Raw genomic sequence first — 72,089 nt, 5'->3', positions numbered from 1 at the left:
TGAAGTGGCAGGCAAGCTCGGAGGGTCACCTCACAATGACACGACTCGGGGGCCTCCCCTCCCTCCCCAGAACGGGCAGCATCTGCAGACCCTATTCACGAATATGGTAAAATTGGTTTGTTATCTTTAGCAATATTCATTACTATTGTAGGTACTGGAATAAAGTCACTAACTATATAGTTCATTCAGATGCTGTCGATGTGACTGGGTTTCATCTAACTCGAACCAGTAACTTAAAAGAACTAGAAGAGATTCATTAATTTACAGTATATAGATCCAGAGGAAATGTCAATATACGTAACCCCACCATTCAACATGATTATAACTGGACCGACATATTCTGGCAAAACAGAATTTATGTTGGACCTCCTCACCGGTCCGTACTTAAGGAAATTCGAATATGTGATATTCATTTGCCCAACATTCATGAATAATAAAGCGTATAATAGAAGATTCATTTTCACCGATGATAATGTGTTTATATTTCCAGTCGGACTCGATGCAGTGGATGATACATTAACCTACGTGCATAAAGAATGGGCTGGAACGAACACTTTAATAATCCTCGATGACTGCGCCTCGTCCAAAGATATGAAGAAGCGCAGTAACGTTTTAGTCCAACTTGGTTTCAGTGCAAGACATGACGGATTATCTGTCTGGGTTCTGACTCAACAATATACTAGTATTAGTAAACCATTTAGGGAAAACATACAGATGTTAGTACTATTTTACACACCGAACAAGATAGACAACAAAACTATTATAAAAGAATATGGAATGGAGGTGTCAGAACGGGAAGCCGTGGGCCTAATCAAGCAATTGAAAAGTAGGCCATTCAGTAAACTAGTATTTCGATTACGACATCCGTACGGCATAAAATTTTTCGTATAATATAGCAATTATGGAAGCTGAAGGTACTCTTAGAGAATTATATTACAACCCGAAAACTGGTTTTGGAGGTGTACAAAAATTGTATGACGCAGCACGGGCCAGCGGACTCCACGTTACTAAGAAAGAGGTGCAGGAGTGGTTAAAAACTCAGCTAACTTATAATCTACATAAACCGGTACCTCGTTCTCATGCTACGGGCGGCCGGCGCGTTTTTGTAACATCGATAGACTCTCAATGGCAAGCGGATCTCGTGGAATCCCTCCCCATTCGCAAAAGAGAACCGTAACATTCGATACATGCTAACAGTAATAGATGTACTCAGTAAATACGCATGGGCCAGGCCGATACAGTCAAAACGGCTGATGATACGTTACAGGCGCTACAAGATATAATTAAGAAATCTGGGAGAAGGCCCGACAAACTTCAGACAGATGAGGGGCGGGAATTTACGAACGAAAAATGCAGGGGTGGCTCCAGGAGGCGGGAATTCACTGGTTTCACACCTACAGTGACAAAAAGCTAGCGTCGTTGAACGTTTTAATCGGACCCTCAAGACGATGATGTGGAAATACTTTACATACAGACAGACACGTGAATGCTTTCTATTCTACCCCACCTTCTCGAGAATTACAATAACACCGTTCATGGAAGTATCAAAATGAAACCCAGGGACGTAACAGAGGAGAACGATTGGCAGGCATTTTATACACTATTCGGTCCTGAGTTGGCAGCCGGGGGAGCCAACCCTGAATTCAAGCCGGGAGAACGGGTCCGAATTACAAAATACAAGACCACTTTTAAGAAAGGGTATTTACCAAATTGGACAGAGGAGATTTTCGTAGTTTCAAAAGTTGTGTACGCAGCTGGACTAGGAACGCCACCAGTTTACAAAATAAAAGATCTGAATGGAGAGGAAATACTCGACACTTTCTATTCTGATGAACTTCAGAGCGCCCTTTCGGACGAGCTGTACAGAGTAGAACGAATTTTGAAGACGAAAAAAATTAGAGGAAAGAAATATTATCTGATAAAATGGAAAGGTTATCCAGAAAGTTTCAATAGTTGGGAGCCGGAGGAAAATGTTATTAGAACTTCGTAAGTTCCTGTGCTGGTACTACGTAAGTACTTCGTAAGTTCCTGTCCATGGTACTTGTCAAGTACTACGTAAGTACTAACGTAAGTATTTACGAAAGTTATTCAATAAGTACCATGGAAAAAGTCTTAATTTCTTGAAAGCCGAAAGTGTCAGTTTACCACTCCACTTCCACCCCCCACCTGGCCAAGTATTTATCATGTACTGTCGTAAGTAATGTTCACTTACTGCATCTTTTTCGGCCGTATGTGGATGAGGTGGTACCCCTCGGTTCCTGAACATATTAAGTTTGCAAGATCTTCAAAACGACTTCTCATGTTACAATCACAGTTCTTTTCGAGTCCCCCTTTTTCAGCTTTATATATAAGTTCTGGTTGAAGTATAATGTACACAACTGACATGAGCCATAGACAAGTAACTTCAAAGTCCGGTGTTACAGAACCGTAGGGTTTCATAATGTCAAGTGCTCGTAGGTCAAACGAAGCATTATAAGCACACACAGATTCACAAGCGTTAAGAAGTTTGTGTAGGTTCTTTAGTGAGACTCGAGGTTGTTCTAGTTGTTCTTGACCAGGTGGGAAGTACGCTTTTTCAAGTTCCTCCTCCTTGAAACCGTCTATTAAAAATCCTTGGCTGCCGCCGCTCCATGCAATTCCAAAGTCAAAAGCTCGTGGATATTCTACTGGCCCGACTGTCTCAGTATCAATTGTTGGATTAAGTATATTCTTGAGAACGAGGGGGGTAAGAGCGTTCCGAATTACCAAACATGGAAGTCTGTAGTCGTGGCAAATTTCTAAGAAAGTCTGTTTGAACTTGTTGTGAATCTCTTCTAGTTCTTCTAAGGCGCCTATTTCGTACGACCTGGCTCGAGTCAACACATTCCGCCTGCAATAATCCCAAGGCATATCTTTGAATATGATAATGAAACTGGGTAAATGGTCAAATGCTCTAGAAACAATCTTTTTTTCTTCCGACTCCGTGGAAACGCCCCGGATTCGAGAAAAAGTCAGATGTTGAATTATGGAAGAGTCACAAATAATGTATTGTTCTGAAGGGAGGGAAACCCCCTCCTAATCCTCCCAGCCTGACATTGTAAACTAAGCGTATGTTCTATAAACTGGTTCTGAAAATCGGCAATCGAAACGGGGGTGACACGCCCATTATAAAAGTCGGCAATGTTGCTGGAAAAACTAGTGTCAAATTCTGGTACGTGATACGGATCCAAATTTACTGCATCGTAACTCTTACCACTTCCAGTTGGTCCATTTATGAATATGTATGACATTTTGGGGATACTATATCATAGAAAAAATTTTTTTAAATTATTTTTATTAAGATATATACGATAATACAATGACAATCCTTTCTATTTCAGATGCAATAAAAATACTTGAAACCGGAGAAAACATCAAAATTGATGATGGTGGCAAATTAGTATTTGGTGAATATGTAGATCCTTTCATATACGTAGACAGTGAGCTAGAAGTAGTTTTCAACATCGGACCTAAATATGGTTCTAAAGATCCAGCTACATGTGATGGGGTGTGTGTCCGTTGGCAACCGAGTCTTCAAAAGTTTACTGATTTAATAATATTCCGTACCCTAGGTGAAAGTTTCGATGCATCTACTGCTAAAAGTTATGCTGCAAGCCTGGCCGCTCACTCCAAGAATACTACTGGATTTTACAATCCATCTAAAGTGTATCAGAAGCGAGGGAGCGAGGGGCCTCAGCCAGTTGCGTATTTTAAATTTCAGTTTAAAAGAGGGAGAAACACTTCCAATTTCGCTACATGTATTGATATGGTTCAAGAATTGACTGTGCTTTTAAAGCAGTGAGCCCATTGCCAGTCCGAGAAAATCCTGCTATTGTACCTCGTAATATCAGGAAAGGTAGTAAGATAGAATTCTTAGCATTTAAACCGCGATTAAATAAACGTGCTCTTTCTTTCACTGTTGAGAGATTAATATTTTGTGCTGCGCCTAATAAACCAGAAATTCAAGATGCGGAAGAACTAGTCGACTTAGAAAGATTAGGCGAGATATATAAACCAATAAATGCTGACAAAAATATTATAGTGGATTTTGATGACCTATCATAGAATAGATATTTCTTTTAAGAAAAATTTTTTGATATATATAGGACAGTACAATGGATCCAATCGTGAATGAATATAAGATAAACCAATTGGCCGATATACTTGACCTCGATTTAAATAGAGGGCTAGACACTCAGAATTATCTGTATACCATGACTCACACAGATTTAACAGATTCTTCAGGTAAGGTTTTACTCTAGAAAATCCCTTCGGTAAAAAACCATGGATAGATTTCAATGATCTTAGAGAAGAATTGGTGAATAAATGGGAGAAGGTGCCGCCGCAGTTTATTCCAAGGAGACTTACTGTGCATTACAGCATAAAAAAACGTCGCTTACGGAGGGCATTCCAAGGTGTATTTATAGAAAAAGATTTTTCCTCCGAAGTCAAGCGAGTCGAGGATATCGCGCAGATTGATATTGAAGGTATGGCCAAAGAAAGAAAGATGTACCGTGTTTTTACAGAAATGGAAGTCAAATTCAAAAATCCAAAAGATCAAAGTGTGCAAAATCGTACACACTATGTTAACTATAAGGGGGTATATACACAAAAGATAAGGGAGGGGCGGCAGTGAAAGAACAATTAGTAAAAGACTACAAAGAATGGCTTGATAAAACTGAGCTGTTGAGGGCTCTGGTCTAGTTCTCGAGGAGATACTTATTTTAAAGTAAGACTGGTAGAATTACTACTTGGGGCTGGCCCCGGCCCCCAACTGCCGCAGGTTGAAAAATAAGAAATGTGTGAGCGATCTTGTGCTACTCAGAGGCGCCGAGAACTGCTTCCAGTATGCCGTCGTAGCAAGTTTAAAGTTAGCCGACCCGAGTTTCGTAAAAAGAAGGCTGGTAATACCAGAAAAAATTGGAATACGTACTCTCCATTTATAGCCGATTACTGTTGGGAAGGTATTCCCTTTCCTACACCCGCCGATCTGACTGTGTTCAGGCGCTTCGAGCAGCAAAATCCAGGCATCAGACTCAAAGTATTTCAGATCTACGAGTCCGATCCCGATCCGTCCGGTATAACTGTGTTTTATAGTAGCGGAGCTCCTAACAGAACCCGTCCCGGAACCGTCCAGACAGCGAAAATTTTACTAATAGTCGGTGAAGACGGCGGGACCCACTTCGTACCAATTACTGCGGAAAATCGCCTTATTAATTCTAATAAAAAACGTAAGAATGTGCACAGACGGAAGTGTATTTGCCTGGTTTGTGGAAAAGGATTTGCGTCAACAGGAGAGTTGAAGAACATGAGAATTATTGTGGAACAGACACTGCCCAGCCAGTTTTTCCTAAGGAAGTATGTCAATTTGAAGGACATCGGAAGAAGGTGGTGTCCCCCTACGTCGTCTACGCAGATACTGAAGCAATTATTGAGCGGGGCACCGGCCGACATATTCCAATTTGTCTTTCGTATGTTATGGTGGAACGGTGGGGCGAAGGGCGACCACCCACTGTTTATGGTAAAAGAACATTCACGGGGCTCTCCTGTGTTACAGACTTTCTGAAGGATATGAAAGAACGGGCTGAGAATTATTCGAAATCGTATTATTTGAAAATAAAACCGATGGGGGATCCTTCTAATTACGGCAATCCAGTCTGTATTGCATGTGGAGAGCCGGCAGGATACCAAGACGGTGATGATACTTTTTATTGTGAAAAGTGCCGTCCGTCGAGAACCATTCCTATCTACTTTCACAACCTCAAGGGATACGATGGTTCTTTTATTTTGAAAAAGTTACATGAAATAGATGGAGGGGGTTCCGGACAAGAGCCAAATTTAATAGCTAAGACGGGCAATGGTGGAATTATGGGCCTCTCGAAAACATTTATTTTTCACGCCTCAATTGTTGTCGATGGGAAGAGGGAGATAAAGAGACGCCACTTTTCTATAAAGTTATGGATAGTGCTCAGTTGATGTCTGGGTCGCTCGCGAAGTTGGCAAAAACTGTGCCGGACCACGGATGGGCGGCAGTGCCACTTTCGTACCCGGACATTCAAAGAGCGAAAGGTTTCTTTCCGTATGAATATTTAGATTCTCCAGAGCGATTGGAAGAAGAGGAGCTACCACCGAGGGGCAAATTTTATAGCGAATTGACGGAAGAGGGGATTTCAGAATCTGATTATGAGCATGTATTGAAGGTGTGGGATGAAGTGGGATGTAAGACGATTAAAGATTATATGGAATTCTATTGTGAGACGGACGTTCTCCTTCTTGCAAATATATTCGAAAATTTCCGCGACACATGTTTAGAAGCGTACAAGTTAGATCCGGCCCATTACATGTCGGCGCCCGGTCTAACATGGGATGCTATGTTACTTTACACAGGTAATAAATTTGGGCTCATTCAAGATGCTGAGCAGATGAATTTCGTACAGAGGGGGATTCGAGGCGGTATCAGCCAGTGTAATATTCATTATTTACAGACAAATCATCCTGCTTACGGGAATTACGATCCGGAGAAACCAGTGACCGAAATAAAATATCTCGATGCAAACAATCTCTACGGCTGGGCAATGAGTCAACCAATGCCTACGGGCGGACTTCATTGGATGACGATGGAAGAATTGTTAGAATGGTCTGCTCAGAATGACGGAGCAGGATTTGATTGGGGACCCGGCGCCACCTTTCCACCAAGTTTTCTAGAAGTAGATCTAGAATATCCATCCGAATTACATAAAGAACATTCGGATTTACCATTAGCGCCGCATCACTATGAATTTCCGAGGCAGGGCGGTCGACTGATTACAAGTGTGATGGATAGAGAGAGATACGTCTTACACTACAAGTTGCTGGAATTCTATCTTCGGATGGGAATGAGATTGAAAAAGATTTATCGGGTGCTTGCTTTCGATGAGGCTCCATGTCTCGCGAAATATATTGACTTTAACACTAAAATGAGGACAAAGGGGAGGACAGATTTCGAAAAGAATTTCTATAAGCTGATGAATAATGCAATGTTCGGTAAGACAATAGAAGATGTTCGAAAGTACAGAGATTTTAGATTTGTTTCGGGTAGGAATGGTTCCGGCCGTAAAAAGATTCAGAAGTATAATCCAAAGATGAAACATATAACTTTCATAACTTCCGAAGAGGATGGCGATTCCTGCGACAGTGCCCTACTGGAACTGAAAACAGATGAGCATAAATATGTAAAACCAGTTTTCATCGGCGCCGCAGTGCTTGAACTTTCTAAGCTGCTAATGTATGAAACGCATTACAATTACTTTCGGACCCAGTTCCCTGGAATACGATTAGCCTACATGGATACTGACAGTTTTGTTTACAGTGTACCGATACCTTCCCCGGACGTAACTTTCAATGATATAGTCCGAGAAGATGTGGAAAAGAATGGTGAGAAGTCTATATATGATCTAGTGAGATGAGCGGCCCCGCCCCCAACTTTCCGAAGATTAATAAAAAAGTGATAGGTAAATTTAAAGATGAGTTGAATGGTGAACCTATTCTTGATTTTGTCGGCATACGCTCGAAAGTGTATGCTTTTCGAACTCCAACTTCGGAGACGAAAAAAAATAAAGGGGTGAAAGATGTTTGTGTTAGAAAACATTTGAACTTTGAAGATTATAAAGATCTATTTGAAACTGGGAAGAAGCCGGAGCCGGCACAATTTGTACAGTTTGTACGGAAAAAGGCTGGAGAAATCCGTAGTGAAAAGCGCAGTAAAATCATGATGGCGCCAATGATATCAAACGTGTGCAGCTATATAATCCAGACACAGGCGAATGGCTGGCAGAAACATGGCCGATAGGACGGACGACGGGTCATGGTTACGGTTTAAAATTGTAAAGACATTAATCTACTATTTTCAATAGAGACTAGGGCATCACTGATAACATAAATGTGGGCAAATATATTATCATTGTGAGCGTCATCGCCAACCCACGCGGTATCTTTCTTCAGGATCTCAAGTTGAATTCCGTCCTTTGTGTTCATTACTTTTAAACCATTTCCATGAAACTCAATATCTTTAAAACTACGCAGATCGATAAACAGACAGAATTTATTCTTCAAATAATCGGCCTCATCTATATCAATTTCACACCAATCTTTATCTTCAGCAAAATACCGTCGCACCTCTCGCCAAAATTGCTTGGTATCATCTTCTGAGCGTACACTTTATTTGCAATGCCTTCAATCATTACAGACACAGATTCAATGGAGGGTTAATGAAAAGTTCACTGTTCAGTTCTGCCTGATTCTGATTTTTAGTGAAGAGTATAGCGATACCTCTAATGCTACGTCGTGGTACATTTATATTTTCATTGATAACCGTGTCCGATTCTTTGAATGGGATTGTTCTAAAATAATGTATATGCTCGTAAAGGTAACTTTTTCCACCGTTGTAATAACCAGCAGTTGACCCCGCGAGTTTGAGGTCAGAAATTGTCTCGTATTCCATTTGAATGTTTTTTTAATTTATAATTGGTTGTAATAAACTGATTACTGACAAGTAATTGGGGGGCGGGTGCCAACGTAATTTCCCATTCAATATGACTCCCTAACGCTTTTGGATATGCAACTCCATGACCTGTCACGAGGGGATGATGAGACGAATAGCATATTTTGTTTTATATGTGTCAAAAAGTAAATTATCGCCCACGACGGCGGCATCTGCATCGGTCGAACCGCTTCTTAATTTTCTTAGATTTTCGTTCTGAATTCCATACAGTGTCATGTTCGTTCTCTCCTTTTTATGTTTGAAGAGATCGCGATAACATTCAATAAGGTTATATTTATTCAAATCGAAAAGTGTCTGGCCCTCAAATGTGAGTTTCATACGCTCCACCAAATTTTTTGCAACATTTTGTACTACACGGGTAGTTCCACCTCCCATTACTTCGAGATCAAAAACCAGGTCGAAAGTGTTAGGAACTAGTACTACTCCGCTTTCTAACTTCGGACATCGTATGATAAGTGTCTGGCCTGGATCTGCCTCACTTGGATTATGAGCAATCACGTGATGAGTTCTTTCTGACTTTGTTCCATTCGGTATTCGGTTGGTGAAAGTCGGTGATAATGTTCTATCGTACCCCATTTTTCGTGTAATGTATATAGTAGAAGAAAAAAAAGAAATTACATGTTATAAAGAAAATTAAGTTTCACTTCGTGTATATAATGACTTAGAAGAAAAAATCACATCTTTACGTAAATATTTCCGTCTGCCTGAAAGATAAATCGATTGCCTGTGTCGCGAATCAATCGAAGAACCCAATATTCTTGGAGATGTTGGACTTCCATTTCATCATTGTCAATCTCCTGAAAGACGTTTATGAATTCTAGTCGCTTAAAGAAGTTGGTCTTTTGACATTCCTTCACGAAAGCTAATATGTTATGATACAGATTATCATCCTTTAGTCGGACACCTGGATTTGCTCGAAGTATATGTCGATTTACTCGTCGGAGTTTGCACCATTCCAATTCGACAGAGAAACCAAACAGGTCTTTATTTTTAGAAAGAAACTTTGCAATATTCTTTTCACCAAACATGTTGATGCTGTAGGGGAGTCATATATTAATACATAATTTTATTTATAATGACTAATGTTAATCCAGTTAAAAATATCCATAGCTGTTCTCCAACAAATCCGACAACCGATCCTGCTGTTTTTAATAGAAAACTGACAAGGGAGCCGATTAAACCTGGTATTGCAGCAGCACTTTTTGCGGCCAAGGTTTTTAACCATTCACCAAATTGCTTTACAATTTCTTTCGCTTTTGTATATACTTTAGGCGGACCTGAACCTCCTGCGTTTGCTCCTCCTCCCCCTGCTCCCGCTCCTCCTCTAGTCACAGCCAGGGCAATTGTTGATATTGTCATTCCAAGGGCAGTCAGTATTGCAGCGATTGTTATACCATTTCGTTTAAATAACTCTGTCAGCTTCAGCCTGAGTGACAATTCTGGATCGGAAATTACATCACGAAGAGACCTAGTCGACGCCAGTCTTTCACGTGCCCCACTGGTCATATCAAGTTGTACTTCAATTCGATCATCAATTTTAGCTAGTCTTGTTCTGAGTTCGGGTGTAAGTTCTGTCTGCTCTAACAGATTTTCTCTTTCACTGTAAAGCTCATCAAGACGCATATTTGCCATCTTTAATTCATCAACAAAAGCTCTATATTCAGGGTTTAGATTGTTCCATTGTCAATTTTATTTTCAAAAGCTTTTATTTTATCTGCATTACCAGAAGCATCTCGCCGTAACTCTGTCAGTTTATCTTTGTATATACCCATGTCTTTTGGTGTCATCTTCTCAGCCGGTATTTTATCGGTTATCACATCTTCAGAATGCAATTCACGACTCACATTTTCGGGCTCTGCGCTTGAGTGATATTCGACTCCACTCCATGTGTATACTTTTATTTATAAATTCAGGTCCTCCTTTTCTCCCCCTTAATGTGGATTTCTCTAAAAATCTACTTCCTTTATCCATTGTAACTCTGATGTCTTTATAATACAGTTCACCACCAATAATCTTAGCATATAAAATCAATTCGTTTCGTGCATCCGGATTAGTAATACTATATTTGTTTAAGAGTCGTTCAGCCTCTTGCTTTGTAAGTTCTACTCTATATCTAGTCGAAGGATCCACCTGCGGGCTATCGCGTGAGCCAGCCTGGGAAGGACCGGCTTCTGCAAAAGTATCATCGGTAAAAGATGTTTCAGCAGTAACATCGTCATCATTCAATTTGCATCAACGATATCCTGGAGTGGTATATTTTCTTCTCCTCCTTCTGCCATATTGTATTTCTATATACTACAATTTTTTTATCATCCCTTACATATACAGTAAAAAAATGCACATCTCAGTTGTTGAAAGCGTTGAACAATTGGCTGATTACATAGAAAGAACAAGTGCTGCATATCGACGAAGTTATAAATTAATGGGTCGAATTGATATGGCTCTCAATATTACTAAGGGAATTCTTGTAAGTTCTGCTGTATAGCAGCAATTCCAACAGTTCCGGTACTGTTAGCCTTAACTCCTATACCAGGTGTTGTTATTGATGTAATACAAGGAAAAACGGGAGTATCAAAAAGAAGAGAGAAGTATAAACATTATTATGTTCAATATAAACAGCTGCTTACACAAATACAAGAAAAAGGCGCAACAACAGAGGCTCCGGGGTCAGAACTTATTCAGAACATATTTCATCAGGCGCTAGAAATTCAAAAACAAGAAGGATTTAGTCCGCCGCTGGAGCGATATCTACGATATTATGGATTGAATGGATATGAAAGTTAGGTTCAGAAAAAATTCCACAGAAAATGTTTCTGAAAACTGTAGAGTTTCAGACCTCTGAAACCACGTGACAAGTTGCTAAGCAACTGAAGTCCGGTATTGCGAAAGCGGTATTGCGAAATTCCCTGCTGGAAAGTTCCTGCTGCGTCCTGATAGGGGTATTGCGCAACATCCCTATGGTTCCGGTAGGGTAGGGGAAAATCTCGTTCCGACGACTCCAACATAGTGAAAATGGACCAGCCAGCAGATAAAATTCACATCCAGAAACGAGACCCGCACCTTCGGAACTGTTCCGGTACGGGTTGAAGAGCAGACCGGCTCAGTCAGAATCTATCTAACAAATGAGAGAGAGAATAGAATGTCGTTCTGTTTTGCTCAGTGGGGGTGAGTCATAGCTACTGTATTGCGCAAGTTCCATTGGAATTGTGAATGACTCAGCAGGGAATTTCCCCGCTTAGTACAGGACAATGCACTGCTGCGCAACAGCTGTTGCGTGTGAGTTCATATATAGGTCAGGGTCGCACTTTAGTTACATGAATGGTTAAATTTTCCTTCACTCCCTTTAGATAAATGAATAAAATGGGTGTAAAATTCTTATTTTGTCCTGGAGGTCAATAAAATCTTACTACTGATGCTATTTTTGAACTGAGAGTCGGACAGAGGTATTGGGGGCGGTCAGATCTGTTAGGTGGTGAAATCTCCGATATACATCGGATATTTACCCACAATTTGACAAAGTATCGACCAGTATCAGAGTTAAAGTCCTAAGTCGCCGATATTTATCGGATAAATATCCGTGATTTCGTTGACCCGGCGTGCCGACACCACACAGTGCAAGTAAATCTAGGATCGTCTGGTATCGATATTAGCCTAGGGGTTCCGGCGCAATTGATATTTATCGGGTAAATAAAATATCGGCGATTTCTCAGACCCGGCGTGCCGAGACATTTCAGTATATTGTAATATCTATATTACAAGGTATAGTCCCGAAATTGCCTATATTTATTGGTTATATATCGGAGATTTGGCAGACCCGGGATGTCAAGATAAGAGACGCTTTGTGTAGTTTCATCTTCAGATTTTAGAGTCAATTTTAGAGTCAATATTAATATTTATCTGATTAAAACCGGCGATAGTAGGCTGACTCAGCATGTCAAGATACGAAGCGCATTGTGTGGTATCGTCTTGAATCAGTATCAGAGTCCGAAATCCCTTATAAAACAATCATCCTGAAAGAATTAGAACATAACGTTGTACCTTTTACAGATTTTAAAACTCGCCCGACTTTCTTTAGCCACTTCCTTCGAAAAAAGCTGTTCTGTGGGATGACGGTAAAAGCTGACTCCATTTGTTCTTCCTTGAATGATTTTTGCACTAAACTGAACAACAGTTAATTATTTTTTTTATGCTACTGAGCATTACAGAGTCGTAACGTGCAGAACTGCACTCCTGCAGTCATAGACTCCAATGCTTTGGTAGGCTGTCACACACGTTCGTGTATCGCCGATGACGTCACGCGCACTCCTCCCATGAGCCCTTTCGCGCCCATTGGATTATGAGCTCATTTCCATAAATGTCGTCTACTTCAGCGTCTCTTTTCGTCACTCCGTAGTTGTCGGCGCTTGCAATTATGTTGCAAATTTGAGCTGAATTTTATTCAAGGGTGATTTTGGAAGGGATAAACAGTCAAAGTTGCTGGATTTAGGTTTCCCTTTAAGGAAGAAAATTTTTCACCGTGTCAGTTTTCCGAAACTGATTTTTTCCTCCATAGAGTTAACACAGGGACAGCGGTCAATTTGAATTTAAATATCGGTAAACGTGTTTCTCTTGTACCAAAATTTGCACAGTGGCCTCCGAATTTTATTCTGCATTTTGAAAGAGAATGATTGAAAGATTTCTTTAGGAAGTTAATGTCTTCACTTTTGAGGCCCATATTATCTTAAAGTCAGGAATGTGTCTGCCGAGTTGCTATATCTTTTTTAGAAGTTTGCTGTTGATAAACACTATTTGAAATTCAAAATGGCCGCCTTACCCTTTATTTGACATTCTACTGTAATACATTTTTCAATTTGAAAATGGTGAAAACTTGGCTCCATAGGATTTAAGCTGGTCCTAAAATGGTCAAGCAGTAGACCTGAGAAATATTTTAAGCATTCCTGTGTCAGAATACTGTCCGAAGTCAGAGTGTGAAGACTGTTCCCGACTATATGTTTAAAATCAGCGAAATATGGAGATAAAATCTAGTCTGGGTCAAGAGGAATACATGAACGATTTATCGATTGGCCTCTCTTCGCTGAAATACTATCACACGCTTCCTAGTGGAGAAAGTGTCCTATATTCAAGTGACACATGACTACGATAAGGTTACAATTACGTTTGTGTACGCATGCGTGTGTTCTACTATGTACAAGATGCGCTTTCATTGTGACCGGTGCGACGCAGTTCCTCCATCGCAGACGTTGGTTGGTGCTAACGAGGCGTTGTACAACTTCCCCGTATGATGTTTATTTACTCGCTTCGATTTCCGTATTTGTCGACTTCAGTTATAATTAATATTTGTATAGGGAGCGAGGTGATTATTTCACCCAAATATGTTAATTTTGCCAGAGGTCTTATATCCACAACCAAATACCCGAGCGCACCACATGTAACCATATTTTAATGCCAAAGTTAAATGCAAGTGGACGATGTTATTTACGACCGAAGTTGGAACGAGGGTTCAGGAGCCCAGCCTCAACACAAAGTCCATAAAGGACGTTTCAGAATGTCCGCGCAAGCACAGTTGATTCCATACAATACCGTAACATAACACATCGATATCACGATTAATTTTACTTACTTGAAAAGACGCTCAAAGGGAATTTTCAAAAATGTGTAGTTGTTACATCGCTGTCGCTTCATATACAAAGTCTTCAATTGTGGGTTCATCGAGAAAGCACCAGACTAAAATTTAACAATCAATAATCAATTTCAAGCCGTAGACTTGTTCGACATTATTTCGCGTTGAACTCTCAAGCTGAAGTATTTGCGCGATCTCAAAAATGTTACGTTGCGCCCAGGTTTTCTTGTTGAGAATATAAACCCCGGCTCCAGCCGATCACATTGCCGAATTCAAGCTAAGGATATTATGATAGTTTTAGCTCACGTGTTTACACGTGGGCTAATGTCATAGCGATGTGGTTTGAATTGGGTTTATTGACAGGAATATTGAAAAACATAATACAATAAATCCTAGTCAGAGATAGCTACTCTGGCAGTAGACCATATACACATCTAGTCTTATCAGAAGTGTCTTCCGGGTCGTTTGCTCAATTGAACTGCTCTCAGAATATACAATGTCTGTCTTTGTTCTTGTGTTTTGGTTAGTGATTATCCTGAGGTCTTCAAATGTTGCGTAACATCTCCTTGCTTGTTGAGAATGTCAAAGGTGTCTGATAAATGTCAATACATGTCGAGTCACAAGCAGTCAATTTCAATGCTTGATGAATAAGTTTGTAATTTTGTCAAACTCAAAGTAATTCCTTTCATTCAAAGGTCACATTAGTATGTCAAGTTGTTCTGTAAGTATGCTAAAATTTTCTTACTGACTGTTAATGAACCTGTTGTGAAACACGTGAGCATATTCAGTTCATATCTGGTTCAAGTTCTAGAGATAAAGTGCGCCTGCGTAAGAGATATCCAACCTTGCAGTTAGCAATACTTAGCTGATCAGCTGTTTGTGGGACTCCTGTTGAAGAACTTGGAATAATATGTGTTTTTCATCCTTTAGTTTTCATGGAAATTAAGCAAAACTTGTGATTTTCAATAAAGACCACACTAGTCCTTTTGAACTTCTTTAATCGGTATCATGATTCTGGATGATTTGATTCCACAACCATAAAATTTGTTTGGTTGGCTTGAGTCTTGTACTTGTGGCTATGAACGAGATTGGTTTAAAGTATATTTTTGCAAAGTGAGAAAATTAAAAGTTTGATACATGCAGTTTGGCCTGTACTAACCTCAGATTGAATTTGGTCACAGAGAAGTCATACATCTCCTAAGTTTTTTGAAATTTACTGTCTAAGCTCCGTCGAAACGTTCCGGGATTCGTCTCAATGTTTACTGATTTGTCAGTATTTGTGACAATGAGGACGAGGCCGCACACAGCACGCACAGGCGTTAAGAAATAGTGTGCTGAATTGCGTTGCCTTTAACTTGAGTAAAATGCGCCTCGGGGACAAATATTCGGAATTTAAAACTTTTTCAATATTTTTTGGCCTACCACTTGTGTAGGCTAAATTTGAAGTTCAGGAGACAGAAATATTCTAGCTCGTTGTATCCTCGAATTAAATCGGCCGATTTTCTTTGATACAGTTATAATATGTGATTTGGAGAAATCTTTGGGGCGGCGTCAGATAACAAGTGGGATGAGACAACAACATTTCATTCATGTAAGGAAATCATACAGCAAGTACTTTTTGCGCTGGTGCAAACTCAACGAAATATTATGATATCAAAGATCTTTGCAATGATAGTTTACAAGGTTTCCTGTATAAATTCGCAGATATCATCAAGAATATGCATAGGAAATACCACTCGTTGTTGTGGGTTTACAATGGAAACCGTACAGTTTCGGTCAGAAGTTTGTAAACGTCACGAGGCCGTAGGCCGTGTGGCGTTTAAAGGCTCCTGATCGAAACTGTACGGTTTCCATTGTAAACCCACAACAACGAGTGGTATTTCCGACTTATACCACGAAATATAACGAATTTTGAAATCAAATTGATCCTTATCAATGCTAGTACTGAACGGCCATGAAGTAAACGATGATCGATACCTATTATGAATCAGCAGTGGTTTGATGAGAAACCATGTGCGTTCTATGCAATGCTTGTGCTCTGATTGGCCCATTTTGAAACATTCACACCTGGTTGAATCAATTATTTGTACACGTGGAAGTTCTCCATTTCATTTGTGTCAAGCCGTCGTGGAGGATGGACGTGACGGACAGCTTTTCTGACATTTCAGAAGGCGAATATGATAGCGACATCTAGCGGTACGTTTCCCAATTTGACCTTTTCAAGTTTGATACCGCCACTGCCTCTGTCAAACAAGACTTGCAAGAAGATTTCAAACTTACGAAAGCACAAGAGCTGTCAAGTTTTGCCGAGCCTTTGGGTGCAGAGAAATTAGCTGAAATACAGCGTTCACTTGTACCAAGAAATACAACCAAGTCTACTAATTGGGGCGTCAACGTATGGGATTCCTAGGGTCGAAACAGAAACCAACGCATTACAAATTCAGGAGTGAAAAGCAGTGAAATGTATATACACTCGTCCCTGCTCTTACCAGGGATATTGAGGCAAGTGAGTTATTTTTTGGTTGTGCCGTTTTGTTGTTGAAGTTCGCCAACAATGCGGCTCACAATATCCTTCCCAAAGCCTGAGAGTGTTGTGCAGTGGTCAGTATACAACAGTATACCTGAGTGGTATACAACGGTATTTGCGAGATGAATGTCGCCGTCCAGATCTGGCTTTCATGGATACCAATCGTGGAGAGTTCCAAGACTTCCTCCATACAATAGACGACGTCATGAAAATGAAAAGGAACTACCAGCACAAAAAATGACCAACACTTTCACGGTTCAATTTTGAATTGAAAAACGATGTATTTTCGAAGGAAATGAAAAGGAACTGCATCCCTACCGTCTATATCAAACTTGAAACATCACCTTTAAATATCATGCCATTCAAAAAGCCGACACGGTGAAATGCCAGAGATGAAGAAAACGGAATGTTCATGCATCGACATCAGCATGATCAGCGAGCTGCATGCCATGTTATCAGCTGATCAATACGATCATTATTGTCACTAGTAGTGCAGCATTCATTGCAAACGATATCAACAGAGTTCAACATTGTTATTCAAATATTTACATTTCAATAATAATGGTGTCTATAAATTAAATTTTCGATGGCTTCTTGAGAAGAGCAATTTTATTTCGGCGAACGAGAAAACGTGATGTAAACGGGTGCTTGAAAGGTACAGTTGACAAACATACTGGAGGGTTTCCGTACCGTCGCGATATCGAGAACAAGGCAAGGTAAAACCACAGACAAGGAGAAAAAAACGATGAATGAAAGTTGTCTCCGATTACAGTCAGTGCATCAGAATAAGGTGGCTGAGATGTTAGATCAATGGAGAGTCCACGGTCGTCATGATTGTTGGTAGTAGCTGACCTTGGACCGAGACTTTGAATGGCTCCGTAGTAATTTCCGTAGACACTTCCGGTCAAGGTTGATGACAGCAAGCTGCCGTTGTTGGCCACTTTACGGCTGGTTCGAGTAGCCTTTCACGCTTGCATAGTTTACATGGCCACTGAGATACATAATATGCCATGTGTCAAACCCAGTATCGTCTAGGAGTTTGCAAACGTACTGAGTTCTGTTTCACATATACGGCGACGAAGCGAACCATGTTGTAAACAAACGTAGTAGTACAACCAGCGTATCGGAAGGGGACTGCATGCTGAGCGTCAGCCAGACAGACGACAAATGCGTGCGTGAGGACTAAAAAAAATGTAATAAATCGTACAGTAAGACATTATTATCAATATTTTGCGCCATTATCAAGATTTATAGTTTTGTGTATTACATGGTTTATCCGAAACTTTCCCTCCTTTGAAATGCGCAGTCATTTTTTCGTTTTCAAAAGAAAACCTTGCTCGCTGTGGGGCCACAATGCTGAATAATGGAATACATTATCAGTAATAGTAGTATTGACAAAGCATAATATATTTGTCAATAATGGGCAGTGTTTGTTTGCGCGTATAATGAATATATAAGCTTCCACTAGGTTTACTGACGTCCTCCGGACATGTTTTGCAAGATCTTCATACCTTCTCCTTTTTCATCTACATCTCTATCTATGCAATGTTGACCTACCGTTGATAAGTCCACGGATTAGCATAATTAGTTGTGTTGACTAAATAATTACAAGATGTATTTATGAGAGATAAACGTCCTTGTAATGGGGTGTAAAATAAAGAGTCAAGAGGCTAGTTTAGGCTATAGAGTCATTTATTTTATTTACTACGATCAGTCAGAGCATGACGAAAAGGGGAGGGGCTGACAGTGACAGAGAAAACTGAGAAAAAATCAATAAGCTCATGGTGATTGGGCCGCCTGTGATTGAACACTGTCTCAAAGCACAGGAAGGCAATGGTATGGGTGAACCAGCCAGACTTGCGTTGAGATGGCTTTCATTTGATTGCCAGCTCAAAGCTCTGGTTGGCTAAAATGGAAGAGCATCTCAAAACAGTCAGAGGTCATCTTGGGTTCTCATCTGTGAATAAAATTGAAATCTTTGAGACTGCATCAGTTTTGCACTGCCTGAAAGTAAAAAGACGCCAATCACGAACACATAAAATAATTAGCAATTGCAGTGAAAAATTGTAAATAAAAAACTTCATTTCATATGTGCAACCGTACATTGTTTTGAATTTTACACTACAATTATTACATCTTCCTTAAATCATTTTGAAACTTGTTAATTATGATACTTGCATGTTGAATGTTGTCCTTTTCATAACATGAATAGAGCAAAGCTACAGAAAGTGATTTGTAAAAAGTGATTTTTAACAAATCTTATTTGGTGATCTGTAAATGCTGTTCATACAAGCTTACATTTGGTAAAATGTAGTCACTCACAATGAATGAAATGCAAGCTGCAGTGTTGTGCATTCACGGTTTCTTAAAACCAAAGTTGCTTTAAACCACGAATCTGTGCCCGCGTGTTGCCTGTTTGGTGTCCACTTACACAATGAATGCCGCCATAGCTTTGCACCCTTTTAAACTTGCCGTTTTGCCTTTGCAAGAAAGAATGAAAAACCAGGCCAATTACAGGAAAGAATGTCATTATTTGAAAGATGTATATTGTAAATGCTATAATATGATGATCATTCTAAGTGTTGTCTAAAGAGCAACTGATATGTGGACAATCATAGCTACAATGTTGTAATTAATTTAAAGTTATGTTTATATTTTGTACCATTAGAATAGATCTGATGTCATCGCCATATGTGCCTTGGCTGAACTTCTAGAGGACGCATACAACTCGTTTGGGAAAGTTGTTCAACTGCATGAAGAAGGAAGATTGAAGGATCAACGACTTTCAAAGGAAGAAAGAATGCAAAAGCCCGACATAGAGACCTACATATTCAGAGACTTAGTTTCTTTAAACATAGAAACGATCAAGACGCAGCTTGATGATCTAATAACCAACGTTTTATCCCTAACCGAGTTCATGACTGAAAACTCAGTTCTTAAAAACCTCGCTACAGTTCAGAGACATTTTATTTGTCAGTTAGGGCTTCAGTCTTGGGAAGAGGTAGTGAAAATGTACCCAAATTATGCAAGCAGGGAATACCTGAAGAGATACATTCACCTGAGCTTCAAAAATGGCACTCCAGAGGTGTTGGTACAGGCTTGCAATGCTATGAGGGAGACACAGAAAGGGGCAGAAATCTCCGAGGAGAGCAATTTAACACACGAAAGTTTCATGGGACTGAAGTGCTCCAAAAGCTATGCTGTCCTACTTGCACCACAGGAAATAAACATGACTGAAATGAAGAAGATAACGCCAGACTTCGCCGGCGCAACACTATTCTTTCTGAATATGCTACAAGTAAGTACTAGTCTAGGTTCAATAACAAGTTTTGTACACTACTTTTGGTAGCTTTCGTGTTCAGTAAGAGTAAAACAAATTAGTCAAGATTTACACTTAACTAAGTAATTTAAACATTCCCACTTGATTTTGATAAACCCATAGAATCAGACAAAGCGAATGAGAAGAACTGCACTTTTGATCAATTCCTCACCTCGGGGTACTTGATAAGGAGGTGTGGAAAAGTTAAGTAAATGTGTACAAGTCATTAATTACTCTACAAATTACAAGTGACTTTCTATGTGTCCTTCAAACATGTTCACGAATGTATGCAAGTCTTTCTTTTTGTGAAAATCAAATGCGTGTACACAATATTTAAATGATTAGGTATCTGGGAACATGTCATTTTTTATTATTTTCAAAATCTAAATTTGTAGCTTAGTAATTTTTACCTATTTTTCTGTCTTTTTATGATGTAGGTATGGAATGAAGAAGATCTAACGAATTATGCAACAGTGATACGCTCAATGATTTGGATGGTGGAATTCCTTATTACACCCTTGTTATCCCCACGCCGATGCCACATATGAACAAGATACAAAGTATGCTCAGGACAAGAGAAATGTTTACGAAGGTTGAAGATCTATACTACTTCATTGAAAATACAAAGACAGGTGGGTGTCATTGAAACAGTATCTTAGTATACAAACAACACATGAAACAGGACTGACAGTGCAGAAAACCGACGAGAAAGTCCCTAGGCGTATAGTATCAAAGGCTACAAATTGTGACCAGCCAAGTGTCTTTTGGACTTTTTTGTCTCTGACTTTGACAAATTGACAAAGCCAGTGAATTAACTGACTGGTAGTACTTAAAAATGGGATGGTATTTAGTGATAAGCTAAGTGGTAAGTTGAAATTTGTGTCAAGTGAGTAAGCAGAAACTTATGAAATTACCATAGATGACATTCAGTTGAAGCTACACATTTTAAAAAGACACTTATTGTACTTGTTAACCAGGTTGACTGTACTGTTATGTGCAAAGTTACACTTTTGTTTATCGAGTTTATATTTTGTGTATAAATGCAAATTCTTTTTCTCCACTACAGCGAGCAATACTTTCTGGAAAAGTGTAAAAGGTGCGGTTGTGGCATACTGGTCGTCATCAAGCAGAGTAGCTGAGAACAAAGTGAATTTCAACGGGCAACCGAAGCACAACCTTATCAATGTTCACCAGGACAACCCTGTGACGGACGAAGACGGTTCCGTCATAGATAAGAATCAGCGACCAGTTGAATTATTAGAGAAACTTGTCTCCTTATTCACAAGGACTGGGGATTGGCTAATAGAAGTGGCAAGTACTATAGGTATGAATAACAAAACTTTTGATGTTTGCTGTGTTACTATCAATACGGCTCGTTTTCAATCGGGTTCGAACCCACAACATACGGCATCAGTCGCCTAACGGAGAGGCCACAGAGAGAACCGCTCGGCTAAATCTCCACTCCCAAAAAAAGTGGTTCAACAGGCGGCTAAAAAGTTGTTACATTTTTCTGACTGAGACCGCTCCACACATTGTAGAGTTCGTGAAGCACTCACACACGCACGATCACTATCACACATCGCACATACAAACTTTATCAAAACGAAGCAACGAAAACATCGCTTTAACTGGGCGAACGATAACCTCGGGGACAATTCTGTCCAAGTGTATCATTGGAGGAATGAAAAAAATAAAGCATGGCGGCATGGATAGTTGTTGTTAAAGATGCCCCAAACTGCAGAACATAGGGACAGAGCTCCAGAAAAAAATCTGTTTTAGTTGTTTTGATAATGACATTTACAAAACCAATTACACCTTCATCGTAAGTACGTCAACATCCAATTACGGGGCCTAGTTTTTAAATCTAGTCATTTTGAATCAATTTCAAAAAAAAGACTGTGCAAAAGAGCGTGACAGTAAACAGGTCTGTAAACTATCTCCTAAACAATCACAGTGACAATATTCTAGGCATATGTGTGCATATGTGTATTTGGTTTGGTCTAAGTAAAGCAGTATATAAAACCTGAAATAAAAAAGTTGTAAACAATGAAGTTGTCAAAGAAATATAACACTTCACAGTGTCCAGGAATTTATAGAATGCAAAATCACAGTTATTTAAAAAATCAAGTATGTGCAAAGTATCAACTGTAGATATTACACGCGAGGACTATGCTAACAGCTGGAACAAAAGTGTCAAACAATTTGAAAAAAAGAGTTTATTAAAAAATGTAATCAATGTATGTTTTTGAAATTATTTTTAAAGATGCAATTTCTCTTCCACTCGGGAATGATGCATATCAATTTTCTTCATTCAGAAATGTTAAAGCATGTGTCAACGAGCAACGAGCTACAAAGCAGGAGAACGAACTTGCTGTTGGCAGCCTTGATGATGATTTTGAAGGGGACTAGTCAGAGTCACTGGAGGAGTCTGATGACAAATGAAAGCAATAATGCAATGTGTTGATTGACTTATTGAGAAACAAATTATCTGAAATCTTCAATTGTGTATTTTTGCCATTTTTTGTCAGGCCACTGACATGAACGCAAAGATTTTCCACCTTTATCAACAAATGTGTCACAAATAGTTATTCTCTACATGATGTAAAGGAGCTGTATCAGCTGTTAGGTCACGTTTTCAAATTGTGTAGTACTTGGAGCAAGTTCTGCTCTCTTTGTTAAAAGTTTTGTCTTCCTGATTTGAAATTTGATGTACATATTGCCAGAATGAATTCAGTCAAATTTGTTGAAAAAATTGTTGAAATCTTGCATATTTTGACTTTTTTTGTAATTTGGCTATTTGGTGAAAAATCTGAAATTGTCTACCTGATGTGAAATTAGATATATAGGTTGCTGGCAGTGACTTCAGGCAGATCTCCTAATATTTTGGTGAAGTTTGCATATTTGTATTCAAAGGACAATTTTTATAGTTGTCATCAAAATTCATCTTCTCTGGAACTGCTTGTCAAATTAGATTGAAAATTGGTTCAGAGTTTTATTATAGGTTTCAAAGATTTGTTGCTTCCCCTTGAAATGTCTTGCCAGATTACTGTGGAATTGAACATGAAGATCCATAAAGGTGCATAGAGGACTATCCATATCAGTGATGTAAATATTGCAATGAAACGATTTATACTTTATTTTTGGACACTATTTGTTTCCTGTATGAAAAAAACAAAAAGTCTTACTTGTGAGACTGTTTTTCTACACAAGTCCAAGGGTAACTTGACTCATATTTGTTGAAATTCCGATAAAGTTGGTGTATGTACGTGTTTGCTGTGATTTTACCTATTTTAATCTAATAAATAACTAGACAGTTGACTTATGTTTAAATGTAAAGTCTTGCCAGCCTGATTCACCAAAACAAGGCCTACCTGTGCTTTGAGATGGCATTCAACGCCGTCTCAAGCAAGGTCAGCCAGGAGACAGCCAGAATTACCAAACATACCTGGCCTACATGTGCTTTGAGATGAACGCCATCTCAAACAGGGTAAGGCTTATTCATCCACACATTTCCTAGTATCTAAGGTTTGAGATGGCATTCAATTGAACGCCGTCTCAAGCAGGGTCAGGTTGATTTGCCAACGTATGGCCTTATATCTGAGGTTTGAGATGGCATTCAATTGAACGCCATCTCAAGCAGGGTCAGGCTTATTGGCCCACACACACCCTAGTATACAAGGTTTGAGACGGCGTTCAGTTGAACGCCATCTCAAACTCAGTCAGCCAGAATTACCCAAAACATAGCCTAGCTGTACTTTGAGATGGCAAAGGAACAGGTCAAAGATCAACTATTCACTCTTCGGGAAACGCTGCGTTACACATTGTAATGGTCTTGCAATAGCTATATTGGGTCATTCATGAGGAATGTTTTACAGATGATCTGATATATTTTTTTTAATTCATAAGCGGGCAAAAAGTGAAATGGCTGCAGTCTTGTATGTATCAATAACCGGGCAAAGTCTGACGATGTAGTTTGGTTCCCACTTCATTTCAACTGCTTGCTGTGCAATGCTCAATGTCTATGGCAGCCATTTTGTCAAGTTTTTTGACATCACATTGTCTTTTGAACAGTGGCCTCAAACACCGTGCAGATGGCTTCTTCCCAGACAATATCACCGGTTAAAGGTATAGAATCACCTGTAATCTAAATATGCCCACCGATGGTCAAAGGGTAGTTCCTTCTTTTCAACATGCCCATGTGAGGACGCTATTTTTTAAAGCGGCCACTCGTTTAAGATCTGTGATTAATTAGAATTTTGCTTTCAATGGTAACTGCGGCAAAATTTGAACAGGTGAGAGTATACCTTTAAGACAACAATGGTACCATAGACGAGCAAAACGTCCAGTGTCGAGGTAGGAAAACACAGAAATTACACAATACAGCCACAGGGACGCTAATACGGAAAATGCGTATCGCAGAAGATGTTATCTTGTAACTATAAGCGGTCCAAATCAGATTGTTAGATAAAGTTTGGCAATACCAGCCATGGATAAAAGGGCGCATATCTTAACTATTTTGTGAGCAAAGAGAAGCCATACATAGAATTAGGACACCGTACCAGACAACTAATATATATATACATATAAACATATATATAAATATACATATAAATATATATTATAAATATACATAAATATATATATATATATATGTCTTACCTGAAATCTGTCTTAGTGGTATGAAGCTTTCTTTTGTCCACTCGTACAAGTATTTGGGTGTTTTTATAATTAGCTCTTTCAACGATGACGATGACATTAAAAGACAAATGCGGCTATTGTATATTCGTGATAACTTTCTTTTCAGGAAATTTGCTTACTGTTCTATACAGGTGAAAACCAGATTATTTAAATCATTTTGCTCAAATTTATACTGCTGCCAGCTTTGCTCCACCTTTACAAAGCACTCTCTAACGAAAATTCGAGTGGCGTATAATAATTGTTTCAGACGATTTTTAATCTGTCAAGACGTTGTAGTATTTAGTACCCTGTTTGTTGTCTATAATGAATTGTCTTTTGGCGAGTTACTGCGGAAAAACCTTCTAACTTCATGAACAGAATTAGAGAGATCTCAGAATTCTTATATTAAGACTATTTATGCTTGTACATATATTGACTCACTCCAGTGCAGGCACTGGAGAACTATTTTATACTTAAGTTTTTTTCTGTATAGTTGAATTTGTGTGTATCTGTTATTTTTCTTTATTTTATGGTATTTTTCTATGGGCCTAGAGCCTGATTCAAATAAAAAAAAAAAAAAAAAAAAAAAAAAAAAAAAAAAATATATATATATATATATATATAATATATATATATATATATGCTCAGAAAATGGGATGATATGTCATCATGCTACTTCCGGTCTGCAGTATGATTACGTTTGGAGTACAGGAACGTCTAGGTTAAATACATATTGGACATTCATATCTAGACGTACATATTGTCTTTTCAAGCGTGTTCCTGTTGTCTCTACTCATGGCGTACTGCTTGGCATGCTGGGACTTTGCTCACGTAGTTATAGTAGTGACGACATTTAGACTGTATAAGGTTAAGTTCCATTGCTTATATTCGTTATATGTAGACTCAAAAACAAAGTCCAAAATTGATTTATGTTACAGTTATTGTAAATTTTGGCAGTGACATATAATAAACCTGCTATCACCAATATGACATGTTTCTTGTTTTATATCAGTAATCGCGTGACGTGCACTGGGCAAGAACTTCGAATTTCGAATTCGTTCAGTATGTGTCTGACACAGTAAACAAACTAATATATTATAGGGCTCAGCCCTTGGTGTCACGCCAGGGGTTAACATTAGAATTTTTTGTATTGATTCATGATAAATAATAGTAAATGATAAAATAGAATTCTTACTTGCTATATTCGTTCGTATGACCATTATGCCCAGTTTATCGTCTGATGAAAACAGTTCACTCACGTATGTAAGACCCTGCAGGTATAGATTTTCTGTTTAAAGTGTAAATTTGTCGGAAAAAATTGGCAATTTCTACAGTTATGACAACGTTTCGTGCTTAACAAGGGACGTGTCGAGCCCTAGATATCGTTGCAAAAGTAACTGCACTGCCTAACTTTCAATTGCAAGCTGGAAACTTGCGTTCGATCCAACATCAGGCAATTATTGCATCAGACCATTGACACAGAGGGCGCTTTCTAAATTCAATCCCAGCAGCCTTTGCGTATGTTCTCGTTCATATTCAAACCAGTTATCTTTTTTTCTATTTTTAGGCGTAATCGTAATGATATTTTGTATCAGTGACAAGGTGAATGATAATACTTAATTACTAATAAAAGGCAATATATTTTATTTATGGCGTTTTATAAAATACTACTTGGCTCGTTTTATATTTGTTCATCTAAAAGCACTCAAAAAGCATGGCGGTGCCCATGACTTGATCTGGTATACTTCCGGTTACTCGCATAGTATATTACGAACCTACTAATGCGTAGTCAGTAGGCAGCTGGCGCGACTATCACAAATATGACGCAGGAATGGATGATATACATGTACGGTAAGCTTATCACCTCATAAGGCATGAAAATGAGACGTGCGATACACATCTATCACTCCAAAGATGCCCCTATAATGTTTGCAAACCAAGTGACACCTAGGGGTAGCTGGAGACAGCGGGTACAATGGGAATTTCCTCTCAAACCATGAAACAAAAAAGGGTTTATTTACCGAGGATGTTTATACTTTTCTTAAGAAACTAATCATACTTCGCTCTTGTGGCACCTTTTCTCTGCTACTGGGATATCAAATCTTTTACTCTTTCGTGGCGTCAGTGCAGAAAGGTCGTAACTGCAAATTTCAAAATTAAACAGGTGTGCCAGAAAAAGTCAATTTTTAATATCGGAATCCATAACCTGGATAAAATCATGTTCTATAATTATATATTCCACACAGAAATTTTACATTAAAAAGTTGCTTGAATTAAGGTCAATCTAACAAGTCATTTCAGATCATTTTCAGTAGAAGAGGGCTTTTTAGAAAGATGTCAGTTATGCATATCCAACTAGACCATCATAAAGTAAAATGATAAAGACTATGATTTTATGATATTGAAAAAAATTAAGAAGAATGTGTGGGAAGTAAAAAAATGGCAATTGTTATGTTGCTTTCTGGCTGCCTTTGATCCTTAGGAATAAAGTCTGTCGGGCGAGTACATCATTGCATTATTGTTTTGAGAAGTTATCTTGCAAAGACGTTGAAAAATTGTTGAAATTTTGTAACAGAGTTGAAAGCTTATGTGACAGATGATCAAGTATTATTTTTACAAGGAAATAAATCATTTTGAAAGATAAGGGTTAGCCGAAGTTTTGACGCAGTACGGAGATATTAGACAATTGCCTGCGCTTTACCCTAGCTTGTACGACACATCTCTGTCGGCCTACTTAAAGTGCTATGCTCTGCCTGAAAAACCTAGCCTTGTTGCGTTTTATCTCATGTTAATTTGAAATAATATTTTGCTATTCTTTGTGATAAATCTCGAGAATATGAGCAGGAACTGCGGTGGATGAACGATGACGAATCCTCTGAGGAGCTCATATCATACAATTGTCCCCCACTTTCATCCTGGTTTAAACTGCCAGGTATGGAAATTCGCGTCACAGTTTTGCACGTACACAGTTCGACCATTGTGTCTGTGTATTTTTAATCAGTTGTTCATACACAGTTATTTCGGTAATTTATCAGTATACTACGAATATTTGGAGATAGCTTTTGATATCGTGGAATATGAGGGAATCGACAAACTAAATTCAGCATAATCTCACCTTCAGTAGTGACGCAGAGCGTAAACCCAAAGCGGGGTTCGTGTAATTAGAGTTTTTCCATACGTGTGAAAAAACAGAGATAACATCTTTGGTCGAACTTGTTCAAAGTAACGTCTGCCTTTATTACACCGATAAAAAGTGACGTTGGTGTTTAAGTTGGCTACCACGTTTATGATGACGTAGATTATATGGGGCACATTCCTAGGGAAGCGAGTGTTCCCTTTAAGTCGTTATCTCTGAATTAGCATATTAAAACCGATCTCTTCACTACGGGAAATCATTTCGAAATATGTTTTAGATAGGCATTTATATAAAGTTATGTGGATGCACGACTTGCAGTGCTGTTTAACCCTTTCACCCCCAGTTCCCTGTGTACAGGTCCAACTTTACCATAGAAAACAATGGATTTGGGACAAACCATGGTGGTGAAAGGGTTAAACAAACTATGCCAATAAATAATGTTCGACTTTGAAATCACTAAAATAGCTTGTTTAAAATTTGATTAAATGGCCGATTATGTTACTTTGTCGGATAGCTGGCAGCCATATTTGATTTATCCAAATCACACATATTTTTCTTATATAAATCAGCGCGGAGGAAGATTCATGTATCAATTGGATTGACATCATTTGCCATGTAGGAATAATACAAAACGTGCAAGTATCCAGGTAAATAATATTGAATATTGCTCGAAATATTACAATCTCTATTTACAACACTCGTCACTGACATATCTGTGTGGAACCTGCTAGTATATGAGTGATGTGCATTATTAACATCAGTTAAATATGGACAGTTTAAAAATAAGGGTGCATTTTATTACATGCCAACATAGCAACCACAACATTTTATATGTCACACAGTTCGCTAAATACTGGTGATGTGTGGAAACCGAGCCCCTGACTGTGTTGTTACTAAAGGAATGCAGGTCTGTGCAAAATAACACTCTTAATATGTTAATAGAGAGCAAGTGCTGATGCAAAACGTTTTTGATGTTGATTACGATGAACAACCCCCTTCACCAGTTGCCTGGACAGCGCCAAGACGTTGCAGATCACGCTACTTTCACTCAGTCACAGATGGACGAAGTTGTAGGCATACACTCATTGGCCACAGCAACATGAGCAATTTCAAACTCCATAAACTTCGTGACTTTCCATAACGAAATTGTTTATTCTTTTGTTTTGCAATTAATCCCATTGTTAAAAATTAGACTGATGGCCCGAGCAAATTTTGCCACACTACTGTACCTTGTGCTCTCAAAATCGCAAAATAATTGGACAACTTTTATCTGGGGTGACACTTTTGAAGATATATTTGAACTTCTGTGTAAAGTTCGTTCAGTTATCAACTGCTCGTCAAACTCTTGACTATAAAGACTCGTCGCATGTGTGACCTGTCGGCATACACATTTTAAATATTAGAAATTGTAAAATATTTTGTCAGCAAATACTACGCAGTTAGTGACTTGCGAGTTTACGTTTGTTTTCTGTAGAACGCATACATTACTTGCCTTTCCAGAATGTCCGGTGAAGTAGCCAACAATTATTGCTTTGGTCGTCATTTCTTGGCAATATTTTCGCAGTGTACATGAACTCCAATCTTCTGTTGAGAGAATTTCACTTTCACGTCCGTTGCTTTAGCAAGAGGTATGTCTATAGAATGGCCCTTTCTTTGGATAATAAGACAAATAGGTCTGAAACAATTTCACAACACAAAGAGGATTTTCTGGTTGAGCGTAATGTTTGATGGTCCTGAACTGCTGACCAGCCTTGCGATATAAACCACCTTGATCAGTTTTTGTAGGTTTACCGTGAAATTCCACATGTTCACCGATATGGTCGTCCTGGAAAGAATTGATTCACAGTTTAACCTGAATGTTCATCAGCCGTACGTAACCCAATGCCTTGCACAATACCGTGCGCACTTAAACTTATAGTGCAGTAGAACTATCAAAGGAATGCTGCCACAGTTTTTCTTCGTGTTCAATAGTGTACGGCTGGGCTTGCTTTTACTGTACTAATACCTTCACACGAAAGTTCTTTCATGACGCTGTCTAAAGTTTTTCTCAAACCAAGAAATGTGCCATTGGTTTTGTCCATAAAGTTCAAGTAAGGACGGTTGCAGTTATTTCGAAGATGACGTGCTATCGAACAACACAGCTGTTTCAGGGAATCTGGAGGGTAGCGGTTGCCATTCTGCCGTCTTGCTTCAGTTACAAATTTAGAAAGCCAGTAATTGAGTTCCTGTCCTTGTATTCCTTCTGTCAAGGATGGTACATATTCTGCAGGCTTACCTGTGCGACTAGCTTCATTTTCAGAGAAAACATTTCTCTGAGTCATCCATACACCCCAGCGGTCATTTTGGCAGTGTTGACCGGAATACGTAATATCTGGTAATGCTCCACAGTTTCTTGATCAACTGGAGGATGAAAGCAAAACTCCTTCTGCACTTCAGTGAGTTGGAAATCTTCCTTATCAGCGATATCAATCTGCGACAGGATGAACTCTGTTTCCTTGTCAATCATGTCGGCGAGTGGTTCGGCCATATCGAAATATGTAGAGCGACTCCGCAATTGTGTGTATGCTGCTCAAACTTTTTGACGCAAATGAGCAAAGCGTGACTGCAACGTTGATCTGCAAAAACCTGTTCACTTCATTCAACCAACCAATCAACCAATCAATCAAACTTAATTCATAAAATTCAAATCAAACAAGGTGTTCAACCACGTCATCTCACTACAATAGCAGTGCATGTCAACTTTGTTTTATCCAATCATGGGTGTTTTTTTTATACTTTCGTTCAACAAAGCGTCAATGTTTTCCTGCCAGTGTTTAAACTTGCACTGCACTAAAATTACACATACAAACTTTCGGCGTGCAAACAAGGCTGTAAAACTCGGCAAATTCGTGGTATAACACGCTAAGCGAACTCGTAGTCGGCGGTTTACGGAAATTAACAGTTTCCTCGGCCCTGAGGGCCTCGGATTTTTACTTGCAAACTGGACTGTTTAATTCCGTAAACCGCCTCCTGATCGTCCGCTTACCTATAGTAAACGTATGCAAATCACCCAATTTCCTGGCTTCTTTTTCCTCCAAATTTTGAAATTTCCTAAGAATTTAACTTCACTCTGGCTGTATCAAATTTTCTGATACTTTTACATTTACATATTGTTTAGCGATAAAGTTCTTACATTTTTAATGCGAGGCATTTTAATTTTGCATACCATGATTTTAATCATTTTTTTTTGAATGTCAGTCTTTACACCCCTGCCATTTTAGAATGAGGATAGATAATACCAAATAAAATAATCGTTTTTGCTACATATACTCTTCTTTCAAGTGAAATATTACATTTCAGAAAATAAACGTCGTATTTGACTTAAATTAGTTTTTACATTAATACCAAAATTAAGTTTTTTTGCCCAAAGATACACCCACTTCATCCTTTGAGTAAACTACTGCTAGAATACTAATTTAGAGTCTCTGCTTTTCGAAAATATATAGTATGAGGGGGTTTCCTTGTCATCTTTGATGAGAAATATTGCTTCGAAAAAATGTGTGCTTGCAACATGCAATTCCACCTTAAGAGCGCCCCCACTGTCTGAAAAATTTCAACACTAGGTTTTTCAGGCGTGATTGTCATGCAACTATCTACAAACAATAAAACATCGGAAACACAAAAAAATAAGATAAGATGTCCTCAGACGTTATAGATAAAGTCGCAAAGCAGCTTTGGGAATTTTTTAACATGGCGCGCATTTTGAACTACTGTTCACTTTCAGCAAACATTGCTCTCGATCAACATTCTGTATTCCGCGATTGTGTTCCGTATTCGCGCATCTTTGAAGGTGACTTATTTATTCTTACTATTTTTAGTTTTGCGTCATTTTTATCTGTCTGAAGTCTATTTGAATTTTGCTATGCATTGTAGCTTAATGTGATCCGTATGTGTGTACGGGAAAACAAACAGCTCATCGGGGCCAATGTGTTGTGTTGCCGTACGTTTAGATATGCTACCCGTGCTCTGAATCTCATGCGCTATTTCGTGCCTGCTTGTTTTCATACTGTAATGGATAAAACAATTTTAACCAACACCAGCAAAAGGGTTACTTTTGCACACCGAACAGGCAGTGTAGTTGCCGTTGATGCTTCAATTCTTCCGCAAAGAGGAGCATACGGTCGTGGTGCAGACCTATGCTATGAAAATGCCACAGAAAGATAAGGTTTTATCACATTTTGAGGGCACTAAGGGTAAACGATGGCGGGCCTTCAAAAATGTGTCAGTCGTAGCATTACTTCCGAAAAATGGCAGCAGACACAATTAATTTGTTTAGAAGAATTTTGCATGCAACGATGCCGATTTTACACAGAAAGTCACACAATTTTGTGAAAAGGTGCAAGACCCACAATATACTTAAAAAGAGTGAAATAGCACGTATCATCGCTGAAACAGAACATAAAATAATACCACGGACAATATTCTAGTTTTCGTAACACAATAGGTCCATATATCAGAACAAAAAGAATAATTTTTTTGAACAAACTTTAACAGGAAACTGGTATGAACTGGAAAAGGACGAAACGCTGAAAACTCTGTCGCAAAAGCAACTAATAATAAAAATTAAGTGATATACTTAAGAAACAAAAATGAAGTGATATACTTATAAATGAGCTGAACTTCACAATAGCAACAATTGATCGACCTCTGAATTACATGAGCATACACAAACACAATGAGACAGAACCGTACAGTAGACTGTCTAGCTTCCCTTCGTGATAAACAAACTTCAGTTGGACAATGTACACTGTACACATACGATATACCAATCAAAAATGAATTTAAAGCGACTGATTAAGAAATCTCAGTTTTTGAAACGTAGAGTCAAAGAATCACACTGTCACATAGTAGTCTCTCCGCTTCAGTGCATGTTCAGGAGAGTACATTAATAGCTAGTAATACCAATGCTAGCCAAATAGAATTTTTACACTTACAGTATACAAACAACAATCATCGAATGTCCTCAATTCATCGACCGCATTGATATAACAAAATAAAACATCATAGAAGAGATTCTTAGCTCAAAAGAATTGTATTAGTAATACGACATTAATATTCACGCTACGTTGGAGGCCGTGATCTAATTTCGAAACGTTTACTGTTTTGTATCCATTCCTTGCATGTAAAACTGCAATTTATACATTTCCTACTTTATCTATCAATTCAAGCAATACAAAGTCGCTTTGAACAACGGAAAATTAAGACTAGTCTCCTGGTGAGTACCGAGCAAGATAACGGTTTAGCCAACAATTTCGTAACTCATGATAAAATCGATTCCACAATTAAAGGACAGAGAGAGTTACGAATCGTCTCGTTGTGATAGGTGATCGCTTATTCACCTCCTCGCATCGTTAAATGTAGGAGAGGTGAGATCGGATTTTGTACACCTCACGCTGACCAGAAAATATGACAGCAGATCTAGAGGAAATTTGCAAACACCATAAGCATGAGAAACCTGTCACCACAGAATTGATCTACTAGTCATGATTCATCCCTCCAATCATGTTCAATGACGACAAGAAATGTCACGTTTTCGCCTCTACATAATCGTCAACGACAAGCGTTTAAAGGTATACTGTCACCTTTTCCAAAGTTTGCCACAGTTACCATGGAAAGAGAAAGTCCAACTTATCACAGATTTAAAGCTGGTGGCCCCTTTCTAAAACAGCGCCCTCATATGGGCATTTTGAATATCAAGTACACCCCTTTGACCATATATGGGCATATTCAGATTACAGGTGACTGTATACATTTTAAAGTTGAGGCAGTCGCACGAGTCAATTCCATGTTGATTAGTTCAAATGCATGTCAAAGGGAAGCAGCATCTACTCGTCGAAGTTTCAGCGGAGAGAATTTAAAGTAATTTTGTCAGCGTATACGGACGAAAGAGACGCCCCTCCCATGACATTGCTATCCCTTTCAAACAGCGTTGTCCAACAAGACTTATTGACACTAAAGAAAGATGGTATTATGTTGGCTTCAGCGCTTCAAACTAAAAATTATAAGGCAACTCAACAGAAAGTCTGTCGACCCAAAAATTCCCTCTGGCAAAGAATCAGTATAATTGATGGCAATGGATGGCGCCCAGCGACAAGGGAATGTATGTTCCGTTTCCTGCAATAAAATGACTGACACATTCACCATGTAATTTTGATCTTAATCTTTGTTAAAAACCACGACACGATTCCTTTATATTTTTAACTAAGGCGTGTTCAATTTCGTCATCACCAATAGATTTAAGGTCCAATCTCCAGGCAGGTAGTTGTCAAGTGTAATCGCTCGACTTTTGCAATGCCAACATCTGCATGAAACGATTTTTATTTTTTCTTCTTTTGTGATTTTCTCAGTGACTTGGTGCCGTTCGATGTAAGATCGAATCCGATTGAAAATGTACTGAATCTATTTTATAATACAGTAGACATGGAAATTAAAACATTTCTGCCATTCAATACGTTTTAACAGTTTTAAAACTATCAAACTATTGAAAACTATTGGAATAAGTCACAAAGAATATATTTCTGGCTTACAACATTTAAAAATAGTGCATGAGTAGTAGAACGGAAATGCGTGACTATAAGATCACTTCCATGACAAACTTTATCCCTTTAAACCAAAGTCTTACTTTCTTTTACGCAACTCAATGGTATACCGCGAGTGACTAACGGCCATAAAGTGCGATATCCGACAGTTATTAAGACAGGCGGAATAAAACAACTTGTTTGTGACGTCACAACTGTTGCCAAAGGCAAATACGAGATCGACTCGCCTAACTCAATGGAAACTAAGTGAGACTTGGTAATTTTAATAAAGAACTTGTATGTCTGATTGAAACTTTAAATTTAAGAAATGTTTTAAAGAATATAAATGCCTGTACACAGTAGATCTGTTGTTAAAAGTAATCTTGCATACTTCTTTATCTAAGATAATGTCATAACCCCACTTCGTAATTTCTCAGGAGAACAAGGTATTTGACTTTTGAACTCAGCGTGTTTGAAAGTATCCCAATGCATATAAGACGGCATGAATGCCACATTGCCACAGTAAGATCGCCTTAGAAGCCGAAAACAACAGCCAGCCCAAAGGTGAGTAGTGTCCCACATTGTTTGTCACCTTAGAGTTGAAATTTGATAATATCAAGAAGTGACATTACGTTTTATGATCGCCTCTACTTAATGGGGCGACACATTTTCTATTTAAATTCCATTCATTTGCCTTTAGGCGATTTTTCGCATATGTAGGTTTTAAATAATTTTCAAAACAACAGGCCTATCAAATAAGGCTCCTAAATATTTGCATTAATAATGATTTCTATACAGGTTTAAGTATTATGAAATACGAGGACAAAAGTTGATTTTGCTGGATCAGAACTCTATATTCTAACTGTTTTGTATACTGGTTTATGGGTCCCATAGCAAAAACTCATAGAAACGATATTTTCTCTCCAAAACTAAATCTGTGCAAAGACAAAAGCACAAACTGTACAGTCATGCGGAAATATGTGCCGAGTCAATCACGCTATTGATCGAGGACAAAGGGATACACTCTATAAAGTTACCTCATCAAGACGTTTTTAAACAACTTGTAGCCTTCTTACGATGTTATAAATTTTGAAGTTCCAGCAAAACCTGCAAAAACTTGCTGTCATTTATAAATTATCATGTATAACACCGTAGGGACCTTTAGAATATATGCCGTATAAAAGTAGTTGCGCAAGAGTTCAGGTGACTCAACCTTTTGTTTTCATAAATAATCGACTGGGTAGCAACCCAGATATATTTAATAAAAAGCAACATAATTCCTAGATTAGGTAAAGTGATCGAGAACACATATCAGTAACTATAGAAATCAAAATTGTGTCAAGCTTGACCATGATCATATGAAAATTTTAAGCTCGAAACTCTGACGACGAAACCATGTGCGCAAGACATTGATGAGAGTAGGTTGAGTCGCGCAGTTTTGTCACAATGTCGAACAAAACGACTTTCTTTGTGTCTGACTGATTTCAAAGCGATAATATGCCCGTAGTCAAAAGCACAATAATTTTTACACCGCTTGGTCGTCCGTAGGCAAACACTGGGAAAGCATCACCAAATAATTTTCTGATGCTTCCAAGGTAACGAAACAAACAACATCACTGTGTTTAGTCGTCATGGGAACAAAACAATGACGGGTGCATTTTGTTGCAGGGAGGGAAGTATAGCATCTGAGTACGGCGCGACAATGTTAAAAGTTTATTTTGTCAGGTTGCGGGTGTGATTTGTTAGCCCGTTGTTGTAAAATTTACAGGCCTGTGATTTAGCACCTTTGTTTCTTTATTTGATAGCCGTAAACTTTCTTGAAGAATGCAAAACTCTATTCGTGAGACCTTATTACCGCAAGGCTCGTAATGTACCATACCTTTATAAAAAATGTGCAACAACATAAGTTTCAAAATTCATGGTGACTTCTTTAGTAATCATGTCATTTCAATGGCTATAACACATAAGAAATCAACTCTTACTAAAATTATCTGTAACATTTCATATCCTAAGTCATTTGCGGTACTTGAACGTTTCCTGAGCTTCAGCTATGCATATTGCCATGTAATTTAGTGGTCGAATCTGAGAAGCTTTTCTGTCGAAAGAAATGATAGTTATACACACAAGACCGGTAAAAAAGAGGGATAATTCCAATTTTCAAGAGGGACTTTATAGGGAACTCTGTAATGGGACATGTTCCACTACATTCGGTGCAAGGCTCCTCTCCATTAACGCAAACGATATGTATTGTTATATTATAATGGTACATGGCACTTTACTAAATGAAGGGGCGTCAATTTATATAAAATCTAGGCAACGGTTTCTTACCTAAGCATCCTTGTTTTGTTTGTTTTAATCAAAAATATTTCACATCCTTGGAAAATGCGACAGTGACATATAAGAGAGAGAGAGAGACAGAGGGAGAAAAAGACAGGAAGACAGAGAGACAGACTATGTCAGAGATTTCATCTTACATCACTATGTGTTCTTTTTCAGATTACACAATCCCGAATAAATTAACTTGCACAATGGCAATGTCCGGAGTATCCCTGGTCATATTAATCTTGAGTAAGTAGTGCAACCTGCATTGCGATATTGTAACCATCCATTTATGGTTTCATAAAAACCTTAGTCTGCAAGCTTGAAAGTATCAAGGCTTATGTGTCTTTTTTGTTTTTTAAAAGATAACATATCCTCCAAATTTCCCTGCGGTAGCGGTACACCTCTGCCGTACTGTCCCAGTAAGAACTGTTGCTTTTGTCCCCGTCTTCAAAATACGACTTATATGCCAGTTCTTGTATTGCGCCTTTTTCATTTTTCGCCTAGAGCCATCTAAATCAGATAAAATCTTCCAAAATCGGATAGTCCCACCCCTAGCATACTTTCAAATTGACCTAAAACCTGGCAGAATTCGACTTGCCTTTTTCTCTACCTGTAATACATTTCTCCCTAAGTATGAAAACATCTCCTGAAATCCCAGATTATATGTGAGCCAAATTGAATGAACATCATATTCTTTATGATATTTATGCACAATAACCTTTTACATTTAATGTTTTGAGTAAGTACTAAACAATGGTCAGGGTGACGCAGGTGGTTTCGATCGTGTCGCCCATGATTTAGAAACAAAAATGTAACTTTCCCCTTCTTATAAATCCGCCTCAGCGACATGTCGCAACTGGTCCACTTGTGACATTCTTATGCGGAAAAATTCTGATTTGCCTCACTAAATGTAGCAGAGAGAAACAAGTTTATTACTTGAGTAAATCTCATCACAGGTAAAAGGCAAGCAGCAGGGTCCAAATGTTAATACCTTTCCTGCCGAAAAAGAAGCCTTGTTCATTAAATACGCTTTAAGTTTTCTCTTTGAACTGTCTATTGCTCTGCCAGGTTTGAATTTACACACCAAAATGATATGTTATTTTGGTTAAAGGTTTAGCAAGCAGCTTGAATGTTGCTTTGAAATGCTATTCTTGCATTGGAAGTGACTGTCAAAGGAACTTTACTGGCACCTGACTCGAATGTCCTTCTTCCTTCACACGTTGCAGTGTAAGTATGACGTTTGTATTTTTCACTCTTTCTTTGCCGATGTAAAGTTATTTATCATTCTGTACTTAGCTAGAATCTCCATTTGATATGATATGATATGCTATGATATATCATATGATATGATATGATATGATATGATATGATATGATATGATATTATATGGCATGAAATGACGTGATATGATATGATGTGATATGATATGATATGATATGATATGATATGATATGATATGATATGATATGATATGATATGGTATAGAATAACGGTGACATGATATGGTATAGTTCAATATCTGATGGTTAACACTTTTTTTCTTGTTTAATATGTCGGAATAAATAATTTAAAACACAAAAAGTTGTGAAAATTTTGCTTAATAAAAAGTATATCACAATAATTACATGGTATTCTGGATAAAAAATTTCAAAATTGTCAAAAAATTCATTTTAAAGCCATCCTTTTCTATGTACACAAATTAATATTAGTAAAGTTGGTGTTCCTCAGAAAGAGCAGTATCTGAGCGTTCCAAAAATGTAAGGTTTGTGCTATTTCATGCTAGTTTACTCAACTTAGGGGAGGATAAGGTACCCCCTAACCCTATCCATTTTTCGCATTTTTTGCGGTATATACAAATCAAAAACTAGTGCAGACAGGTAGTGCATCCCAAAATATCCAATGTTAACATCTTTTTTCTAGTTCAGCAGATCCCAAAGAACAAAAAAATACCCATGTAGTAGGTTTATGGGGGATGCACGGTGGGCCCCTCCAGCCCACGGACTATTTCTTTGCCGATGTAAAGTTATTTATCATTCTGTACTTAGCTAGAATCTCCATTTGATATGATATGATTGATATGATATGATATGATATGATATGATATGATATGATATGATATGATATGATATGATATGGTATCATATCATATCATATCATATCATATCATATCATATCATATCATATCATATCATGTCATGTCATATCATACCATATCATATCATACCATATCATATCATATCATATCATATCATATCATATCATATCATATGATATGATATGATATGATATGATATGATATGATATAATATGATATGATTTGGTCTTATGTCATATCGTACAATATCATATGATATCATATTATATGTATGTATGTATGTATGTATGTATGTATGTATGATATGATATGATATGATATGGCATGAAATGACGTGAAATGACGTGATATGATATAATTTTGTCTTTGTCATATCCTATAATATTGTATTATATGTATGTATGTATGTTTGTAGCCAACCATCGATCTATCGATTCGTCGATTCATCCACCCGTCAACCCGCCAATTCATCCATCCATCCACCCACCCACCCACCTATTTATCCATCCACGCACACCATTCTTTCATCCACCCATCCCTCCATCATCCATATCTATATCTACCGACACAATGTTTCATACCCTTACTTATTCTTTTATTGCTTAGGTTGGTCGAACTGAACAAGATGGGGCTGTGACACTTTTTGTCAGGAGTTGCTCAGATGCGACACTGTGTTTCAACGGATGTGAAGAGGGTTCACGCGGAGGTATTAAAGATTTATGTTTGCTCTAGTTTCGTATTTAAGAAAATTTTCCATGTCACAGTAATGTAGGGTTACAGTGCTTGTTTAAAGATATAGGGTTCGTTTCTTTGCATAGCCAACCCCTGAAAACGATGAAGTCACAACAAGTAGACCTAATGTTTTGACGAGAGAATCGTAATGCCTACACACGTTTAATAACGTAACTGAATACAAAATACCGCACATAAATGCACGTGTTGTTTTAAGCTACTCTTACATTAAATGTATTTTCCTGTTTTACATTTTACTTACTTTCATAATTTTTTGCCGACAATATTTTCTACTTTAATTTTTTCTTGTAATATTTAGGTGTGATAAGAAAAGTTTGTCTGGAATGTTGCGACACTGACCTCTGTAATACAGGGAATGCAAATGCAGGAGTGATGACCGTACCAACTATTTGTCTGCTGATCGGTGGTACAGTTATGGCGCTTTCAGTTTCTTCGATGACATCAAAATAAGAGAATATATTCTCCAGACTTAGTAGTATCGCCAATATTTCGTGTCAAGTTCTTTTAAGTGATCAAAAATACCATTACTTCCAAGTTTTGTATCATAGTGATTAAGAATCAGTCGACCAAGTTTTTCACAAAATATCATATGTCACATTTTTGTATGATAGTAAGTAAGAAGCAAATAACGATGTAGTAAATTCCATCACAAGTACGAACAGAGGATGAAACAATTCTGTTTACCTAGCTGTCACATCATGTCAATATGATATTTGATGGAGTACAGAGGACAGTTAAAGATCATGACGTCATGTACACCCATGAGACAATGAGTGATGACACTTTGAATTAAAAATGACACATCAAAGAATTAGACATTGAAATTGTAATTGATAAAGTTGTGTCAGTCAGTAAAATATGTACCCTTCTTTTTTTACATAATTATGCTATCCTTTGTTTGCCAAGGTAATTTCTGCAACTACACTATGCGTTGAGTAAAATGTTATCGGTTATTATTACATAACCACAGTATACTTGCATCGAAGCACGCGTGTACCATCGGTATTTTCACTGCAGTGCAATACCAAAAACATGCTATTTCTTTACGTTAATGAGTATTTACCATTCTGAACCAGGAACTACTTTTGTTTGTAACCACAAAAGTTGTCGTCTACAAGATTTCATCAGTTTCACTTTGATTGGTTGCTAGTTATCGTAAAATGGTTGACATTACCGATAAAACTACGACGGAGAAAATTGCATGTACCTATCACTGTGTGAGGATGATTTTTATTACCCGGAAGAGAATTTTGTCGTCAGCGAAGCAAAAAGACAATGGGCGACGTCGGCACAGCCACAGTGTGGTTTGATTCACGGGTGACGTGGGGGCAGTGGCCATACATGGCCACGGCGGCCACCATGTATCGAACCACACGTAACTGTTGGAGCAGCCGAATGAATTAAACAGTTAACATATTCAGCCTAGAGACGTTTTTGCCAGTAGTTGTCTCATCCAACATAACCTGTTATAAATGTTTAAGCATATTTAGAACGTCATTTTTGCGTGCAGTTTACTCTGTCTTTGTGTCCTACACGCTATCGATAACCAGTGAGCGCTTTTGTGCCGTGTCCAAGACAGAAATTTGATCGTTCGACAAGTTGCGTTTGCCGTATCTTATCTTTAAATTCTCGTAAAAATCTTTAAAATGTTATTTGTACAGATTATTTAGAATAATTCACGCTCAAAATGTGCAAAGGTCTCTTCGTTTGACTATATATGGCTTATGTAAAGTTGCGACGTAAGTATAAGCGTTCGCGAGCAGAATTCGAGCTCTCCGTCAGGACGTTCTACTAAGGTCATCCTTGATAAACAAGTAAACAATAGTTTAGTCTATCAAAATAGAGGGTGTTGCGGCGTTGACCAATGACAAGTGAAAGCTGATTCGATGCCTTATTACAGTGATGTCAATTTTATATAACTCCACAGGGTCGGGCTATAGCTTATGAAGTCACGTTAAAGGATTTGACAGACAAGTAGTACGTACGACTAATCGTAGATTCTCTCGCTGGATGATGCAAATAAATGATATAAACAGGTAATAATAACAGAACCCCATGACCTGTTAGTGTACTAGCGGTATTTGCACGAGTGCTGCTCCATAGGATATTATGATAGAAATGCGTCTTTCTTAGTAGTTATGACAAAACGAGAGTGTTTCAATAATTAAAGATTTATTTGAAGACAATGTCGCTCAGTTACTTGTTGTAACAAATTAATAATACTTCTTCTTTGCTGACACTCTTACACCCGGAAGAGGCAATGCATACGTGCTATTTAGTGAGGCCTGAACGGCCTTACTAATTCAATGTGAAGACAAAGTTTAATAAGCATCTATACATTTCCAGCGCTTTCTTCAGATCAAAAAGAGAAGTTAAATGAAGGGAAGGTACAGCCAAGACTTACAAGGGACTCGTTTCCCTTTTTCTTGAGAACGTTATTCTCTCCAATCACCAATTGGACTGCTCCCTTCAAATTGGCAGTCTGGTACAACCACTCGATAGATGAGAGAATTAGTAGACCATGAGATTGTAAAGGGCAGGACGTCCAATAAAAACGTCCCTACCCTTGGTAAAAAGCGTACATGTGAATATTGTACAGTACAATACTTTGGAATAAAGCCTCTCTTGATATTTTCATGTTACATCGATGCTATCAATGTAATTGCTTGAATAAACTTACGCCTGAAATTGAAATATTTTTTTTTATTTCTTACATTTTTTAATATTTTACAGGAGCATTGACAAACCCAAAGCGAAATTTGATTTCTTGAATTTCATCTTGCTACTGGGACGGTTTAGATATTAAAAATAACGGATATGCGCGAGACTAACTTGATGAACTATAATGGGGATTGTCATTATTAGGATATTTAGCTAATAGTCTTATTTTATTATGATACAATCATTTGAGCTATAGCTGTTTATCTTGAAAAATAGTAATTGTATTTATTGTTTTTATTATTTTCAGATTCATGCTGTTTAAGTATAGTTCGTCTTTTCTGCTTCCTTAAGACCGAAAGATTTTACAGGCTGAACATTAATGTGAACGGCAACTACACGTAGTAAACACAATATTTGTGAATGAAGTCTTTACTCTCAATGCACAAGGTATAATAAAGTAAGCATAAACTAATTTTTCCTCGTTGTTTCAAAATTTGACGAGAGCGTTTATGGAAGTAAACCCGACTTTCTTAATTGTGATCTCCTTCAAATGGGTCGATTAAGACATAATATAACGACATCCATTTGCGAGTCCCACTAGGTGTAGGATAAAGGAGATACATGAACTATTACGAATTTTAGATGATAATCTAATTCCATATAGAGACACAAGTATTCTGGCTAAAGGCCTGTGTAACTAACGATAAGGCGAGTCGATAGAAAATTACTAAACCTTAAAACCTACCCGAGGCATCAATGGATTGCAGAACGTATAGTGCCGATCGACAGGGGAATTTATACTTTCCCTGTCATAAATAAGACAAATATACAAACTTATTTTGATCTTAGTCTTTGTCGAACATTAATTCACTGTGCTGATACACGATTTATTTGTACTTTGCACGCAGGCACGCGGACTCCTACCTAATGCTGTGTAATGCTCCGTTCTCAGTTGGTGATCAAAGTACGGGTTGCGAGAATCCTTCAAAAATTATGAAGAGCCACCAAGACTTTGCGTTGTTAAATAATTACCAACGTCACATAAAAGGGGTTATATCTAGGCCACTTTTTCCATCTTGTAAATATATACGAATAATGCTAAATTCTACCAGCGTGCCAGTAAACGATCACAAAAACCTTACGCTCTCGCAGTATCTCCGATGAATAGTGAAAGGAAGTCCTCATTCGAATTCCTTTTTAAAAGATATCATGTCGCTTCCTTTTTTGAAAAGATATTCTGTCGCTCAGTCCAACTCTAATATCAGCATTGAATTTGCGATGTTATTTGATTAAATACAACATAATAGCAAGTGTTCGATAGTAGATCTGAAATTTTAAATAATCCGCTTCTTAATCTAAATCAGACAACAGTGATATATTGAGAATCTAAACATTTGATGAAGTGCAGACGAAGTCGAACGACGTAAGGTAACTTTTATGATATTTTCTCGAAGAAAACTATACCCCTTCTTCAACGTCATACTTCCTTCAACTCGATTCTACTGTATGTCACGAGTGATCAGTGACCACGTAAGCGCGATTACGAAACCCGTGACGATAGATAGAGTGACGTAGTTAATGACGTCATCACTGTTATGAGCGACCACGCGAGAAAAAAGTGTACCCCTGAGTGACTTCTGATATTATACTGAGTTAAGACTATTAAGTTTGATCTGTTGTAAATATTATTATCAAAGTGACCTAGCACACCCCATTTATTGTACACAGCATATAGCCCCAGGTCGTAAAAATGCTTAGGATTTAACCTCCTAACTCGAAGTTCGAACGAGTCCAATATAAACCTGCATGAAAGCCTTAGTAACCACATCACGCTGATAAACACGATCGAGGCCATAGGTGAGTGGGCTATTATCTCAAGTTCTTTAACACGCCTTTCAGGAGAAACGGCTTCTGATTCGAAACCATTGTTGAGTTGCAATAAGAGGAAGTGGAATAGTTTCTTTTTTATGTTTACCTCTATTACGTTCTCGACAACAACTAATCAGCAGTGGCCAGTAGGATTTCAAATGAATCAACGACAAACCATATTATATGGGCTTAGTGACAAATATTGCACTGTTCAGATCCAAGACGAAGAGAATATACTCTGTCAAGATTTTCATCCGGAAGATGTATACTTAACCTTCTTGTTATTAACTGTATAAAATGCACAAGTTTCTGCCTAACCAGTGGTACAGTTTTGTCATTCATTAACTATTGAATGAGTACAAGACTAACACCGCCTTTAGAATACATGGTATGTGGTACTTGGGGGTTATTTCACTTGGTCGATATCGCGTGGTATTCGACTGGTGTTACCGGACACATCGAAAGAATAGCGGACTAGTTTTCATGCAGCTAGGGTTTGCAGCCAGAACCATAATTTTCATCAGGTCTTTGAGGGAGTCAACACCCAGTCGCTGGTTATAATTGTACCTGTTGCCATCACTACATGTTTTTTCATTTATGACAGGGAAAATCATTTATCTACAGCAAGTATTTTGACTTGTGACGTAATTCACTGAATGGCTTTAAAAAAGCAGCAACAGAAAATCGTTAGGGATTGCCATTACATTCATACATTCCGAGCTTCTTTTTTCTTGTCTTGCAGTTGACTTTGTCGGGCGTTCAATATTTTCCTTGATGTATTCCACAATATCGCAATTATTATTTCTTATCCTTAGTAATACCTTCCATGTTGTACTGTTTTTATTAACTGAGCAATTGAAAACCGAATAATGTAGCTGTGATTCGAATCACTGCACCGTGTATGGAAGTGGTCTTTGGTAGTACATTCGGAACTGGCCACTATTGTTTTTCCACGCCATCCGGACATGTTGGTTATATTTGACGCGTTTCCCCTTGTCCATGGCTTTCAATATTCTCTTTACAGCAGCCCGAAACTCGTCGATCGCATTCGAAAAGTAAATCATTGTTTCTATCCTGAAACATTTGTTGTCACGCAAGATAAGATCAATTCAATTCAGGAAACTCCTCAGTTGTTGTTCTGTCTTCTAACATAATGGGATTAGATGGATTTTAAATATCCTGTTTTCGTGTTATCAACACCAAATGAATGCCTTCTTGATATCAACGTTGCTTACTGAGATTGTTCTTTGGGATTTGGTGTCATCAGAGTCAACCGATTCATCATATGCTTGAAAATTACAAAAAACCTACTTATTGGCATAGCGTTCCTTTTATGCCGTGCACTTTGATATTGATGATAAATGTAGACCCACTTGATATTTTGAGTGTATGGATAGCAAAACTCATTGTAACCATCAAGGAAAATTGGGAATAGCTGCACTTTCTGCTGACTTTAATGTAATTTGAAGTGATATCATTCTCCACAGCAGTGTTATATGAGGCGATGGATAAACACGGCTTATCCTAAAGCAAACAGCAGGTAGTGCCGAGAGCGTATTCACAATGGAACAATATTAAACATTCCAAGGCTACCAGCCATCACGAGGTCAACAATACTGCGTTTAGTTGTCATGAGAGCAAAACAAAGGCCAGCGCATTTTGTTAATAAACGGACAGAAGGATGGTCTATGAGTAGATGCGGCCGTTGCAAAAGTTCATTTCATCGCGACACATCAGTTTTATTGTTTAAGTCGCAGGCAATGAACTTTACACGCATAATGTCATCACCTTTATTTTATTAATAAATGGGTCATACCAAGGCTGAAAGAAATTACATTTCTAGTCGCAAAGCGGTACTTTATTTCCTTCACTGACTTTAACAAATAAGCAACCACAAACTTTATGTAATTCTACGTCTTCTTGTTCAGACAGTACCACCAAGAATATATCGAGCAGTAAAACCATAATGTTTCGAGTGATTTCAGCCATATTAATCCTGGGTAAGTAGTACAAACTTCAAGACGATATCATAAATCATAATCACCGTCAATTTAAAATGTCTTCCAACTATATTACACACACTTTATATTTACATAATGAATTTGTGAAAAGTTCTGTTTCTATAATGTTTCACAATGGACAAAAATGGACGCTATTTCTCGCTATTGTTACCCTTAATTACGTATGTACATAGACAATGAGGTATATCAATATATGAAATGACGAGGCACTTTAGTCCACCCAATACCATACCTGAAGAAGAAAAAGGAGAAGAAGAAGAAGAGCTTTGACCACATAAGTTATTTTAGCATTGACCTGTGGCCTTGTTCACATTTGACATGAGGGTATTCCAAATGGGATAAATATATAATATTTCTCGTACGACGGGCCCATGCCTTGTGCATGCTTTCTTTTTAGACACATTCCACCGGCCCCGGACATCATGTCCGCACTGTTTTCCCACCTATAACACACGTTTCCCCCATGAAAAATCTTCGGGACAAAATCTTATAATATTAGATTGTAAATACACCACATTGACTGAAATACCTGAAATAATATGTCTAACTCGCACTGCAGGCAGTTCACACTTGATGTAGGGGAGGAAAACTACCGTGTTTATAACGTAATAAGTTTGAATAAGAGTAACTATCCAGTACGATCGTGTCAATGGCGTTTGTGGTTTGTGGCGAATGCATATAAAGAATCCTCATTAACAAATACAAGATGCAAGTTCGTAAATACCAATGAAACTGATGTGTTTTATTTTACAGGGTTTGTCACTGATTTCTCTGTTGCTTTGAAGTGTTACGAGTGCTATGACATCACCTGTCAAACGCATTTTAATGGCACCGATAGTGAATGTCCTTCTTTCCGCACCTCTCCCCGTTGCTTGGTAAGTCAACACACGTGCTCTGTATCTTTATTCCCCTTGCCGCTGCCTGTCATTATGTGACGTTGCATATCGAAATGCTTACGTCCACACTTGCCTCCACATTTCATGTGTACACCGACACCAAGTTTTCTCTAGTGTTGTTTCTCATTACCTAGGTTAGTCGAAGCGAAGAAGCCGGTTCTGTGACAGCTTTTTTCAGAGGTTGCGTAGATGCCACGGACTGTTTCAACGGATGTAGAAAGCTTTCAATCTATGGTAATGAAGTTTAATTGTTTGTCTGTTGTTCAGGTGGGGGTTTTATGTATCTCAGGAGATCTCATTGATGATAGTAATGACGAATTTAAGTGTTTGTCATGAAGATGTAACAATACAGTTAACTCATTTATTTCCAACAAGAACCCTTGAAAAGGATATTTCACAAGTAGACCCATATTGCAGTTTGACATGTGGATGGATATCTACACACTATAAAAATAATGCTAAAAATAACATACTGCTTATCCTACGACAGTCCTACAGTTTTTTCACCGTGTACACATTGTTGTTTATAGCTGTTTTTATATTTAAATTATATTCTTTGTTGCTGATCCTGTCCTCTTTAAAATTTTAACTTGTTTAATATCTATTTGTTCTGACAGTGTTTTCTCGTTTTGTGTTTTTTGGGGAATATTTAGGTGTCCGATGGAAATTTTGCGTCGAGTGCTGCAACACAGATTTGTGCAATACGGGGAATGTAGGAATGTTTTTCACACGAACTATAAATCTGGTGGCTAGTAGTACGGTCATGGCATTTTCAATGTCTACCATATTTTCAAAATAAGAGGATCTATTCTTGCGTTCTTTAGCCAATATTCCGCTAAATCTTTTCTTTTAGAGAATAACACAAAACTTAATATCATTTTGTGATAGCCTATGGGATGAAAAACGCAATCAACTAATATATTATGAAATTGTTTGGCATTTAGCATTATGAAATGTTTTAGCATTAACACGATTGGAACTAATCTGGGATAGTTGGATGGTGAGTCATGTCTGTTGAATCTGCCAATGTTAGCTCATCTGCTTTTCTTTTAAAGTTACATACTTGTCTTGATGAGTATTTGTAATATCAGAACATTCAGCTATAGGGCACCTAATATTTTTGAGAAAATTTGAAAAATGTGAAGATCCATTATCCGGATTAGTTCAAATCGTGTTCATTTTTCTTGAAATCAAAAAGGACGGTGGTAATATGATTTGCCATGATGTCACGATTCTGTGCAAAAGTCATTAGGCCTGTGCCAAGATCCAAAGGCTTGAGGGGAGCAGTATTCCTCATGCCAGGGATATGGTTGATGAAGAGGGGGAAGGGAAGTAAAAAGTCCATTAAAACTTGGGTAGGGTCTTATTGTATACACTTAGCAGATGCAGATGCAAATGTATGCAGATTTCATTATATTGTTTCAAGTATTAAATAACTTTTCTCAACAATTGGAACAGTATTTGGAAAACATCTTAAGGTGCCACAAATAGTCCTCTAATAGTACATGTATAGCTTTAAATATGGTCATTGTCTCTTACCTTTCGGTGTAAAGTCACTCTAATGAAAGGTACACCCTTCTGAGTTATGTATTGTTTGCCTCATTAAAAAATATCTGATACATATTTCCTTTATTGTAATAAAATTCGGTCCTTTTTGAACAGGGTCAGACTTCTTATTCAAAAGTATCTCGATACTGATCCCTATTATCAATAAGAAATCTCTCATTTTGGAAATGCTTCATAATGCTGCAGCTCAAGTAATCAATATTGGTCTGCATATCGTGTACGAAACACATCAAAAAAGAAAAATAAATTCCTTTAAAACCGATCACCAGTAGAATTGTATCATCGTGTTTATTGACAGTATGCTGTGACACGCAGATCACTTATGAAATCGAACTTGAACATTATGTTGATTTGGCTACGCCTGATTTCCAATGTCTGCAAACCCTGCCATGCCATGTTTTTAAGTAAAAGGTTCTTTGATTTTTTGGTTATTGAACAACTCTTTTTAAGAGTGGGGATTTTGTCTGTGATGTCTTGAGTAGGTGAATATAGGTGTGAATATAGATGAGTTCGAATCCAATCGAAAATCTACAAAGTCATTGCAGTACTTACTTTGCCGATTTATTGTTGTGGTCAGAATAGCTATACCCGAAGACGACTGAATCTTTCGTTCAAAAATTTGTAGACCGAAAGGTTACTTGTGTGAGGGCGCTCCAACATTCGAACACTTTTGGAGTGTGAGACGTTGCTCTTACAGGACTGTTGTATGACAAAGTCCCAATTGCATATAACAGTAGCCTGTTTTGGCATGAAAATTTACGCAGCCAACCTTACTTCCTTGTTCCAATAAAATTATCGAATAACAGGCATACAGATTGTCAGAATCGGCCAAGATGCCAAAAATAAATATTGTTTCGACTTCATGTTATCAAGCAACGTTCCTGGTCAACGCACACCATCTCTTGACGATTTTTAACACAGTTTAAAATCCATGAATCTGGTTTCCTGTCATAGGAAAAGTGAGCAATTTTGTCTAATTTCTTGAATGTTTTCGCTGAAATAAGTTTATTCTTCCGTACCAATTTATGCTCTTCCTATGGCGGAGCTCCCCCTGGGGGGGGGAGAATGTACAAGTTAAGACTTAACCATGGTATATGATCATATTAAAGTCTAATCAAATATTAAAGGGAAACAACTATTGCTATATTTCTTCGTCAAACTCTTAATCAACTATATATTCCTTCGGCATAAGTGATACATCTATGTTTTGATTTCATGTTGAATGGGTATGTGATCACTAAGTGTACTTTTCCAAGAGTATCAACACACGACAACAACTCGATTCGAATTTCAAGAACTTTATCCTGAATATATTGATTTAGGGAAAGTGGTACGCAATTGGAGAAATGAACGTAAAGTTACCCAGACAAACGACTGCTTTTCATGCATTTTGTCAGTGGGGCCATGCTCTGACGAAAATAACATCTGGAATTAATAGTTAAGCAGGGTTGCCGGTAAGCGAGTGATGCGCAATGCTCTAACTGAAAGTGGAAGGCCCTTGTAACAGCCCTTGTTCCAAGCTTTCATCATCAGATCGGCAAAATTGACCGATCCCGTGTCAAAATTGCCAGTCGACAGGTTTGCTTAGTCCCTCGCTTTTTCTGTTAATGCGTCATACCCCTACGAATCACTACCATAGCAAAGTAGACACATATATATCGTGGTTGTGCCCCAATATTTCGCCTCATGTACATTTTTTGACCTGTGTAATATCGACAAAATGTTGCCCTTTGATTATGTTTTAATATCATATAAGCACTTTTGACCTATTGTTTGTTAGAAAATATATTTCAAACAAGTCTTTGGCCAAGCACACATAATTTGACAGCGATTTCACGGTAAATTTGCTCAGTTTGTGCATTACGGTTTGAACTCTCAAAGGTATACCGGCTAGATAGATACTCATTTAGGACTGAAGCACCCGATGGACGAACATTCGTCTTTGTACACCGACACATTTACGTGGTAAAAGTCGCATGATTGATGTATTACCAAGTTCACACAATCGAAATTAATGGGTAGCATTACTTTTGTAGGGTATAACTGTATATTATATCGTCAAAAAAAACCGAAACGTCTCATGAAAAGCTCAAGCTTAGCTGTGAAGAAGTTTTTTTTGCACACTGACGTTCTCTATCTGTGACGAAATCGTACCGTTGCCGCGAGCGATTTTTCTCTGAGCATGCGCACACTAAATTTCTTCAGTTTTCTTCTCTCTCCTTGAAAAGTTAAAGTGGCTAAACTAACGACAAGAGTTCTCAATCATCTACTTATGCCTATATCAACTATTAGCATTTCTTGATGGTTTTAGCCTCGTTACATCAGTTACTTTATGACAGTGGTTTACTTCAATAAATTATTCTCATGCAACTCCATCTTTTCACACGGATGAACCGATCATACGTCTTTTTAAATATACAGCAATCGACGCAAGGTCTCGTAAAGTCTCGTGAATGGACGGAAAATGTATTTTCAACACTGAGTCAGTTGTTTCTCAAATTTTATGCTCAGGAACTGAGGATGCATTCGACAATATATGTCACATTTCCGTTCAAGTCAACATTTGCTCTTTAATCTAGATTGTGCAAGTGCGATTACAGAAAAGCAACTAGTAAAACATGCATATGTTTCTTCAACTTTAAACGTTATAGGATATTTAAAAAGAATTACAACATAATCTTTTATAAAAGGTTGCCTGTGGCGAGAAACTACATTAAAAGCTTATTTCGTATTTTCCAAACGGTTCCATAAAAGTCTCTCAGCTATCACTCTTTGTAATGCTCAGAACTGTGTATTGATATATGCTATGTAAAATTGTTTATTCCATACTAGGAACATTCAGAATTTCCATCCAAAGTCGATCAAATGTATGTAACAATGTTAGACATTAACACAGAGTACAATAAAATTGGCCGCTACTATCCATTCTATGCGGAAGGATTATGTCACTGAGTACTTTTAAATACTTTTTTAAAAATGCAAAATAATGATAATCATTGTGTGCTTCAATGCATTGCGTGTAGGCTCTACGGCACATACAAATAATTCCATAAGCTTGGGTAAACCGCAACACATTGAAAAATCACAGACTGTATTGGGCATGTCCGACAGGCTAGAGGTTTGGTCCATGTTTTCACTGACTTAAATAGCTGCAATGTACTAATAACAGCCTAAAGTTGAAATATATTTTGTGCTTTCAGCTAAAAGTCCGCACAATAAACAACATTTTACTTCACTTCACGTTAATCACAACATAAAATAAGTAAATGACACAACAAGTTGAAACGTTCAGGTTTTGTTAGTAAAAAGGCCAGATAAAGTTTGTGAGACAAATTAGCCAGCGTTTTAGCTATACACTTTCATCCCGTCGTAGAAACTACAAGAGCCATAGCCGCACCACTGACAAGAAGTTGTACAATTGGTGTGAGTGGCATCCCAGTATTCCCAGTATTACACAGATCAGTGTCGCAGCATTGCTGACAGATTTTGGCTGTTACACCTGAAATATTTCAAAAGGCAAATTAATACTCAAAGTTGCACTCACGAAAGACGACATTCAAAAACAATAAAGAAATACAATACATTAAAATTACAGAAAAAGTATGTTTCTTAAATCGCAAAATTCATGCAGAGCTATGCTTATGACAAGTTTGCATTTTTACAACAAATTTCTTTCGTAGAGTCAGCATAGCTGGCTATCCTCTCTTTAAAACCGATCACCAGTAGAATTGTATCATCGTGTTTATTGACAGTATGCTGTGACACGCAGATCACTTATGAAATCGAACTTGAACATTATGTTGATTTGGCTACGCCTGATTTCCAATGTCTGCAAACCCTGCCATGCCATGTTTTTAAGTAAAAGGTTCTTTGACTTTTTGGTTATTGAACAACTCTTTTTAAGAGTGGGGATTTTGTCTGTGATGTCTTGAGTAGGTGAATATAGGTGTGAATATAGATGAGTTCGAATCCAATCGAAAATCTACAAAGTCATTGCAGTACTTACTTTGCCGATTTATTGTTGTGGTCAGAATAGCTATACCCGAAGACGACTGAATCTTTCGTTCAAAAATTTGTAGACCGAAAGGTTACTTGTGTGAGGGCGCTCCAACATTCGAACACTTTTGGAGTGTGAGACGTTGCTCTTACAGGACTGTTGTATGACAAAGTGCCAATTGCATATAACAGTAGCCTGTTTTGACATGAAAATTTACGCAGCCAACCTTACTTCCTTGTTCCAATAAAATTATCGAATAACAGGCATACAGATTGTCAGAATCGGCCAAGATGCCAAAAATAAATATTGTTTCGACTTCATGTTATCAAGCAACGTTCCTGGTCGACGCACACCATCTCTTGACGATTTTTAACACAGTTTAAAATCCATGAATCTGGTTTCCTGTCATAGGAAAAGTGAGCAATTTTGTCTAATTTCTTGAATGTTTTCGCTGAAATAAGTTTATTCTTCCGTACCAATTTATGCTCTTCCCATGGCGGAGCTCCCCCTTGGGGGGGAAGAATTTACAAGTTTAGACTTAACCATGGTATATGATCATATTAAAGTCTAATCAAATATTAAAGGGAAACAACTATTGCTATATTTCTTCGTCAAACTCTTAATCAACTATATATTCCTTCGGCATAAGTGATACATCTAAGTATGTTTTGATTTCATGTTGAATGGGTATGTGATCACTAAGTGTACTTTTCCAAGAGTATCAACACACGACAACAACACGATTCGAATTTCAAGAACTTTATCCTGAATATATTGATTTAGGGAAAGTGGTACGCAATTGGAGAAATGAACGTAAAGTTACCCAGACAAACGACTGCTTTTCATGCATTTTTGTCAGTGGGGCCATGCTCTGACGAAAATAACATCTGGAATTAATAGTTAAGCAGGGTTGCCGGTAAGCGAGTGATGCGCAATGCTCTAACTGAAAGTGGAAGGCCCTTGTAACAGCCCTTATTCCAAACTTGCATTATCAGATCGGCAAAATTGACTGGTCCCTTGTCAATATTGCCAGTCGACAAGTTTGCTTAGTCCCTCGCTTTTTCTGTTAATGCGTCATACCCCTACCAATCACGACCATAGGAAAGTAGACACATATATATTGTGGTTGTGTCCCAATATTTCGCTTCATGTAAAGTTTTGACCTGTGTAATATCGACAAAATGTTGCCTTTTTATTCTGTTTGTATATTATATAAGCACTTTTGATATATTGTTTGTTAGAAAATATATTTCAAACAAGTCTTTGGCCAAGCAGACATATTTTGACACCGATTTCACGGTAAATTTGCTCAGTTTGTACATTATGGTTTGATCTCAAAGGTATACCGGCTAGATAGATACTCATTTGGGACTGAAGCACCCAATGGATGTACATTCGTCTTTAATTTGTACACTGACACATTTACGTGGTAAATATCGCACGATTGAAGTAGTAGCAAGTTCACACTATCGAAATTAATGGGTAGCATTACTTTTGTAGGGTATAACTGTATATTATATCGTCAAAAAAAACCGAAACGTCTCATGAAAAGCTCAAGCTTAGCTGTGAAGAAGTTTTTTTTGCACACTGACGTTCTCTATCTGTGACGAAATCGTACCGTTGCCGCGAGCGATTTTTCTCTGAGCATGCGCACACTAATTTCTTCAGTTTTCTTCACTCTCCTTGAAAAGTTAAAGTGGCTAAACTAACGACAAGAGTTCTCAATCATCTACTTATGCCTATATCAACTGTTAGCATTTCTTGATCGTTTTAGCCTCGTTGCATCAGTTACTTTAAACATATTTATCTTTCAATGACAGTGGTTTACTTCATTAAATTATTCTCATGCAACTCCACCTTTTCACACGGATGAACCGATCATACGTCTTTTTAAATATACAGCAATCGACGCAAGGTCTCGTAAAGTCTCGTGAATGGACGGAAAATGTATTTTCAACACTGAGTCAGTTGTTTCTCAAATTTTATGCGCAGGAACTGAGGATGCATTCGACAATATATGTGACATTTCCGTTCAAGTCAACATTTGCTCTTTAATCTAGATTGTGCAAGTGCAATTACAGAAAAGCAACTAGTAAAACATGCATATGTTTCTTCAACTTTAAACGTTATAGGATATTTAAAAAGAATTACAACATAATCTTTTATAAAAGGTTGCCTGTGGCGAGAAAATACATTAAAAGCATATTTCGTATTTTCCAAACGGTTCCATAAAAGTCTCTTAGCTATCACTCTTTGTAATGCTCAGAACTGTGTATTGGTATATGCTATGTAAAAATTTTTATTCCATAGTAGGAACATTCAGAATTTCCATCCAAAGTCGATCAAATGTATGTAACAATGTTAGACATTAACACAGAGTACAATAAAATTGGCCGCTACTATCCATTCTATGCTGAAGTATTATGTCTTTTTTAAAAATGCAAAATAATGAAAATCATTGTGTGCTTCAATGCATTTCGTGTAGGCTCTACGGCTCACTGTGTGAAATGTTGTACATACAAATAATTCCATAAGCTTGGGTAAACCGCAACACATTGCAAAGTCACAGACTGTATTGGGCATGTCCGACAGGCTAGAGGTTTGGTCCATGTTTTCACTGACTTAAATAGCTGCAATGTACTAATAACAGCCTAAAGTTGAAATATGTTTTGTGCTTTCAGCTAAAAATCCGCACTTTTCACTTCACGTTAAACACAACATAAGATAAGTAAATGACACAACAAGTTGAAACATTCAGGTTTTGTTAGTAAAAAGGCCAGATAAAGTTTGTGAGACAAATTAGCCAGCGTTTTAGCTATACACTTTCATTCCGTGCTAATTATTTACATCAATTCAAAAGTTGGTGAATTTCAAATGGGTTGTGATTTCGCAGATTACTTCGTGCTTTCCTTACGCAGTGAGTTATTGAACAACTTTTTACATGAAATACGCTGCAATTTTTGAAATATCAGATGCGTTTGCATGCGATTGATAATTTTAGATAACATGTCTGCAAACAGCGAGAAAATACACTTCACAAGCTAGACTATCATTTTGTGGCTATCGTAGAAACTACAAGAGCCATAGCCGCACCACTGACAAGTAGTTGTACAATTGGTGTGAGTGGCATCCCAGTATTCCCAGTATTACACAGATCAGTGTCGCAGCATTGCTGACAGATTTTGGCTGTTACACCTGAAATATTTCAAAAGGTCAAATTAATACTCAAAGTTGCACTCACGAAAGACGACATTCAAAAACAATAAAGAAATACTATACATTAAAATTACAGAAAAAGTATGTTTCTTAAATCGCAAAATTCATGCAGAGCTATGCTAATGACAAGTTTGCATTTTCACAACAAATTTCTTTCGTAGAGTCAGCATAGCTGGCTATCCTCTCTGGGTGGCTAGCTTTTCTACACAAAACAAATATATATATATATATATATATATATATATATATATATATATATATATATATATATATACACAACATACCAACATACACATATCAAGTTATCCCTATAGTATGACGTCACATGACAGTTATATGACTACGGTGAATCCATATTCCACATGTGGTGGATAGGGACCTGGATTGCTTTTACACGTAAACAAAATTCAGCTGTTCAGAATTTATTTTCAAATCCCAGAAACGCAAAAGTGGGAGGGAAATGAAGCGTACGGAAATATGGAGTATTAAAATATATGTGTAAAATACAAAATACAGTCGATACTAGAATTTGTATGAATTTATGTATCTTCGTCGATGATTTGCGATTGAAACGTTTGATTTCTACACCACTGACATTTTAATACGCTATGTTACCGATATTTTGTGTTGTCTACCTCGTCAAAAGAGCCCCTTTCAATGCATCAAATAACATGATAAGAATAGATGATAACCAAAGACAAGTACCAATCATCCCTGCAGCAGTATAAATGTTTTCTGACGCAACATTGACGGATTTCAAGTTCATCATCAGGATCAATGCAGCCAAATACCAACATGAACTGATCCGTTAGCTCAGTTGGTAGAGCATACCAACTGAAATTGGTGGCGTGGGTTCGAATCCTACATAGGTCATTTTTTCAAAGCACCAAAATTTGCAGTGTACAGACAATCAGATATATATATATATATATATATATATATATATATATATATATATATATATATATATATATATATATATATATATATATATATATATATATATATATATATATATATATATATATTGCTCAATTCAAGGGGTTTTATTTACTCGTAAAACCTTGGTCACCAAATTCCAGAAGCGAATGACAGCACCGTAGTAAAGTACTTTCCAATCAAAATTGAACATAGACATCTGGTACGTTTTAATATTCAAATTTGGCAACACAGAGGAAACCAGCTGCAACACAAAATCTGCGGTGGTACAAACATAAACAAATGTGCCCTAGGGCATTTACAGGATGTTCCATTACATTGGAAGGCTGATTCAGAAATAAAAGTTTTAATTCATATCCTAAACATGTTACATTGACAAAGGGGAAGGTAGACGTAAACAGATTGAAAACGAAAATATATCAGTTATGGGCGGTAGTTTTTAAGTTTGATAAAACCCTCGTACTCGGGCTCTTCTGGCATATAAAGTCCAACCCTAGGATAAAATGTCTCGACCTGCGGCCTCGACATTTATCGTTGGGTTGGACTTTATATACCAGAAGAGCCCTCGTATTCGGGTTTTATCCTATACATATAGTTTGATATATAGATATAGATATAGATATATTTGTGTCTCTGTCTTTGTCTCTGTGTGTCATTGTCTTATGTCTTTGTCTGTGTGTCTGCCTGTGTCTCTTTGTGTGTCTATGTGTATGTCTTTGAGTCTGTTTCTGCCTATCTCTGTCTGCTGTACTCTTTCTTCAACTTGTATGAAATATATATACTAATTTCGTTACCTTCACTTTTTTCCTCCACACATCCGTTGACACAGCTTGATTCACTGATGCAACTTCTGACGAAGGTTAGAACAGTTCCATCAATTTCGCCCCGATTAACCTACGGAGCAAGAAACGAAATGACATCAAGGACCACTCTGTATCATGCCACGCAATACACACAGTCATATTTACAGCCAAAGATACATTGATTTTTAACTCGACACTAAGACAGACAGAAGACAAGTACACGGAGACAGAGAATGGGTACCTTACTGGACCTACCGAGCAACGGGGATTGGTGATAAGAGAACTGCAATTGCTACCGCTGTCTTCAAAACTCGTCTGACAGCTAGTTCCACTACAACTATAGCACCTTAAGGCGATGGACACTTTGCAGGCAACGCCTGTTTGAAACGAGAAAATTCAAATTAATTACATCACCAGCACCAGCACCAGCACCATCATCATCATCATCGTCTTACCATCACCACCACCACCATCATCATCATCATTATCAAAAGGTATTGCAATTATTTTAAGTACATGAACATATACAGACATACATACATACATGAATACATACATAAATACATAAATACATACATGAATACATGAATATATACATGAATACATGAATGAATACATGAATAAATACATACTTACATACATACATACATATTACTTCAAGTACAAAGTAATAATCAGTTCGGGTTATGTCTGAATACTGTAGTGTAGGATTGACCGATCCATGTTATCAGTGAACATCACTCGCGAACGTCATGAATAATTAATGTTACATCTGGGTTTGTAGATCACAAGTAACATCACAGAACGGCGCATATCAACCACTACTTACCAAGGATTATTAATATAAACTTGACTCGAGACATTGCTATCTTGCTTGTCAATCGATAATATGACGGCTTATCCTAAAAATAAATAAAAGGCTGATTTAATATCTGATTTCTAATTCACAGAGCTCTCTGTCTCTTTCTGTCTCTCTGTCTCTCTCTGTCTCTCTCTGTCTCTCTCTCTCTCTGTCTCTCTCTCTTTGATGACAGAGGGGTTGCAAGCTTATCTAAATTCAGTCTGATAATCTTATCTAACTGATAAGGAATATAGCTGTAATTTTTTACTGTTCTATTTTTTTTCTAAAGAATGTTGTATTACAAAGTCATAGTAATTTCGTTGCATTACATTGCATTACAAAATAATTTTCAATGTCATTTCCACTACTGAATCCAAAAAAGCTGATTAACATTCCATAGTATCATGATTGTTGCCCATATTACGTATATTACGTAGTGCTGACATGTTAACACTAGCTGTAACGTTTTATATTCGAGTAGAAAAAATCTATCGGAAGAACGAATGTAATGGAAGGTACACAACCATTATTACTTGCGGAAATCAAAGGAAAAAAGAATAGTAATGCTTTGATGACCAAGTTTTTGGTTCGTTTTGATCACTATTAAATGTGATCGGAATGCATAGTTATAAAAAACAATAGCTGTATTTTGTATTTGCTTAAATATGTGAGTTGATTATTATATTAACAGTTACTAAATTTTAAAATATAGCGACTTCTTTAATGTACTGAGGTATCTAATTACAACTGAACAATGGCTCGCACTAATGCATACCTCGACACAGAATTAAAGTTTTCTGATTTACGTTACCGTATAAGTTGTTTCTTCATAATTAGGAAACTTGTATTTCAATTGTTGATTTTAAAAGAAAACATTCAATTGCACATAATTGGAGGGTGAGAGATCGTTATGAAAACATTTTGAAGAATATAGCTGAAAAGATGCAATGACCAGGTTTCGAGAAATTTTGATGCATAGGGTCGATAAGAGAAAGAGATATGCAAAAAGATGAAAGGCTTCGGGTAAATTTGTGAAATCGAGTTCAGAGGTCATCGAGGTAACGTGACATTTTTTTTCGAAAATGTGTATCCCATAGTTACCCCCATATACCAAAAATCAGACATCTAGCTTTAATGGTTTGCCCTGAGTTAGATATATGCATATTTAATGAAGCATGTGATGTAGCGTCATAACGTCTCCCATCATACCAAATATTGAGTGTATAGCACTTTTGGTTACTGAGTTATGGACATATATATATATATATATATATATATATATATATATATATATTATATATATATATATATATATATATATATATATATATATATATATGTATATATATGAGGTCAAAGGTCATCAAGGGCATATGACATTTGTCAAAAAAATTGTATCCCATAGTTATCCCTGTATACCAAAAATTAGACCTGAAGCTCAACAGGCTTGTCCAGAATTAAATATGTGCATATTTAATGAGGTACAGGATGTGACATCATAGGTCTCCCATCATACTAAATATGAAGGGTGCTGCACTTGAGGTTACTGAGTTACGGACATATATGTATATTTTAGGCCAAAGGTCATCGAGATCGTGGGACATTTTGTCAAAAATATTGCATACCATAGTTATCCCTATATACCAGAAATCAGACCTCTAGCTTCATTGGCTAGCCCAGAGATAGATATGTACATAATTAATGAGGTATCGAAGTGGCTGGTCATGTGACATTTGTCAAAAAAATTTGCTCCCATAGTTATCACTATGCACCAAAAATCAAACCCCTAGCTCTATTTGCAAGCCCAGAATAAGACATGTGCATTGTAAATAAGCTGCAGGAAGATGCCAAGGTCAAAGGTCAAGTGGCATCCCCAAAAATCTTCTTCTCAAAATCGGCAGGGCCTATGACCTTGATATTTAGCATGAAGGAGCCTAGCCCTGTGGTCTACAAAAATTTAGAACAGAATTTTGATGGATTAATTTTTATGCAAATGAGGTCAATTTTAAAGTTTAAATTAAAAATGGCCGCAAGGTTAAGTGATCTATTGTTATGGTCATGTAATCAAAGAATTACTTGCGCGGAGTTTTACCTATGTGGCAATTTGGGGAATAAGGGTTAGTAAAAAGTCTCTCATACCAAGAGCTCCTATAGTATGAATGTAACGTATATATAATACACTAAATAAGAATCACTGGGTCATATTTTCATCCAACGACCTAACAGCACATAATCCACAACTGTTAGTAATCACACAAAGCAATGATGAACGGAACTACTGCAAAACATTAAATCTACTAAAAAGACAACAAGAGACTACTGAAATGACTATGCTTTTACTATTTTGGCAATAATAATTATAAATGCAATATTTTACAAACACGTTGACGGACACCATTTTAATGAGACATCACAAGCACTCCGTAGACAAAGTTTGGCTAAAAAGTCATACCCATTTAAAGCGGCAATTTTCGATGCCAGTTTTTCGCATTAGTGGAGTTCTCCTCCCAGTAAAAATCCTGGCCAGTACGATGTTTGATATCTATAACACTAATTACAAACTGATCTCGACCTTTTGTCACCTTTGCTAATCCTGTAAACAGAGTTTATACAAGCGTTTCGGATTGACGGTCGGTTCAAATCGCCAACGGTCATTGATTCCCCACCACCAACGCTAGAATTTCCTAAAAAATCGTCTTCCAGTTGCGTTAGAATTGGAATATAACCACACAGCGATCGGCAGCAGCTTCGCGCTGACCGCGTCGTAGTCTGTCTGCGTTTTTGCTGCCGGTAAAAACTATAAAGTGGCATTTTCTGGAGCGTGTTCCCGCGTGTTGCCTGTTTGATGTCCACTTACACAATGAACGCCTCCACAGCTTCGCTCCCTTTTAAAGGGGGTTCCGCCTTTAATCCGATACAAGAGTTAATCACGTAGTCAAAATCACTATACTATTATATAGGGCTCAGCCCTTGGTGTCGCGCCAGGTGTTGAGATTAAAAATGTTATTTGTATCGATTCATGATTAGTGATCGTAAAGGATAAAAGAGAATTAATTACTACTTTCTATATACGTTTTTACAAGTATGACCGTTTTACCCTCATGAAAACAGTTTACGTACACGATGATGTCAGACCCAGTAGGTAGGCCTATAGATTTTCTGTATTATGTGTAAAAAAGTTTGACATAAATTAGCAATTTTTACCATAATAACTACCTATAGTGTTTAACAAGGGACGTCTTGTGCCATCATTAACGTTGCAAGAGTAACTGTACCGCCCAACTTCCGATATATTGTAAGCTGAAAACCAGCGTTACGTCTGGACGGGCAAATTTTGTACCAAGTTATTGACACAGAGGGCGCTTTTCTAAGATTCCATCCAAGCATTCTTAAGCATTTTTAAGGCTTAGGGACATTTGGAATGATGACAGAAATGACTGGCTTCAACAATGGGAAATAATTGCAAAATTAGAGGAGGTACAAATAGACATGTGCAAGAGGAAATCAAAACAGAGTATGAAACACTCCTCAAGCTATTCCAGATTCCTGGAAACAAATCATTTCTTCAACATCCAAAATGAAGAAAACTATGATATCTTAGACTTAGAGAATTATGGTCTGACAAAAAGTGAGGTCAAAACCAAGTCACTTTATTGGAAATTAGTTGATAAGAAATGGCATGCAGTCAGAGGTCAGATTGGTCAAAAATGGGCTGAGAATCTAAGTCTTACTGACAGTTACAAAGCTACTCTATTCAGCCGTCTTAATTCAACAGAAATTGTCAGCAATTCAGTAAATGATTTAAATTGGAAGATTTTCCATCGAGGCCTAGTCACAGGAAGCTTGGCCAAAACTTTCAATTTAAGTGATGGGAAATGCCATATTTGTGGCCAAGAAGAAACACTGGAACACATCTTATTTGAGTGTAAATATGTTAAAGAAATCTGGCAGAAATGTATTTCTTTCTTTGTCAGAAACCACAACTTTGATAATAATATCAATATCAAAAGATTAGCAATTGCAGGAATCGAAAATGATAATAATGCAACATCTGACATTATTTACTGTATTACTTCCTTTGTAAAATATACAGTTTGGAATATTCGAAATTCGGTTACTCTTGATGGGATTAAAGTTTCCCTTCAATCCTATGTCATGCAATTGAAATGTCATCTCTCCTCATGGATGAATACATTGTATTTCATTTATAAGATGATGAACAAAACTGAGGATTTTATCACAAAGTTTTCAAGCCTTGTAAGACTGGAAGGAGAAGAATGCATCCTGAATGCATTCATATGATGATCTTTGTAATCAAACAGCTAATTATTTGTTTTTTCACACAAGACGCATTGTAATTTTAACGCATTCACAGTTATGTAGATTTGTTTTATTTGTGACTATGTTGAAATAAATTTATCTTTTTCAAAAAAAAAAAAAAAAAAAAAATTCTTTGCGAACGTTCTCGTTCATAAGCACGACAGTTTTCTCTCTTCTTTTATGTTTTAGGCGTGATAGTACCGATATTTTGTATAGGGTGGATAATATAATTACTCGCTAATAAAAAACATATACTTTATCAATGGCATGTCATAAAATAATAGCAAGCACGTTTCGAATTTGTTTATATTTACGAGCGCTCAAAAAACCATGGCGGCGCCCACGAAAGTAGGGTACACTTCCGGTTACTCGCATAGTATGTTATGAATACGCGCATGCGTAGTCAGTAAGCCGCTGGCTCGACTATTAACAAAAAACCTGTTTCATAAAAATTTCACGTTCACATTCATTTTAGTTTAGACATAACTTAGTTCGGGCCTTCAGAAGAACCTACTAACAAATTTGAGAGCCTGAAGAGAAAACTATCGATTGATCAAAGTTGAGAAACTGATCCCTAACATTTTGCCTAGTATGCAAATGTCATCAGCCTTTGAGAACAAATATGACGCCATCCCTTGGAATTCCACTGCTTAAGTACTTTAAGAATAATCAACATTTCCTCGGTCAAAATTTTGCCGGTCTCAAAACAGTCATTTGATGTGAAGTAGATCTGATAAGTACACGGGAGCAGTGACATTTAATGCCTTGTATGTAATCAGAAGAACTTGCATTGGATCCTGTATTATACCGGTAACCAATGAAGTTCCTTTGGTGTAGAGGTGATGTGGTCAGATTTCCTTACCCTTGACACAATCTTAGCTGCAGTGATATGGGCATGTTAGAGTGGCTTGATGTCCTTGAAAGGTAGTAATTTATACCTTCCTGTCGCAGTGGCCACTCCCCGGCTAAACCGAGGATTTTTAAGTTCTGAACAGCCAAGTAAAGGATCCGGTTCCACATTGGACACGGCCAGGTCGTTGCATACATTCCTAGGTCTTTATCAGTATTTGTATTTACCCTACAATTATTCAGCTGTGCCTACTCTCCTGTCACTATAAGACGCCATCCTTCATTGCCAAAAATGCCCCGCCTTGGTTTTGTTCGGTGACTACCAAACACAGCAGTGTTGCGGGTTTCTTTATGTTTGCTGTGAACGGGATTTCATCATATTTTACTTTTGGGAATAATTATTAACACTCCTTCTGTAAGATTTAAGATAAGCAGTGTTTGCCAAGCAATCCTTGTATCCTGCCTTGTTTGGATGACGAGTATAAATCAATCAGTAGTACACATGCAAAAATAAACTCTGCGATGGACATTTTGATAACGCTGCATGAAGTCGCCAAGTCGATTGCTAAGTTGCACGCAACGCAGTGTGTTACCATGTAGTAACGGTAACCTTTACCCACCAATGTTTCGGACAGACATGCTATAGGTCAAAGATTATTTGTTTAACGAGCTACGAAAATTTAGATTTCCATACCAAATATCTATAACTGTGAAGCCTTGTCGACCTTTAAATCAGAACTACGTGGTTATTTTCATGAAATATTGTAATGAAGGCTCTGACTTAGACTAGACATTTTTTTTCTTTTGTCTTCGCAATCTTCTGTTCTCCCATTCCATATGTGTTTTGTTAATTTGACGATTTTGTTCGTGAATTTTTGCCTCTTTGCTCAGGAAGGCTCTGATGGAAATTACAATTACTGTTTGCGATCAGATTACCCTACTTAAATAAAGTGTAATAATGATAATAAATAATAATAATAATAATGTAGCAGATTTTTAGTTCGATATAGTTGAACCTGATACAGTCTCGATTTTTGGTGTTCAGTGATAAGAAATAATACTTGCTTTGCTTAGCTACTTCAAGCAATAAAGAAATCCTAGCCAGTATTTGAAATTTCTTAGACTGAGAAACAGAAAGTGGAAAGGGATTTGCTCACAAACAATACGGATGACTTTTCGTTGTTAAGCTTATTGAGTTGACTTTTTATTCTGTCTTCGTACAATGTGAAAGCAAAATGCCGATTTCTGTATACGCTAAGCAAGGTAATATGACTAGAGTTTGTGCATACGGCAACTTGAGATTATAGGCAATGACATTTCCATAAAGATGCATACAGCCTGACTTTTGGGGATAGGTTGACACTTTATTTTCAAATTCACGAAACGCTTGTTTGTATTATACATCTTACGTGGCTGGAGCGCCTAATGAGCCGAGCAGTGATTATTCGTACAATGTCACCACACGCCTTCCTTCCGCTTTCCACCGCCAGTTCAGGGGAGGCGCTACGTAGGACTAAAGGCTTCTAACAACCTGTGCAACTACACGCACGAACAGAGCGCGAGATAAATTCCACCAATCATCCAATTGGTGCCTTTAAACCTTCCAAATGAGGGTGAAGCGGCACTCCCGAAAAAACGCATTGTGCTTCATGCACCTGTAAATGTGAACACATACTCGTTTTATTATTCATCTCATACACAAACACAATTAATCCGGCATCATATTATGCATTGACAGTGCCACTTTGTACATCAGTGGTACAAATGTAGCACAATCTATATGATGGGATTCTTCAAGTATGATTTCGTTGTAAAGGGTCGTTTTGGAAGGAAAGGTCTTACAACTGGCAACCCCCAAATTTTAGGAAGGGCACTTTTCACGTTTCAAATGCAGCGTGAATTCCACTAACTCTCCCCTACCCTCCGCATAAAGAATAAATACCTCTTCATTCTGGAGCGAGGGGAAAAAATCTCACCACTGCTAATACTGATGTCGATCCTGACGTACACTGTGTGCATTAAGGAGCAATGAGTTCACGCTCAGATTCGAGACTGCAAATGCTCTCAATCACGACTATAACCCGGAGGGAGGTTACTTTTTCACATATGCTAATTTTATGATGAACGCACAGTCAAAATGTGTACAGAAATTTTGCTCAACAATCATGTGACCATAGCAATAGTTGTTCAGCAAGGAACGTATCATTTCTGCAAATAATATTTTCATTATGAATGAAGCATCAATAACATTAAATGATAAAGGAAAACTTTTGGACGTTACAACTGTTTAAATAACAAAAGAAAACATGTCTAAACAGTGCTTGTGAGCGTCAATTTCACTCGCCGTCAGTAGTCATCAATGCCATGCACGTACGTCAAATTTTGATCAGGGGAATGCCATGTTTAGAGAAATTTTACTTTTTACAACGGGACTGGAAATTAAGGATCATATTTAACACGAATGAGCATCGACTCAGCTCGTCAAAACAACTGAAAACTACTTTTATTTTGCTAAATTATTATTTTATTGTATTTTTTTATTTTTTACACAACCGTGGCGACGTCTTTTCGTTCCTTAAAAGTAAGTAATCCCTCATCCCGAAAGCACGAATTTACTGATATTGTAGCAGTATTTACAGTGTTGTTTATCTCAACTCTACCTCCATACAAGCACAAGATATTTACCCATTCAGACAATGGCTGTGCAATGCTTTCCAGACGGAGATTACATCTTACTTTGAGCTAATGATCGATTAAGGTAGAACGCGCCTAGAGGACAGATAATTCAGAATCACACATTTTTAGAATTCTTTCCCGATCTACCACTTGTTGGGGCTCATTGTAAGCTATTGGAGGAAGGAAAATTTTCACTCTTATTTTTTTCGCAAATCCAACAATAAGTTTCCCGATAGAGTTAACACAAAGATGGAGGCCATGTTGAATTTCAAATGTCGCAAAATGTTTGGTAATTTGTTTCACTAGTTCAATACTTTGCACTCTGACCCAGGATTTCTATTTTTGATTTAGTAAGAGAATGTGTTAAAGTTAAGTATTTCAATTTCAACGCGCATACTATCTTAATGTAACGGTAGACATTTCTCATCGACGGCAAGTGTGCCGCAACCGCAACACAGAAGCCAATACATACTGCCTACGGAGAAATAGGATGTGAAAAAATGCAATGTTTGGAAAAGGGCCTGGGTGAAATATCATCGCTGGCGAACTTTCGACACTTCGAGGACCCTCCTAAAAAGCTAACAGACGGGTGTTTTAGTTGTACACACGGTGATCAGACACAGATTTACTTCCAGCCCTTTATATGGGAAAACCGTGAGTGAGACATGAAAACAATCACTTTTACGGCTTCTTTTTTTTGGAATACATTCAATCGCTCTGCACAAACTAGAATTTGTTCAAGTCGGCTTTTAGTTTGATAAAATGCAGTTATTTCAGAAGGTTATTACGCATCAATGCTACTTTTATGTAAACTCTTTGAGAGTAATGAGCGAAACAATCATATGATCTAAATCGTATTCACCAAACTGTGTGAACGCGCGGTGTCAGCGCATAAGTCAGGTAAATTCGGCATGCGTAGGTTTCAGCGTGAAAGGCATCTGTTCAAGTGTGGGGTAAACGGAACGGGAGCCCGTTTCAGTCACTAAACCACTGGCGGTGTCTGTATTGAGTCCCATTCATCGGTCACAGACTCGCACAAAGTGTCTTTACGAAGTAATTGTTCATAATATAATAAGTATTGATTTTTTTAACATGATAGAATTTCTCATCTATTTGATATCTTATTAAAATCAACCAAAGTTAATATTCAAGAACGAAAATGAGACAAATGCGACATCCAACGAATTTCAGTTCATCAAATTTAAATCACATCATTATTCCTTATCAGAGGCCCCTCTTTGTCTAGCCTTGGCCTGATAAACCTTAACAAGTCTAGTCTACTCACCTGTCGGCTTGCTGATGTTCTCGGCTTCGAAGGCGATGTTAATATGAACACTCATACCGCCTTTTATAGGACGCCTGCCTTTTTTGGCTACCGATGTCAACGCCTTCAAATCATACGAGTTTAAGGCATTGGGCCACGTTGACATTGATAAATGAGATCCAATAACACCACACGAACTTCCTCCTTGTGATTAAATCTGTGCATAGTTATTATCTACACTTTATCATTATTATTTTTCACATTTTCACGTTTTTTTCTGTCCCATTCCCTAATCTAGTAGTTTTTTTTATATGGCCCAAGTTGCGTACAATAGATTTTGTCAGGAGTAGAGGTACATGTAATCACATCAGTATCTCCATTGCCTGTTATAATAGGCACTGTGGATAATACCAACACTTCAATCTGTCGTCATGATTTACCGAGATCCCAATTCTGTTTTAATTTACAATGTGTGTCGTACATTTAAGTAGAAAGCAGGAAAAATGAATTTGTAGCGACACTGAGTAGGTTTCAAGAAATCCTTAAAAAGTCACAAATCCTTGTTAACTATGTTTGGCTAACAGTGCACTATTGAGAATCAGACGTCATTCGGCATTTCCCACCAAACGACTTGTTAGCAACTGGACTTTCAATTTTTTCAACGTTCGCTCAGTCCTTCTGGATGTTTGTAAGATTTGTTTGTAAGATTTCGTTTAGTGTTTTCGGGGATTTATTCATATTTCAAAATTAATAGCTTGAGTCATGAAGTACATTCGTGGTGACTAGATTATAGCAGAAATTCATAACTTTCAGGTATGCTGCAGCATAGTCGATGTAATGCTAAAGTAAACAAACCACGAAGGGTTTGCTTAAATTCGAGCAGAACTAGACGACAGTTTTACTACTGAAAAAGAAATATGAGCTTTTTTGGTAACCAGTTTTATTGCGACTGCTTACTTTGCATCTCTGCATCATTTGAAATTCAACCGCTCCTTACCGATGGCCTCGCGGAGGCGGAACTTGAATGTAGCTGAAATCGTATGGCAGAGTAAGGCTGGCATGCTTCTGCATGATTTTTTTTTCAAATCTTTCTAGATATTGTGTCTCTACACCTTTGAACACTTATTTGACAGAGACTGATTATCATCACTAGTGAAGTTAGCATGCATTTGTAACTCGTTTTGTTAGAGTAAATATATCATACATACCTCAGTCAACGGCAAACATTCGTACAGATAATCACCAAACGTTGTCGAAATTTAAATCTGGTGTGTCCGTCGAAGAAGGGTTTTAAAGTCAGGAATGTGTCTGCCTAGCTGTCCTACCTTTTATTTAGAAGTTTGTTGTTGTTGATAAAACACTATTCGAAATTTCAAATTGCGGCTATACCCTCTGTTAACTCTATGGCAATATATTTTTCAATTAAAAATAAGATGGTAAAATATGGTTTACTCCATTGGATTTAAGGTGGGTCGTCAAAATAGTCAAGCAGTAGACAAGAGCATTTCAGGGTCACGATATCTGTTCTCAATGTGCTTTCTATACCCAATGCTATGCTGTTTTTTTCCGCCATTACATTCTTGAATCAACCTGTAAACGCGGATGAATATGCGATGGTCTGGTAGGAGACTGTCGGGTATGGGTTATATCAAAAGTTGTAAAAATTTGGGTCGAACTATTTAATTTCATTTCTAACAATCCAGTCTTTGTTTTTCTATCATCACATCAACTGCATTCATGATTATCAGAACTTTGCAATTTGGTACCGGATGGTAACTACTACCGTGGGTATGACATTGACACAAGTCGTAGTGTGAAGACTGTTCTCGGCAAAGTGTTTAAAATTAGGGGAATATGAAGATAAAAAATCTAGACTGGGTCAGAAAGAATGCATGAACAATTTACAGACTGGTCCCTCTTGCCTGATTTATTAGCCCACACTTAAGTGGCCAAAGTCGTCCTATATTCAAGTGACACGAGTGGGTCGTCAAAATAGTCAAGCAGTAGACAAGAACATGTCACGGTCACGATATCTGTTCCCAAGGTGCTTTCTGTACCCAATGGCGTTGGTATGAACTGTTTTCTCCGCCATTGCATTCTTGAACCAACTGTAAACGTGGGTGAATAAGCGATTGTCTCGTAGGAGACTGTCGCGCATGGGTTTTATCGAAAGGTGTAAAAAATTTAGGTCGAGCTATTTAATTTCATTTCTGACTAACCAGTCTTTGTTTTTCTGTCATCAAATCAACTGTTACAGTATTCTTGATTATCAGAACTTTGCGATTTGATTCCGGATGGTACCAGAAACTGAGAGTATGACATTGGCACAAGTCATAGTGTGGAGACTGTTCTCGGCAAAGAGTTTAAAATTTGGGGAATATGAAGATAAAAAAAAAAACTGGACCGGGACAGGAGGAATGCATGAACAATTTACAGACTGGTCCGTCTTGCCTGATTTATTAGCCCACACTTTTAAGTGGTCAAAGTCGTCCTATATTCAAGTGACACGAGTGGGTCGTCAAAATAGTCAAGTAGTAGACAAGAACATGTCAGGGTCACGATATCTGTTCCCAAGGTGCTTTCTGTACCCAATGGCGTTGGTATGAACTGTTTTCTCCGCCATTGCATTCTTGAACCAAAGTTACTGTAAACGCGGGTGAATAAGCGATTGTCTCGTAGAAGACTGTCGCGCATGGGTTTTATCGAAAGGTGTAAAAAATTTAGGTCGATCTATTTAATTTCATTTCTGACTAACCAGTCTTTAATTTTCTGTCATCAAATCAACTGTATTCTTGATTATTAGAACTTTGCGATTTGATTCCGGATGGTACCAGAAACTGTGAGTATGACATTGGCACAAGTCGTAGTGTGAAGACTGTTCTCGGCCAGGTGTTTAAAATTTGGGGAATATGAAGATAAAGAACAAGTCTAGGTCAGAAGGAATGCATGAACAATTAATCGACTTGCCCCTCTCACCTGATTTATTATCCCGCGCTTTTCAGTGGCCGAAGTCGTCCTACATTCAAGTGACACGAGTGTTACAACTGCAATTATGTTTGTGTGCGCATGCGCGTGTTTCACTGTCTACAAGATTGGGTGACCGATGCGCAGCTCCTCCATCACGGAATGTGGTTGGTGCCTACGAGGCTTTACATAACTTCCAAATGAAATATTTATTTGCTCACACTTATTTCCGTATTTTCAAATTTCTGTACAGATTTCATATTTTAAAGTGTTAACCCAAAAGGGGGAAACAACCCTCCGTTGCTACACACACTAATTCATTGCCTTTTGTTTTATATATCGATATTCAGTCTTCCTGAAAGTTCAGCGATCACTACAATCATTACATCTTTTTCTGGAGTTCAAGGGCAGATAGATAAAAAGTTTATTTCGTCCATTTAGCCCTTCTCTAAAATTTAATTAGTGATGAGTCACACGATGTGTATATTTTATCTGTTATATCCCGCTGTTCCACACTCTATGTCGACAAAGCATATTGCGGACGGTGGTGACTATCCATGCGTTTAGAATATTTACCATCGTTACGGCGGCATTCGCGAAGTTTGTTATTGTTTTCCAACTCCTTGAGACAGAGTGCACCTTCGTGACGGGTCAGACTCATGGATTTGCAATACTTTGATGGTCATAAATGGGGTTTTCATCCTTTAGTTTTCGAGAGAATGAAGCAATACTTATGATTTTTCCTATAGAGTTCACAAAGACGGTGGTGGTCATTTTGAACTTCTCTAATAGATTTGATTTGGGATGATTTGTTTGTACGACCGTAAAATTTGCCAGGTGACCTGTGTCTTGTACTCGTGGTTATGGACAAGAATGGTTTAAAGTATCCTTGAACAATATTTTGACAAAGTATAAGTTTGATACATGTAGTTGAGCTTCTACTAACATCAGACTGGTCACAGAGATGTCATGCACCTCCTAAGATTTTGAAATTTACTGCATCCAAGTCTCGTTCAAACGCAGCGGGATTCGTCTTAATGTTCACCGAAAATGGCAGTATTCATAAGATAGCGCGAGGCCGTACACAGCACGTACAGGCGTTACGAAATAGTGTGTCAGATTGCGTTGCCGTTAAAGTAAAATGCGCCTCGGGAACAAATATTCGGACTTTAAAACCTTGTCAATAGTTTTTGGTGTACAACCTAGGGATGAAAATTTTAAGTTCACATGTAAAAAAATTCTCTCGCCGGCATATTTTTTCGAAAATGTAAAATGCAGTAATGTTTCAACATTTAGTTCCCTCCTATAGTTAACAGTGCGATTTCGGTCACTTGAATTTCAAGTGTTGGACAATGTTCGGTCATTCGTTTCAAAATTCATAAAACGCTTGTTTTTATTATTCATCTTGTCTTCAGGATTTGAGAACCAAATGAACCGAGCAGTCATTATTCGTACAATATCAACATACACTATCCTTCTGCTTTCCACCGGCAGTATAGGGGAGGCGCTACGAAGGCCTAAGGGCTTCTTACAGTCTGTGCAACTACACGCACGTACAACGGGCGAGGTATATTTCAATAATCATGCAATTGGTGCCTTGAAACCTGCCAAAATGAGCGCGAAGAAGGCACGCGCGCAAAACGC

General features: G+C 37.7%; 1 protein-coding gene across 1 annotated transcript; it reads right to left on the bottom strand.

Moving 5' to 3' along the window:
- Positions 1 to 54,600: 54,600 nt before the first annotated feature.
- LOC139148074 (prostate stem cell antigen-like) lies at positions 54,601 to 67,541 on the bottom strand. The gene is made up of 5 exons (XM_070719365.1): positions 67,503 to 67,541; positions 58,361 to 58,433; positions 57,787 to 57,908; positions 57,523 to 57,622; positions 54,601 to 55,768 (listed from the first exon to the last, which is right to left on the bottom strand). The coding sequence occupies exons 2-5, from the start codon at positions 58,392 to 58,394 to the stop codon at positions 55,623 to 55,625; spliced, it is 402 nt and encodes a 133-aa protein (XP_070575466.1). The 5' UTR covers positions 58,395 to 58,433; positions 67,503 to 67,541; the 3' UTR covers positions 54,601 to 55,622.
- Positions 67,542 to 72,089: the final 4,548 nt, after the last annotated feature.

Source organism: Ptychodera flava, chromosome 2 (assembly GCF_041260155.1).
Source record: "Ptychodera flava strain L36383 chromosome 2, AS_Pfla_20210202, whole genome shotgun sequence".
Classification (NCBI taxonomy): Eukaryota; Metazoa; Hemichordata; class Enteropneusta; family Ptychoderidae; genus Ptychodera; species Ptychodera flava.
Note: the sequence above shows the minus strand (reverse complement) of the source record. Positions and strands in the feature narration are given on the sequence as shown.

Coding starts and splice junctions, on each gene's coding strand:
- LOC139148074 (XM_070719365.1), bottom strand. CDS start 58,394: ATGTCTCGAGTCAAGTTTATATTAATAATCCTTG. Junction 57,909..58,360: donor GTTTATATTAATAATCCTTG/GTAAGTAGTGGT, acceptor CGTTTCAAACAG/GCGTTGCCTGCAAAGTGTCC. Junction 55,769..57,522: donor TGTGGAGGAAAAAAGTGAAG/GTAACGAAATTA, acceptor GAAATATTTCAG/GTGTAACAGCCAAAATCTGT.